Below are 72,089 nucleotides of genomic sequence, written 5' to 3'. Positions count from 1 at the left end.
TCATTCCTCGTACATAGGAGTAAGTAGATAGATCTGCTCCCTTAAGGACTATTCCGGGCTCAACATAGTGGCCCACAACTTCTCTTTGGAAGACCGAGAACTCAATCATAGTAGAACTATGACTTATGTTATTAACAGAGGTCAGTGGTACTTAAGGAATTTAGATGTAACATATAGGCGAATAACGGTTATTGGCTCAAATTGTTACTTACGCGCGATCTGTGAAGGTTATCGCACTGATTGCATTGATTTGATATGGACACATAACTATATTTGGGATTAGTTCAGTTTGGCCGTCTTTAGTGAGAAGTTGTCGGCAACTTAATGATGGTGGGATCCGCTGCTCAAAGAGCTTTAGTCAAGTTATTCACGTACCATTGGAGCTTTGAGCTAGCAGGTTCATAAGGTCCATTTGGTACTGTCAATTGGTATTCAAGTTGAGAATCAATTTTTTGTGTTGGTTTGAAATGTTCAAATTGACAAGAGGTAATTCGATTAATATGATATGATATGCGTGATGTATAAGATACATCAAGTGGAGGATTAAATGTAAACTGAGATTTACATTAAAGTACCATGAAAATAGAAAAAGAGTTATAATTTATATGTTTCATAAGATGAAATATTAAAACTATAGGTTATAAATATACTTTAAACTCTTATGGTTTATGCAGATGTGATACTTCTCACCAAACAGATAATGTCTCCAGATTTTCAGGGCTAAAACTACTGCTGCTAGCTCTAGGTCATGTGTCGAGTAGTTGTATACTTTTTTAGTTGTCTCGAAGCATATGCAACCACTTTTCCTTCTTGCATCAAAACACGACCTAAACCCTTTCGTGAAGCACTACAATAAATTTCAAACTCTTTCCTTGGAATTGGAAGAGTTAATATAAGTGTTGTCACAAGCCTCTTCTTCAATTCCTGAAAGTTTTACTCATTCTTTCAAACCATTCAAACTTAACATTCTTCTTTGTTGAACTTGTCAAAGGAAGCACTATCTTTGAGAAGCCTTCCATAAATCATCGGTAATAACCTGTTAAACCCAGAAAATTCGGAGGTGATCAAGTCAAAACTCACATTTACCAAATTTGGCATATAGTTTCTTGTCACGTAATGTTTGTAACACAACTCGGAGGTGCTTGTTGTGCTTTAGAATGATATGTAATTTTAGAACCTTGTGTCGTACCTTAATCTCTAAATAGAATAAATGGTGAACCTTATGCGCATTGTTTTTCTATCCATACTCAAGTGTACGCCTAAACAGAGTCTTAATGAGTCCAGGGTCGAATACAAGAACTATCGGCTAAGATGCATTGAAATTAATACTTGATCTTAACGCAATGAGTTTTTCAAATATGCATTGAGAATTGTTCGTATAACTAACTAAATAACTAGTTACAAGTGTGGTGGAAGTGGATGGTGGTGGTTGTGTGAGTGATAGTGGATGATGATGCCTTGAATAGTATGAGGCGTGGAAATGAAGTGGCAAAGATGGTGGTGATTACAAATATAATGAATTAAAACTCTTATTCAACCTGGCTCTGATACCAATTGTAAGGATTGAAATTCCCTGCAGCGAAAGCAATTGGATGCATCGGTCTCTAGATTTCGTTTTACAGAACATGCAACATAATTCAGAATGACAGAAACCATGAAAAAACATAAACCTAAGCATGCTAACTACTATGTTAATCAAACAGAGAAGAAAAAATATAAAGGGAATCACATATCCTTGAAGAACAATTCTTCGTATTCCTCTCCAATTCACATCATCTTCTCTCGATCTCACAAACACCACAACCAGACACTACCACGAGGTCTTCCCCGTTATTCTCAAGGACGAGAATCATGCAGAGGTGTGTGCTTGCACTCAATTTTGGCATAGGGAGGAGTATGAGAGATTGATTAAAGATCTAGGAGAGTTCCCCTTCTACTAAAGAGAATCTAAAGGAAGTTGATGAAGATAAGAGAACCTTTTTTCTTTTCCTCTCTCCTTTCTTTATGTGAGATTAGGAGTCGAAGGGTTGAAGGAGTTAACTCCCTCCCCTTTAATTTTAAATATAAAATTCAAATAATTTGAATTTTGAATAATAATAATAATAATAATAATAATATATGATAAATATATATATATTAACTAATTTAATATATATAAATATTAAACTATATATTATATCACATATAACATACAACCTATAGTTTACATTATGTCACATATAACATAACCTATAGTTTTTATATAAATCACATTCATATAATTTAATATTTGAATCACATTCAAATAACAACCCCTCTCATTAAACTATATAAATTTAATATGAATCATCTTCATATTAATTATAACATATAATTTCTATGTGAATCATATTCACATAATTAATATTTGAATCATATTCAAATATTTATTTCTCTCATAAAACTATATAAATTTAATATGAATCATATTCACATTAAATTTTAACATATAGATTTTATATGAATCATATTCATATAATTAATATTTGAATCATATTCAAATATTTATTTTTCTCATAAGATTATATAAATGTAATTTGAATCATATTCACATTAAATTTTGACATACAGATTTTATATGAATCATATTCATATAATTAATATTTGAATCATATTCATACAATTAATATTTGAATCATATTCATACAATTAATATTTGAATCAAATTCAAATATTTATTTCTCTCATAAAATTATGTAATGTATTAATATACATTATTTAATTGTATCTTATGCAACTAATTTCCTTTAATTAATTTGAACAATTTAAATTAAACTAAAATTAATTTGATTCTCATCAGTCCTCAATAAGCTAACAAGGGGACCTTATAGACCTATAAATTGAAGCTTCAATAATACGAGATTAATTGATTAAACTCTATTAATCAAATTAATCGATATTCATTAATTGTTGGTCACTCCACTGAAGACTGACAGTTGAACTCTTCGTACTATAGATATATTTCTATGTACATTGGATATAACCAATTAGCAATGTGATGACCTTTTATCAAACTACCGTTTTACCCTTGTATTATATCTAACTCCTTAAGTACCACTAGTCCCTCTAATGAACAATTAGTCATAGTCCAACTATGACCAAACCCCTCTCGTGGCATCTCATTGTTCAAGTCCCAGAATCAGCCCTTGAAGGAGCAATTTATCTTCTTACTCTAAGTATAAGGAAGAAATGAATTCCTTCTTGTGTAGCTGTGTTTCCAGCTCCCCAATCAGATGAATCCTCAATATGGTAGGCTTATTAAGTCGATGAATCTGGCCACTCTCACCTATACAAATCAAAAGATCACCCTCACAAGCAAGAGTTAACAACTCACTCAGGATTAAGGCCAAGTCACCTATGGTCATCCTAGTGAAATGTAAGTCTCTTCTAGCAACGGTGTTATAAAGAGAGACTTAACATTTCGTGGTTTGGTCTTTGTACAAACTCTTTTGTATAAGATACCTCGCTCAAATGTCTCCACAAAAATGATCAGGATCATATCATTTGTAGTACTTTACAACAGTTGTAACAACTATAAAGTGGATCGTATCAGTAATGTTACCAGGATAAGACATCCAACTTTATCCATATACTACAGTGTCACACCTCCTCCCAGATTGCCCTTTGAATCTAAAAGAGGATATGACCGCAGTAGTTACTAGCCCTGCTGCCAGCACCTACCACCTTACCCTCTAATCTAAATGCCAACCTGATAAACATTAATAATGTATGCATATGGTATGCCTCCTTAAGATTCTACAAAATATCATATAAACACATGCATACAGCCATTATATGACATCTAAGGGGAGAAACATTCACAGATGGGCCCAAACATCTCTAACAAAGCCCTAGTCCCTCTCAAAACATGTGTACATAAATAGATCATCAACCTAAGTCTTCTTAATAAGCCGAGTCTTTAGGTGGCAAGCAGCAGCAGGATCAACCCGGAGGAATCTGACTGCTACCTGAGAAGGGAAAACACAGAAATTCCGTGAGCTTAAAGCCTAGTGAGTGACTATAAAATCGTATAACATTATGCATTACATTACTGTAAACATGTAAATATATTAATAAGGATTTCAAGCAATTGTCTCTAAATGTAGCTTTAAACTATTCTTAGATATCATCAAACATCATTATTCCCTAGTTGAGAACAAGCCTAAATGCTCTAGCTCCCAACGTTTATTACCGACCAAGAGACCCATATTTCGACCTCTCATTCAGAACTGCCTACGTGCACGTGGCCATACTAAGTACCGTCATACCTTAGGTACTTCCGCTCAGATACCTTCTCAAACCTGTCCTTCAGTATCGAGCTACTAAGATACCTTCTCAAATGTCCTTCGGTATCAAGTTGGTCAGGTACCTTCTCAAATATCCTTCGGTATTGGGGTATTTTGTATCATCAAGTCAAGTTCCATTGCCTACCATCTACACAAGAACTCATTTTCTCATAGCCTTCCTCTAGAAAGCATATTTTAACATTAGAACTTAACTGTTGTAATGACTACATGACATACCTTGGTCTGTGCTACAGATATACAAGTCGGGGAACATGCGTTAAGTTATTCTCCATCTACTTGTTGCTTGAGAAAGTATAAATTCATCACTAATGTCACTGTAACTTACTTGATTTTATATGCATAAGTACTGGAGACATTAATTCACTTAGTCACTCACCGCTCGTCAAGCTCTTAATGGTTTATATGCCTCTCAGCTCTTCTTGGCCTGAAAGGACATAATTCCCAGTTACACGACTTAGAATTCTTAGTAAAATATCTCAATTAATTCATTTATTAAAGGAACTTTCATCAACAAAGACAACTTTACTGGCAAGATCCCCATGAGCGAGGTCAGCGAGATCCTCTAGAGCGATACCAGCGAGATCCTCTAGAGCGAGATCAAGCTTTTCCTGGCAAACTTTCATCCTAGCGATACTCACCTTACCAGTGATACTAAGTCCAATTCCTAGCGAGATTTCCTTCTAGAGTGAGATCAGTGAGATTCTCTAGAGCGAGATCAGCAAGATTTCCTCTATAAGCGAGATCCTCATCCCTATATCTCGCTATAACTCCCACGGTGAATTATTTGTTTGTTCATCCCAAGCAGCTGTCTGCTTATACACCAATTCCCTGTTATAACTTTAAAAATTCATAACTCAAAATCCAGAGCTCTTTTCAAAAAACTTCCTTCTACAAACTTGTTTAGAATTGAGTTAATTTCTTACCTTAAAATTTCAGCTAAAAATTCCTTGTAGTTTGGCTTAGAACTTTCAATCTTCACCTCGAGCCCTGATTAACCCAAGATTCTGCCTCCTCTATATTTTCTTCACTTCTTGTTCTTCTCTTTGTGTAATCTTCCTCTGGCAAGACAACTTCGCAAACTAGATTCTCTCAGTTTTCGAATGGCACCGATTTCACTAAATTTGCTCATGTCAATTGCCGAAACCATACTTTTGAAGTTCTTCCAAAAACTTCCCACCGCCTCCAGAGTTCAAGGGTTAACTACCACATCACCCCTCATTTAATATGTTTTTCCTTCCCTTCCATCATAACTCCTATAAACAAACATGAATTGCTACTTAGTAAATATATAATATAATATTCCTTTGGCTAAACATGTTTATCTAAGAAACCTAGAGTTCGGGGTTTACATATAGACCATTTAGGTTATCACTTAAACATGATTCACCTATATGTCTCCACATACTTGTTTAAGTTACATCAGATGACCTTGGATCTTAGGTTAACGAATTATTGCACAATTAATATATAATTAATCAACCATTAATTCAACTAACATAAAACTACGAGACTTTAGGGCATACACCCCAGCAGCAGTGTGCAAAGAAAGTGAAGGAAATATCAATTGTGAGAAAGTGTTGGTTGTAAATAAGATAACTAGTTGTAAAGTTATAAATGATTTTATTTTATTCTCATTATAATTCTTTTCATTTATGTATTAAGTCTTTCTTCTATATAAGAAGGTTATCTTACAATTAACTATTGGAATACAAAAAATATTATTCTTTATTTAAATTTATATGAGAGCTAGGTTAAATCTTGGCTATTAAACAAAACCCCAGACCACCACAAAACCCTAGCCACCATGTCGCAACCCTAGCCGTTGATGTCAAATAGCGCACTCTACCTTCAGCCATAGCTTTTTCGCAGGTGAATGGTGAAGGTGTTCATGTGTTCAAGTGGTCGTCTATTTTCATAAGTTCTATCTTCAAAAATCTGCAACTCCAGATCCACGTTGCGCCAATCGGATCTACGTCTCACCTCCCAGCCACGTTCAGCTTGAATTCGTGCCTCCCAAAGCCGCCCAAATCCGAATCGGCCCTCTCTTCTACCGATCATTAGCTTCTCAAATCCAGAACAAACGTACTTTAAGTCTTCTCTCCCAAGCTAGGGCTGGGTTTTTTCTGTCGTTGTTTTCTGTATCAAAATCTGGTTTTTTTCGTTGTTCAGCTTCTCAGTTCATGCTACTGCAAGTTTTTTTTTATCTGGTTCAAAAATTAATTTCGACTCAGTTCAATCAGCCCCATTTGGTCCAGTCGACTCAGTTGGTTCAGCTTCTATCAACTCAGTTTGGTTCAATTTAGTGGGCTAGTTTGGTCTACTTTTTGTTTTTTCTGAATATGGGTCTTTTCTCTCTCATTTGAGTGATTTTTTTTTAATTATTTCCTATTACTGCAATTTCAGAGGAGAAAATTCTGTTGAAACATAAAGAACGCATGCAAAGGGAAGCGATAAAATCGACAACATTCTAATTACAATAAAAACAAGAATAAGCATGGAATAGGGATAGAAAATACAACATTTGATGACTCCACCGCAATCTTCCTCTCCCATGCACAAACGACACCACTAACGGTAAATCCCCGCTATTCTTTGGTTGTAGAACACGGTTGTGGGACCCTTTTTTTAGTGAAAATAAGGGAATTTCACTATAGAAAGAAGGAGAATAAAGGAGAGTTGAGGTGGAAGAGTGTAAGTCAAATGTTGTGGAAGCATTAGTCTTGCAAAATTAAAAAATAAAGCCTTTTGTAGAGAAAACACATGCAAAATCTCATTTTGCATGTCTTCCACCTCAAACTCCACTAGCATGTAATCTCTAGGTGTCAAGTTTGGGAAGTGTCACTTCAAAGTCCACTTAGTTAGTGGAAAAATCCAACAATTGAATTTTTTCACTAACTAATTTTTTATTAAAAAATGAAATACAATCTTCAAATTTTAGAAATTATTTAATTAAACCATTTCAATTAAATAAAAACAGATTTAATATCACATATTAAAATGTCTTTGACACCTAGCTTTGATTAATCACATTAATTAAGTTTTAGAAAACACTTCCATGCTAATGATCAAGTATACTCTAAAAAATAATTAACTAATAAATTAATTATTTAATTGTAAATTTTATCTCATATAAAATACAATTTTTCCTAAAACTTGAAGTTGAACATTTCAAATTCTTACTTTACCTAGTTCTTCAATTTTGTCTGTATTAAGCTAGCAAGGAGACTCGATGGACCTATAGATCATGGACTCCAACGATCCGAGACTAACGGGTCAAACCCTTTAACCTAGTTAATTAACATCTGTTAACTAATAGGACTGTCCACTATAGCCTGTAGTTGCACTCCCCTCACTGTAGATATATTATGTGTCCATTTGATATAACTAGCATCAATAAGTCGATCCTTCCCAGGCTGTTCGTAACCTCAACTAAGTCAAATACCAAAATACCCTTTAGTTACATATTTTCTCCTTAAGTACCACTGTCCCTCTAATGAACAATTGATTTAGGATCATAATCACTAAATCCATTCCCTCTCAGGCCAACAAGAGGATCGAGCCCCTTGTTCATGACTTGGGATCAACCCTTAAGGGAACAACCTTTCTACTATCCCTAAAATAGGTAGAAGTGAACTCCATCTTACAAATTCTATGTCCCCAGCTATCTACCCGGTCTTATCCCTGAAATGGGAGGCCTATTGATCAACGATGTTGAGCTTACCCTCACCTGTGCAGATCAAGGGACAATCGCCAATAAACAAGAGTTCATAGACAGCTCATGATTCATATCAAGTTATCTAAGTCATCAAGAATTGAAATTAACCAATGTTAACAGTAAACAGTGTTAATACGTAATAGTGATTATTTCGTGGTCCGTCTTACATAATCTCATCGTGTAGAACACCCTCGCTTAAATGCCTCTACATGAATGAACTGATCACATCGTTTATGACACTTTACAACATTTGTAACAATCATAAAGCGAGCTATATTCAATAGTATATCCAAAAATAAGTACCCACCTAATCCAAGTACTATAGATAGTTTAGGCTATTTTACTCGAACTTGATCAAGTTTATGCCTCCACATAAAGTTCAAGTATTCATGACAATATCCAAGGGTTTGTAGTTTATTAGATTTAGAGTTATTAAACAATCAACAACACTTGTCTGAATAAACTTCATATATGTTTACTGTTTACAAAACTACAAGTTTTAGGACATACAACCCAACAACTCCCACTTGGACTAAAACTCCTAGTGGGTTACAACAAAGTTGAGTGTTGTGAGAGAAAACTAAATACAATAAACTAGGGCATCCTATACCAACAATTTCTCCCACTTGCCCTATTTATTCTACCCGTAGTCCTAAACTCTTTAGGTGACTCTAAAAAATTTTAGCCGAGCGAGCCTTTGTAAACAGATCAGCAATATTGTCCTCAGACACTATTAAGTGATTGGCATACGCATGTTTGGAACAACTTCCAGATCATTTAGGAACTTCTTAAGCCAAACTGCTTTCTTGACTGTTTCACAAGCAACAACATATTCTGTTTCCATTGTGGAGTCTGCAATGCAGCTCTACTTAATACTTCTCCATACAACTACTCCTCCATTTTGAGTGAACACCGATTCCAAAGTAAATCTCCTAGAGTCTATATCAGTCTGAAAATCGGAGTCAGTATATCCCTTAATGATCGAATCCTTATTTCCATATACGAGCACGTAGTTCCTCGTTCTCCTAAGATACTTGAGAATATTCTTAATAGCAGTCCAATGTTCATAACCAGGATTAGACTGATACCTACTGACAATCCCTACTGCAAAGCATATGTCTGGACGAGTACATAGCATTGCATACATAAAACTTCCCACTGCTGATGCATAGGGAACCTGTCTCATATCCTCAACTTCTTGAGGTGTCTTAAAACATTATTCCTTTGACAAAAGTATTCCATTCCTAAAAGGTAAAACACCTCTTTTGGAATCTTGCATCTTAAACCTAGACAACACCTTGTCTATATAAGATATTTGAGACATGACTAGCGTTCTGTTCTTACAGTTTCGAACTATTTGAATCACAAGAACATACTGCGCCTCTCCCAGATCTTTCATCTGAAATTGGTTTTCTAGCCAATTTTTAATATCAATTAGGTATCCTACATTATTCCAAAATATGTAGGATATCATCTACATACAAAACTAGAAATGCTACAGTGGAGTTGATGATCTTTTTGTATACACACGGTTCATCAACGTTCTGTTCAAAGCCATAAAATTTGACCGCAGTATCAAATTTTATATTCCAGGATCTGGATGCCTATTTCAATCCATAAATAGATCTCTTCAGTTTGCAAACCTTTTGCTCTTGACCTGTTCAATGAACCCTTCTGGTTAGACCATATAAATACTCTCTTCAAGATCTTCATTTAGAAAGGCAGTTTTGACATCCATTTGCCAAATTTCATAATTATAAAAAATGGTAATGGACAAGAGTATCCTGATTGATTTGATCATAGCAACAGGTGAGAAGGTTTCTTCATAGTCCACCCCCTCAACCAAGGTATAATCTTTTGCTACTAACTGGGCTTTATAGGTTTGCCCCGCATGGTCTCCTTTATGCGTGTAGATTTACTTACAACCGATAGGTCTTAACTCATCAGGTCTATCTACAAGTTTTCAGACTGAATTAAAGTACATAAACTCTATTTCAAGGTCCATGGCTTTGATCCACTGATCTTGGTCAATATCATCCATTGCCTGTTTATAGGTTAATGAATCCTCTAAGCCATCATTAGGTATTTTGACTTCGATTTCAGTTAAACTCATATAGCAACCAGGTTGTCTCACAACCCTTCCACTATGTTAGGCTTCTCAAGTCTTGAGTAGGATGTGATGGATCGGATGTCATTGATCTATCTACAACTCTTGTTGATGAGCAAGACTGATCAACAACTTTTGTTGATTCGTTTGTAGCATTATTTGAAATCTCTTCCAATACTAGTTTACTGCGAGGTTTATGATCTCGAATGTGGTATTCCTCTAAGAATGTGGCATTTGTCGATACAATTACCTTATCATTCTGAGAATCATAAAACTGACCACCTCTCGTTCCTTTAGGGTAATTTACAAACAGGCATAATTTTGAACGATGTTCCAATTTCTTAGGATTTTGCACCAACACATGTGTCGGGAAACCCCAGATCCAGAAATGACGTAAACTAGCTTTCTGTCCTGTCCATAACTCATAAGGTGTTTCTGAGACACTCTTAGAGGGAATGTTATTCAAAATGTAAGTTGCGGTCTCTACTACATACCCCTAGAACGAGTTAGGCAACCGAGCATAACTCATCATGGGTAAATGTAACCGTACCTTGAATAATCATCTATAAAGCTAATGAAATATTCATAACCTCCCCGTACTTTAACACTCATCGGTCCACAAAGGTCCGAATGCACGAGCTCTAAAATTTCTTTGGCTCGAAAACCTTTTCCAGAAAAAGATATTTTTGTCATTTTTCCTTCAAGACATGACTCACACGCGGTAAAGAGACATCTTTTAACTTGTTTAGAAGTCCACTTTTAGCCAATCTCTCAATCCTATTGAGATTAATGTGGTCAAGTCTCAAGTGCCAAAGATAGGTACTCTGAGAAATACATTGTCTTTTTCTTTGAGTTTCAGCTGTTTAAACATTTCTATGTTATATATACCTTCAACATAGATGGTTTTAACTTATATGAGTTATTTCTAAGTTTGTAGAACAGATTTATATACCTCTTTTTGTAATGAATGCTTCATTAGGACAAAAATTTACTTTGTACAAATATTCCAACAAACAGGAAATAGATATCAAATTTCTTTTACAATAAGGTACATAAAGAACGTTTTCCAAATACAGATATCTATTTCCAAAAGTTAACTTAATAGCTCTCATTGCTTTTGTTGAGATACGTTCCCCTGATCCAACCTGGAGAGTAATCTCATCTTCTTCAGGCTGCCTCCAGGAACTAGTTTCCTGAGAGGAAAAACAAAAATGATTAATGGCCCCTGAATCCAATATCCAGGTAAAATCTTCATTCTCCATATACATATTTCAATAACTAGTAAATCTAATTTACCTTGTCTTTCTTTTTCATCTTTCTTCTCGGCAAGATACTTAGGAAAATTTCTTTTCCAATGCCCACTTTCGTTGCAATGGAAACATTTTCCTTTGGCAACTTCCTTTTTACCTTTCTGTGCAGATAGAGCCTTCCCCTTCCCAGTTTCCTTCTTTTTCTTTTGAATACCTCTATTCTTGGAGAAAGAAAGGACAGATTTACTCCCAGAAGATGAAATTTTGTGGGGTTTCCTCTTTGAAGTGGAAGCAACATTTGCTTCTGCCTCTGAACCTTTATTTTTCAATAAAGGTTCGTAAATCTGGAGTTTGTTGAGAAAAGTCGTCAAGTTATACTCAAACTTATTCATCATTGCATTCATTTTGAATTGAAAAAAGTTCTTCGGAAGAGACTACATGATAAATCCAACTTGACTCTTCTCATTCATGACAACTCTGTTCAATTCTGCAATATTGAAGTGAACCATCATGCTTAAAACATGTTCCCTTACGGAGGTTCCATTCTTCATTCTGCAGTTGTAAACGAATTTAATTGCATCATGCATGGCAGATGTGTCCGATTGTCCAAACAGGCCTTGCAAAGATTCCATGATCTCTCTTGCAGTAGCTAACTAAAGGAACTCTAAATACATAGGACCTATGAGTGGAAGCGGATCGTCCAAACTCCATTGTGAAAGAACTCATGCGTTTACAGTTAAACAGAATAGATTATGCACATAAGTTAAATTATAACATGCTTCTTGAAATAAATACAATGGATAAAGAGACAATACCTTTGAAGAACCTTTCTTCAAGTATATCCCTCGTTTAAACACGAATGCTACGAGCAAGAGGATCTCCCTCGAATAGCAACGAGCAGAAACCCGATCCTCAAACAAACCCGAACACAACCACAAGATTACCTTAGTATTCTCGGTGTGAGAATCTAAGAGTGGTGGGCTTTGGCTTATTTTGGTTAGAGGGAAGATTTAAAGTGGAGGAGGAGATGATCGAGTAAATGAATGAACTATCGTGTAGAAAATGAAGTCTATCGCATAGACTAGATACTTGATTGTGTAGATAAGAAAGCTATTGTATAGTCTCTCGACGCTATCGTGTAGTAACTCGATAGTTAGTAATATGAGACGTCTTTCGTATAATAATTAGAAAAACAATTTTTCATCTTTATTCCACTTTGCTATAAAACTGTACAACTACCCACTAAGGGTGGTTATTATGAAAAAGATTTTTAATTATCAAATAATAAATATAAATAAATATGATAACTAACTTATCATATTATACTAATAACCTATAGTTTCAATATTGCATCATATACAATATATAAACCATAGTTCGTTTTCTTTATTTTATGGCATTTAATATAAATCTAATTCATAGAAATTATATTTGAATCATATTCAAATATTAGTTCATCCAATCAAACATTAATGTATCAAATACATTATGTCAAATATATCATATATAATTGAATTAATTGAATTATATCATATATAATCAAATTCTCTCTTATTAATTTGAACATTTCAAATTAACCCAAAAATTGATTCTCAACTTGAATCCATTGAGCTACCAAGGGGACCTTATGAACATATAGCTTGAAGCTCCAACGGTACGTGAATAACTTACTAAACTCTTTGATCACATTATCCATCATTCGTTAACTGTCGGACACTCCACTAAAGTCCGACAACTTCACTCTTCGCACTACAGATATATTTTTGTGTCCATTAGATATAACCAATCAATAGTACGATGACCCTTCACAAATCGCTCGTAAATACAACTAGGCCAATTTACCATTTTACCCCTATAGTTACATCTAACTTCTTAAGTACCATTGATTCCTCTAATGAACAATAGATCATAGTCCCACTATAACTAAACCCATATCAAGCCAAGAGTGGATGTGGCGCCACATTGTTCAAGACCTGGAATCAGCCCTTAAGGGAGCAATTTATCTACTTACCCCTGCTTCGAGAAAGGAGTGAATTTCATCTTGTGTAGCTGAGTTCCCAGCTCCCCAATCAGACGAATCCCCAAAATGGTAGGCTTGTTGAGTCGGCAATCTGGCCACTCTCACCCATGCAAATCAAAAGACCGCTCTGATAGGCAAAAGTTCACAACTCACTCAGGATTAAGGTCATGTTACCTATGGTCATCCTAGTGAAATGAAAATCTCAATTATATAACGAGACTAAGCATTTCGTGGTCCGATCTTATACAAACTTCTTTGTATAGAATATCCCCGCTCGTATGTCTAATACACAAATGATTAGGATTAGATAATTTGCAGCACTTTACAACATTTGCAACACCTACAAAGCGGGTCATATACTACAAACCATTTAGGTTATCACTTAAAACATGATCCACTTGTATGTCTCTACATATATGTTTAAGTTACAACGATAACCATGGATTTTAGTTTATTGGTTTGTGGTTAATGCAACTAAAATATCAAATATTTTATAGACAACGCGAATAAAATATCATATATTATACATCACAGAATGTTTGTTCATACAAGTGTTTACAAACTACAAGACCCTACGAGATTTAGGGCATCAACCCCAACACTAACCTCTCGTGTTTCCTAAATTGTACATCATATATACATGCTAAAATATAAACCCGAGCCTTCTCATTAGCTTTGACCCATATGTCATACGCATCCCGAACTGTTCGATTTTCATTGAGACCAGGGGATGGAGGACTCTCCTCCGTTAAAACGAATCAAAGATCATCTATTACTAGTATCGTGTTTATATTCGATTTCCAAGTTCCATAATTATCGTCATTAAGTTTTACAGAAGCTAGCAGTTGTAAAATGGATGTTGACATTGCTGAAAAAGTAAACAAATTAATTAGAGATTTGATTTTAACTCTTTTTAATCCAATTTATTTAGCAAAAATAATGTACCCATTCTCATTATTATTTTTCTACGATACTTCAATGAGTCAGAATAGCCCCCACCGAAGGGTAGTTGACTACTCATTCACTGAATCAAGATATTCTTGACTAAATACTAATACCAGAATAACTCTTATCCTTATAGTACTTAGTTACCGTTTATTTGGTCAAGAACTTTACTAACACTTAGTAAGTCTTGTAAGTGTATATCTGCCACTTTCAAATTACAGAGATCGGAATCAAACAAGCCCTCGAAGGAGAAACAATTGTTTGAAAACGGACCTTAGGAACCCTATCTATTTCTGGAGTTCACAGTGTTTTGAATCCTGTGTTAAACGACTAGCAAAGGGTCGCATAAAGCCAACCAACAGGCGCAACATAGGAATCTCACGGTCTGATCTAATGGAAGAGACTGTAGAACATGTTGACACACACCCTTCACCCACTTACTATGAACTATTTCCCCTATTCACCTTGTTATTGATCCATGCAAACACTTTTCGAAAGGAGGTTGCTGCTAATAGAAACTCGAAATGGAGCATGGATCTCACAGTGTGAACTCTTAGGGACGTGAGAGCTAGAAATAATATATCTCATATACTATTAACCTACCACTAAAGTGTTCTATTTTATAAAAAGATTGGGTATTTAATTGGTTATTAACAGCTAAAATTTAACAACCTAAGTCTAAGTTATTTTTCCTAGTATAACTCATATACCAGGATTAACCTATGATATCTAGATGATAAACCAATTTTATTACCTTACATTACTCATGCATGATCATAAAACTAGGGTTATTGACTTAGACACCAGTTTGATCTCCAGGTAGGAGGTGTTCCGTAAACCGTCAACTTAAGTACTCCCAACCTTAGACAAGATCACCCCGGGTGAGTAAACAACTCTTGTTTTACAAGTAATCAACCTATTCTAACTCTTAAAAAGGCAATTGAATGGCACCGGTTTGAAGGATCTCATACCGAGAGTTCCATGAGCGCGTTCGGATCGCTCTGATTTCACCGTGAGCGAAATATAACAACATACATTTATCACATACAGTTATGAAAATAAATCTAATTATCAGCATGTTATGAACAACAAAACATAAGGGAAAGAGTTCTATACCAGTTGAAGACTATCTTCACACTTCGAAACTCCAACGCAGGAACCCTCCAACATGTCTACCAACGCCCGACGGACAACGTCGACTACAGCAGCATGATCAACGCGAACACCAACGCCACAACGGGGACGACACCACCACTAATGAGTCCCAGGTATTCTCGAAGTGAAAACCCAAAGGTTGGGATTTGGTGAATTTGGTAGAGGACGGAGGAAAAACTAGTCGTGTAAGCGATAAACAAGTGGGAGAGAAAACAATGCCATCGTATAGCAGAAGTGCTTGTTGCATAAAGGAGCTACACAATCGTGTAGAATTTGCTGAACAATCGTTTAGGAAAAGGTATACGATCGTTTAGCTAAATTGGCACACTATACGATCGTTTTGAGAAGCTATGCGATCGTCTAGGCGATAGTGTGCGATCGTTTAGGCGCGAGATATACGATCATTTAGGCGAAGAACGCTATCGCATAGGCTCTCAAGCGATCGTTTTGCATCACCAACGCGCGCTTCACGAATTCTTTTGGGCGATTAAAAAACTACGCAAAAATGAAAACATTTTTCATTTTAACCCATCGGTTACCATAACCAACGCTGCTCACTAACCCACGTCCGAACGTGGAAAAAGGATTAATTATCATATAATTAATCAATTAAATAATTAATAAATATAATCATATTATATTTATATCCTATAGTTTGATATCACATACCTACTATAGTATTTTCTCCTCTACTTGATATAAATCATATTTATATCTAATTTCCTCCAAAATAATGTAACGTATACATTTAGCCAATTATATCATATATAATTAACCAGTCCAATTATATCATATAAATTGAACTTCCTCTTGTCAATTTGAACATTTTAAATTAACCCAAAATACTGGTTCTCGACTTTATCCAAGCTACCCAAGGGACCTAATGGACATGTGGCTCGAAGCTCCAACGGTACGTGAATAGCTGACTAAACTCTTTAGCCACGAATCCACCATCCGTTAACTGTCAATGATTCCACTAAAGACCAGTAGCTGAACTCTTCTTACCACAAATATATTTTTGTGTCCATCGGATATAAACAATCATGAGTACAATGACCTTTCACAGATGCTCGTAAGTACAGTTGGGCCAATTGACCATTTTGCCCCTGTAGTTACATCTCACTCCTTAAGTACCACTGATTCCTCTAATGAACAATACAACATAGTCCAACTATGTGTGAACACCTCTCGGGCCAAGAGAAGGTGTGTGGCGCTACATCGTTCAAGCTCCGAAATCAGCCCTTAAGGGAGTCATCTATCTACTTACCCCTGCCTCGGAGAAGGAGTGAATTCCATCTTGTGTAGCTGAGTTCCCAGCTCCCAAATCAGACTAATCCCCAAAATGGTAGGTTTGAATCGGCGACCAGGCCACTCACACCCATACAAATCAAAGGACCGCCCTCAATGGCAAGAGTTCCCAACTCACTCAGGATTGAGGTCATGTTACTTATGGTCATCCTAGGGAAGTGAAGTCTCTGTCATGAACGGTGTTATATAACGAGACGTTAATACTTCGTGGTCAGGTCTTATACAAACTCTTTATATAGGACGCCCCCACTCGCATGTCCCCAACACAAATGATCAGGATCATACCATCTGTGACAAGTCATAACACTTGTGACCAATCCACAAAGCGGACCGCGTCTGTAGCATTACCAGGATAAGGTTTTCCTCCTTTATCCATATACTACAGACCATTTTGATTACCACTTAAGACATGATCCACTTGTATGTCACCACATACATGCTTGAGTCACATATAGATAACCAAGGATTTTATGTTTATTGGTTTGTTGTAAAGCAAATAAAACAAGTAACTGAGCAAAAATTTAAGATGTGAAGTAAATATCATATATTAACAACACATGTGCTACATGACACGAGACTTTAGGGCATCAACCCCAACACGGTTAACCTTAGGTAAGCATGCATCTTATCTTTGTTATAGGTTTTAAAAGTCTAGGTTATTTTATAACAATTATAAAACATATTATAACATTTATAATCCTAGAACATTCATCTATAACATGCTTCCTTAAACAAACATGCTTTAATATAACACTTATATTAAAACTAAGCATGCATACTATATACATTATAACACTTATAATATATAACAAATGCATGCCACATGCTTATCCTATGGTGAGGTATTTAAAAAACTATATGGCATACTTTATGCACACATAATCAAACAATATTATACATCACATGCATAATAAGTAAACAACACTAAAGTGGACTAGTTTTGACATTAAAAGCAAACAAACAACTAAATTAATACATAAATCAGCACGCAACTCCCTCGAACCAGCTTTAAACACTTTGAACTAACCTGAACCTGCCAAAAAAACCACTCGAACCGACTTGAAATCACCAAAAACCAGGTTGAATGGGTCAAACCGGCTCAACCAAGTCAACTCGGCCGGTCCAAACCATCTGGATCGGCTGGTCGACGCACGCTGGCATGGTCAATGGGTGGGAGCATGCAGGTCGAAGCTTCAGGCAGGTTGGGTCGCTGACAGATGGCAAATGTGCAAAGCGTAGAAGGAACTGGGTCGAACGCTGGCGACAGCTGCGCGTGGGGAATGCCACCTAATCGAGTCGAGCTACCTGGTTCTCGGGTCTGGGAATTTTCAGGTCTGGAAAAACTCTCGGGTCTGTGAGCCTAATTTCTACAAAAATGAAGCTGCCTCTATGCTGGAACCGAGCAATTACACCTAAAAATGACTCTAATGACTCTAGCAAATTTACAGACCCTTTGCCACACATTAAAGCTCATATACATGTGAGCAACTACAAATTTCAACAAGAAATTAAATGAAAACTAATGCCAAAACCGTAATGTATCCACTTTAGTCAACGAAGCATTCATCAAATGAATAACACCCATCAAAATGCAATAGAACGTTATAGCATGCTCTGATACCATTTGTTGGAACATAAAGAACGCATGTACAGCAGAAGCAATGAAATCGACAACGTTCTAATTGCAAATAAAAACAAGAATAAGCATGGAATAGGGATAGAAAATACCTTTGATGACTCCACAGTAATCTTCCTCTCCCGTGCACGAACGACACCACCAACGGTAAATCCCCGCTATTCTTCGATTGAAGAAAACGGTTGTGGGACCATTTTGTTAGTGAAAATAAGGGAATTTCATATAGAAAGAAGGAGAGTAAATGAGAGTTGAGGTGGAAGAGTTTAGGTCAAAAGTTGTGGAAGCAATAGTTTTGCAAAATTAAAAAACAAAAACCTTTTGTAGAGAAAACACATGCAAAATCCCATTTTGCATGTCTTCCAACTCAAACTCCACTAGCATGTAATCTCTAGGTGTCAAGTTTGGGAAGTGCCACTTCAAAATCCACTTCAAACACATGAAAAACACTTTCATGCTAATGATCAAGTATACTCTAAAAAATAATAAATTAATAAATTAATTATTTAATTGTAAATTATATCTTATATGAAATACAATTTTTCCTAAAACTCGAATTTGAAAATTTCAAATTCTTACTTCACCTAGTTCTTCAATTTTTTCCGTATTGAACTAGCAAGGAGACCCGATGGACCTACAGATCATGGGCTCCAATGATCTCAAACTCTTTAACCTAGTTAATTAACATTCGTTAACTAACAGGACTGTCCACTATAGCTTGTAGTTGCACTCCCCTCACTGTAGATATATTATGTGTCCATTTGATATAACTGTCATCAATAAGTTGATCCTTCATAGGCTATTCGTAACCTCAGCTAAGTCAAATACCGAAATACCCCTCAGTTATATCTTTTCTCCTTAAGTACCACTATCTCTCTAATGAACAATTGATTTAAGTTCATAATCACTAAATCCATTCCCTCTCAGGTCAACAAGAGGATAGGGCCCCTTGTTCATGACTTGGGATCAGCCCTTAAGGGAACAACCTTTCTACTATCCCTAAAATGGGTAGGAGTGAATTCCATCTTACAAATTCTATGTCCCTAGCCATCTACCCGGTCTTATCCCTGAAATGGGAGGTATATTGAGCAGCGATGTTGAGTTTACCCTTACCTGTGCAGATCAAGGGACAATCGCGAATAAACAAGAGTTCATAGATAGCTCAGGATTCATATCAAGTTATCTAAGTCATCAAGAATTGAAATTAATTCGTGTTAACAATAAACAGTGATTATTTCGTGGTCTGTCTTACACAACCTCATCGTGTAGAACACTCCTGCTCACATGTCTCTACATGAACGAACTGATCACATCGTTTATGACACTTTACGACATTTGTAACAATCATAAAGTGGGTTATATTCAATAGTATCTCCAAAACTAGGTACCCAACCTAATCCAAGTACTATAACAGTTTAGGCTATTTTACTCGAACTTGATCAAGTTTATGTCTCCACATAAAGTCCAAGTATTCATGATAATAGCTAAGGGTTCGTATTTTATTGGATTTATAGTTATTAAACAATCAACAACACTTGTCTGAATAAACTTCATACATGTTTATTGTTCATAAAACTATGAGTTTTAGGACATACAACTCAACAGATTCATCAAATCTTAAATTTTCTACCAACCAATTTATCATCTAATAATTCTTGTGTTTCCTTAGCACAACCAGGTACCTATCCTCAAGCATTTTCTTGTAATAAATCTTCTCCATGGATTAGAGATTCTGACCACATGACTAGTTCATCCCCTCTCTTTAACTTTTATTCTCCCTCATATTACAATGAAAAGGTTAGAATTGCGTATGGTAGTCTTTCACTCATTGCAAAAAAAGGAAACTTTAAGTTGATTAAAGATATCACTCTAAAGTTTGTCCTCTATGTCCCTAAATTAACCTACAATCTTTTATCTGTTAGTAAACTCTCAAAAGATTCTAACAATCATATTGTTTTCTTTGAATCTTATTGCATTTTTCAGGGATGTGCTAGGATGCTTGATGTCCTATACTATTTTGATGAACCTTTTATGGTAATAAAAAACTCAAGTCTTTAGTAATATCAGTTCTCTTTCTATGAAAGATCAAATTATGTTAGGTTGTAAACTAGGACATCCAAATTTTTTGTATCTTAGAACTCTATTTTCAAATCTCTTGAAGGAAGTTGATTGTTCTCATATAATCTGTGAAAATTGCATCTTTCAAAAAGTTGTCGCTCCTTTTTTAACCAAAATCTTACTCATCCTCAAAACCATTTTACTTTATTCATAGTGATGTTTGGGGTCCCTCCAAAATTGTAACTCAAAGTGGAAAACATTGGTTTGTGACTTTCATTAATGACCATACTCATTTGTCTTGGGTTTTTTTATTAAAAAAAATCTGAAGTCAAGGATATTTTCACATGTTTCTACGATAAGATTGAATCAATTTTCAACAAAAATAGGTATTTTACATTCAAACAATGGAACTGAATATTTTAATGAACATTTGAGTGAGTTTTTTTTAATAAATAAAGGCGTTGTTCACCGATCCACTTGTCGAGACACTCTTCAACAAAATAGTATTGTAGAGTTTTGAATTTTAAAACTCCACTTACTATTTTGAAAGATTTTTTTCCACTACTCGTTTGTCCTCTGATTTAACTTTTAAATTGTTTGGGTGTATTTGTTATGTGTATATTCCCAGTCAGTTTTGATCAAAATTAGACCTTAGAGCTATTAAATGTATTTTCTTGGGTTATGCTTCTAACAAAAAGGGTATAAATGTTTTGACCTTCAAACAAAAAAAAAAACTTTATGTGAGTATAGATGTGTCATCTTTAGAAAACCAACCTTTTTTCACCCAAAATTATTTTCGAGGGTAGAAAACACCAAATTTAGAGGATTACGATAATTTTTTAGATGTAGATGTATTTGTCTCTCTTCCAAATGTTATTTATCCTAATCTTGCTAGTTCTGCAATGCCAAGCATAGAACCTTCTAACTCAGGGGAGAATTACTGCAAAAAGATTCTAATAATCTGAATCCTAAGTATAAGCTTTATGTTAGAAAAATATTCAATGAACTAAACAAGGACCAAATAGCTGACTCGTCACAAATTCAATCTCATACTTCGAGGGATGATTATGAAACTACAGGCAACCAACCTTCTACTCTTGTTTCACCTGTTGTCATTGAAAATACCTTGTCTAATGTATCTCCAATCCCACCCATAGAAAATTCGTTACTTGTTACCTCTAATCTTGATATCTTTCTTGGTTTGAGAAAAGGTATTAGAACTTAAACTAAATATCCCATTGCAAATTATATCTCGTAATAAAATTTTTTGAATAGTCAAAAGCTTTCATCTCTAGGACAGACAACTTATTTGTCCCAAGGAACATACAAGAAGCCTTAGATAATCGAAATTGGAAACTAGCTATTATGGAGGAGATGAATGCTCTAAGACAAAATGGTACATGAGAAATAGTAGATTTGTCAAGAGATAAGAAAACAAAAGGGTGTAAATGGGGTTTTTACCATTAAATGTAATGTTGATGGTAAGGTTGAAAGATATAAAATAAGGTTAGTTGCAAAAAGATTTACTCAAACCTATGGGATCGATTATTTGGAAACATTTTCTCCTGTTGCTAAATTTAATTCCATCTAAGTATTGTTCTCTTGCAGCAAATTCACACGATGCCTGTGATGTAGGAGTTGTTTCTGGAATTAAGTCAATAGTAAACTCCACCTCTCTGTTAGGTGATAATTCCGATAGTTCTTCAGGAAATACATCTCGAACTCATTTACCACAAGGACATCTTCTGGGTTCAGCTCTTTTCCGTGAGCCAGATAGCCTTTACATCCCTTGCTAAACAGCTTCCGAGCTTTCACTGCTGATATCAGATCCCAACGGTTAATCTTTTGATTTATGTCAGCATTGCATCCTAGCCATTGGATTTTCTGAGCACTATCTCATTCTTGTAACAGTCTACTGAAGCACGATACTTATTTAGAAAATCCATCCCCAGGATAGCATCAAACTCCAACAACTCTAAGGGAAGTAAATCAGCATAGAAGTTCTGACCATTGATCAGTACCTCACAATGATTATAACATTTATCTACTATTATCACGTCTCCCAAAGGGGTAGAGATAAATAATTCTTTAGGCATAGGCTCAACTAACCTATCTATACTAGATGCAAACATGCTAGATATAAATGAATGTGTGACACCAGGGTCAAATAAAACATATGCAGACTGTCCACATAATATGACATTACCGGTCATAACATCTGGAGACTCCGCTGCCTCCTAGTGTGTCACGGCATACACTCGTCCCTGCTGCTGGGGTCGACCTATGACATTTTTCTGCTTGGCACCACATGACTCTTCACCTCGATTTCCAGCGCCTTTTGGTTGGTTAATTGTCTGGGAGGTTGTATGTTGTGTTGTTGGGGCATCCCTGTTCACCTGGGGACAATGCCTCTTGAAATGCCCTGCTTGTCCACATTGGAAACATACACCTCTGCCACTATAGCATGCCCCAAGATGCCTCTTGNCATCCCTGTTCACCTGGGGACAATGCCTCTTGAAATGCCCTACTTGTCCACATTGGAAACATACACCTCTGCCACTATAGCATACCCCAACATGCCTCTTGCCACAACTAGGTCACATCGGTTTCTTGTTTTGTCTCATTTTCCTTTTCCTGGATCCCTACCAACTTGTACCCCTGAATTAGCTTCCACTAGTCTGAGTTGCAACTGGAGGTCGGGATCCCCTGTCTCTAAGCCCTACCACTGCCTCTCTGTCCCTTGCCTGGGGAGCACTAGACTCTCCCTCAGACGTCGTTTCCTGACCCACTGGGTCATTCACCTTTTTTTTCTCACTCGGTGCGTTCTTTCTAACCTCCGGTCCCCTAATGGTAGAGTCAGTATTCCTATCTCCTGTCTGTTTACTTTGTCTGCCACTTTGCCTCAGCATTTCACCTAATACAATGTACACATGTTAAGGACTTAAACTTATGCATGAACTTTCCTTCTATTCCCAAAACCTTATGCTCTGATACCAACTTGTCACACCCCCTCCCAGATTACCCTTTTAATCTGGATGAGGATATGATCGTGGTAGTTACTAATCCTACTGCGAGTACCCACCACCAAAGCCTTCTAATCTAAATACCAACCTATTTAACACATTAGTAGTATACGCATACAGTAAGCCTCCCTTAAGGTTCTACAAAGATTCATAAACACATGCATACAACCATGACATAACATCTTCGGAAAAATATTCACAAATGGCCCAAACATTCCTAACAAAGCCCTAGTCCCTCTCAAAACATGTGTACATAAACAAGCCATCAACCTAAATTCTTCTGAACAAGTCAGGCTTTTCAGTGCCAAGCAGTAATAGATCAACCTTGAGGAATCTGACCGCTACCTGAAAAAGGGAAACACGGAAAATCTGTGAGCTAGAAGCCCAGTGAGTGACTGAATAAAAACATAAATCTCATGCTTAAACTGAAAGCTTGAAAACATAACACTAGAACTAAAATATACCAAGTAAACGTGTACATAAAACCTTTTAAACCATTGCAACCTGAATCTTAGTGGCGAATGAAAATTCTTTGCTCTAATTCCCAATGCCAAACCATGGCCAGATAAGACCTCTACTTCGACCTATTCATACTGAACTATGGCTAGGGGAGATCCCTATGTCGATCTCTTTAAATATACCGATGGGCATCTCAAGCAACTTCCTTTAAACATAAACATTGATAACAACTCTTAAACATCATTATTCCCTAGTTTGAGAACGAGCATACATCGCTCTAGCTCCCAACGTCTGTTATCGGCATGAGACCCATGCTTCGGCCTCTCCTTGCTGGTTTATGGCCTAGGAGACCCATACTTCGGCTTCTTCTTCAAAACTACCTACGTGTATGTGGAGGTTTCTATGTATCGTCAACCCCTTAGGTACATTTATTCAGATACCTTTCTTACCTTCAGTACTCCTCTTCATTGTGTTTCGAAATATCAACGCATATACTTTGGCAATCTTAGGTATTTAAACACAGTACATCAAGCTTCATTCAACCTTAGTTTCAACCTTAACGCATGCTTCATACTTTGTAAAATAAGTTGGCTTAACTCGTGTTAAACTAGCTGTAAAAACTATTAGCATGCGTTAGATATGGGAAACATACTTGGAAAACTCATACATTAGTAACATCATGCATTGATAAACATTCATAAGCATTAGCAATTCCAGAACTATCCTTCTAGCCTAGGAGAAGATATGACTGTCTTTATCCTTAGTTGAGAGTGAACTACTAGATCTAACCCTCAATGTCAACCTTAGTCGGGGAGAACCCTTTTGCTCAATACCTCAACGTTGTATTACCAATGTGCACGAGGTTGTAACTGAGTACCGTCATACCTTAGATACTTAACTAGGATACCTTCTCATTGTCCTTCAGTATCCGTCATATAACTAGCCATAAACATTTAATTGAACAATAAGGCTTAATGCTCAAATCATCATACTAGTTCATCCATCATACTAGTTCATCATAAAAATAGAGTTACTTAAACATGCTGAAAGTATTTGGACAAGATAACATATTTAAATCATGTCAATTTCCATGGAAAACATGCTTTACTTAGCATGAGAAATAACTTCAAATATATGTTGCTTGGTACTTCATATAAACACTTAGCATGAGAAATAATTTCAAGGAAATCATGGTTTCTAAATCATTAAAGCATTAAATCATCACGTAGTCACTCATAGCTCGTTGGCCTCTTAACGGGTTATACGCCTCTCCTAGCTCTTCTTGGCCAGCGAGATTCAGCCTAATTTCTAGCGAGATTTCCTTCTAGAGCGAGATCCTCATCACAAAATTAACGAGATTTTCTTTATAAGCGAGATCCTTATTATCCATATCTCGCTATAACTCTCCACGGTGAGCTGTTTGCTTGTTCTTCCCAAGCAGCTGTCTACTTGTGCACAAATTCTCTTAAAATTTCAGCCAAAAATTCCTTATGGTCTGGCCTGGAGCTTCCAATCTTCACCTCGGGCCCTGATTAATCTGAGATTCTGCCTCTTTTGCAAATTCCTCACTTTTTATTCTTCTCCTGCAATCTTTCTCCGGCAAGACAACCTTGAAAACTAGATCCTCCCAGCTTTCAAATGGCACCGATTTTACAAAATTTACTCATGTAGATTGTCGAAACCAAACTTTCGAAGTTCCTCTGCCTTTTAATCTTCCTGCCACCTCCCGAGTTCAAGGATTAACTGCCACGTCACCCCATATTTAGTGCCTCTAGCCAACCAATAAGTGGGCTTTCCTATTTAATATGTTTTTTTCTTTTCCTTTCTCAACAACTCCTATAAATAACAGATTTTCACTTATTAGATATTTAATATATCATTCCTTTGGCTAAACATACTTGTCTAGGAAATATAGAATCTGGGATTTACAGGATATATGAAGGAATATGGATAAAAAGATTATTGGAAGAATTAAAGGTCCCTCAAAAGACACCTATATGTGTATATTGTGATAACAAAGCTGCAATCTCTATAGCCCATAACCCAATTCTACATGATAGAACAAAACATATTGAAATCGATAAACATTTCATAAAAGAGAAACTTGAAACTGGTGTGGTTTGTATTCCATATCTACTGTTCAATAAAATGGTCTACGAGCTGACAATGGAAGATATATTTAAACCAGATTGAGGGGGAGTGTTGTTATAAATAAAATAATTAGTTGTAAAGTTATAAATGATTTTATTTTATTCTCATTATAATTCTTTCTATTTATGTATTAAGCCTTTCTCCTATATAAGAAGGTTATGTATCTTACAATTAACTATTGGAATACAAAAAAATATTCTACTTCATTCAAATTTCCTATGTAATACATAAGTCATGCATCATGTCACTAACTCATAAAAATAGAGAACTCATTTCTCAATGTTTTTAAACCACAATATGGTATCTCTAGGATGCATGCAATGAGTTAATATATTGAAAAAATATCAACTTTATCTCTAAAGCTACTTCTTTCTTTGTTTAATGAAATCTACACTCACTCACTCTCTCATTGAATATGTTTACTTAAATCAATTTCTCAATTGGCTTCAAGCAATGTAATACACATACATCAAACAAGATGAACTTTGGCTTATGCAAAACTTAGAGAAAATGTCATTTTAGCTTCCTCAACCCATGTAAGATTTAATTGCTCATGATCAAAGATATAGAAGACGTGAGTGGATGAAATGTGAGCATTATATTCATATTAAGAGTATGAGTTTTTCAATCTCAATTACTTAATACAAACATAAATATAAAGAAAAATATGATAAAGAACAGAGAATGAAAGTGTCAAGTCATTGGCCGCAATCTCTCGCTTCTTTTGGCTAGTTTGGTGGCTACTTCAATGGTGGTTGTAATGGTAGTAGTGAGCTCTCTCTCCTTTTTCAGAGAAGACGATTGAGTTCTCACTCAGAATTCTTCAAAAAAAAAAGTTTGACGCTCAGTGGCAATGGCAGATTGAGATGGAATTTGAGTATAGCTCTGACCAATCTTTCGATGAGAAAATTGTTACTTAGTCATTTTCTAAATGGCTATTTATAGGTGTCAAAATGGCAACTTTCTTGTCTCTTTCTAATGATTCTCTGACACTTTTGCATCTAATTGCATGTCCTATTACACCGATTACTCATGTCACAGATTTATTGGTTATGCCTCGAATGTCTCAAATCTACTACCAATTTGTGTTTTGATTTAACATCCACCGCCCATACATTTTGTCATTTTCTTTCATGTTGTTTGCTTAACTCGTAGTCCTTTGCATGCAAGATTAAGTGTTGATCTAATCACTTTCTATGTGTTCATGGCTGCAACTTTTGTTTCCTTGGTCTTTTTTTTTTTTTTTTTTACTTTATTTCATTCAAATCTCGCGTTCAGAGATGTTAGATTTTATAATTTCCAAGATTTATAAGTTTTGTAATGCATGAATGAAAGGTGTGATTATCTGTATGGATTTCATATCAAGTTAATACCTTTTTCCTATAATTTTTCCTAATTATTCTAAATAAAAAGATATAAAAGCTTGTATTTCTACAAGTTATCAGTGCTCTACATGTTTCTCCCTACTTTCTGAGTACACAAGAATGTCATCTATGAATACAATCACGAACTAATCCATATATGGATGGAACACGCGGTTCATAAGATCCATGAATACTATCGGTGCATTTGTTAATCCAAACAACATCACCAGAAACTCATAATGTCCATACCTAGTCTTGAAAGCTATCTTGGGAACATCTAACTCCTTGATCTTCAATTGACGATATCCTGACCTTAGATCAATCTTTGAAAACATTGAAGCACCTTTTAGTTTATCAAACAAATCATATATACGAGGTAAAGGATACTTGTTACGTATCGTCATCTTGTTTAATTTTCGATAATCAATACATAATCTGAGTGTGTTGTCCTTATTTTTTACAAACAACATCAGTGAACCCCAAGAAGATGCATTGGTCATATATACCCCTTGTCTACCAATTCTTGTAACTGAGTTTTTATTGTCCTTATTTTTTACAAACAACATTAGTGAACCCCAAGAAGATGCATTGGTCATATATACCCCTTGTCTACCAATTCTTGTAACTGAGTTTTTAACTCTTTTAACTCATTCAGTGCCATTATGTAAGGAGCTTGACATATAAGTATTGTCTCTTAAATTAAATCAATAGTGGACTCCTCTCTATCAGATGGTAACCCTGATAGCTCATCTGGAAAGACATTCACATATTCTCGCACCATTGGTATTCCTTTAGGCTTCAGCTTCCCTACCTATAAATCAGTTATATGTGTTAGATATGTTGTACAACCCTTACTCAACAACTTCTTGGCTTTTACAGCATATATCAAACAAGTAGGAAGGATCTTCTTATCCCCTTTAAACATGATCTCAGTTTCTTCTTTATTTTCTAAACACAACCTCTTTCTTATAACAGTCCACAGATGCATGATATTTAGATCAGAAATCCATTCCCAAAATAATATCAAACTCTTGAAGTTCTAGGGGATTTAAATAAACTATCATAGTTATACCATCAACCTTAGCTACACAATTTCTATAAACATTACTAACTACCAAAATGTCACCAACAAAAGTGTAGATAAATAGTTCTTCAGACATAGGCTCTAAATTTTTGTCAATGCTCACAGCAAACATACAAAAAATAAAAGAATGAGTAGCCCTGGATCTAATAATGCATGTTTAGGCTTGTTAAAAATCAGTAAAGTGCCGCTGATAACTTCTTGGAGCATCTTCTACTTCTTACTGAGTCATAGCATACACCTTTCCCTGCTGACGAGGTCGTACTGCAAGTCCCTTCTGCTTAGCACCACTAATACCCTCTCCTCCAACTGCAGCTATATTCGGTTGGTTCATAGTTTGAGAAGTCGTCTTATGTTCAGCCTTATCTTCTTGCATCAGGTGAGGACATTCTCTCTTGTAATGACTTGCTGCCCACAATTGTAGCAGATATTAGCTCTGCTGTGACATTGTCCCTAATGATGCTTCCCACAAGTAGAACACAATGGTTTCCTTGTTGAACTAGCTGTAGACTCTCTAGGTTGCCTTGAATAGAAAACCCCAATAGACTCTATTGGAAAACTGGACCTCCTCTATCTCTGTCTTTGTATACTTCTTATTGTGTTGCCCCTAGAAGTAGACTGACTATTGAAACGAGGCTTAAAAATTCTCTTACTAGACACTCTTGGCACAAATCCCCTGTTCGGATGATATCGGTGTCCATTTGATGGTTGAATAGCTCGCCCACTCTTGAACGTTTCTTTTTCCTGCTTTTTCTCTACCAAACTCTTCTCTACTCTCATAGCAATCTCCACTGGCTTATAAAACTCTGTCCAGTCAACAATAACGGTCACAGGCTTACAAATATCCTTCTGCAATCCTTCATTGAATCTCTTCTATCGATCAAACTCATCTGCAACTATAGTAAGAGCATACTTTGATAACTTAATATACTTCTTCTCATATTCAACAACAATCATCGAACCCTGAACAAGTCTTAAGAACTCGATCCGCTTCTCATCACAGAAAGATTTAGGATAATGTTTATCCTGAAACGCTTTCTTGAAGTCTTCCTAAGTCATAGTACTTGCATCACCTCTTTTGGATTCTATAATTATCCACTAGTCTTCTGCCCCTTTCTGGAGCATAAATGCAGCTAATTCCATCTTTCGATCCTTAGGGCATCACATAACCTTAAAACATTTCTCTATAAGATTTAGCCAAATCTCTGCATCTGCTGGATCGTTGTACCTTCGAACGTAGTGGCACCTAGTGCCTTCAATCTCTCTATGCCAAACTTCTTTTCTAGATCTGCTTGCATTGTACCTACACTAGAAGCTAACCTTTAAACTATCCTAGTGAAAATCTGCCCTTCCATATTAGCCAACCTAAGGGTGACTAGATTCCCCTTTAGACTATATTCTCCGCTACCAACTCATGGTAGCATCCTGAGTCCCGCTTGTAGGTCGTTACGCAGTTTGCCATTTTTCCTAGGCATGGTTCCTATAATATATGATAGAAATACATGATCCTAGCTAATATGCATGACCCTAGATTCCTCCAAAATCTTTTGCTCTGATATAACTTATCATACCCCCACCTAGGCTAACTTCTTAACCTAAAAATGGATGTGAAGACAGCAAACATCAACCCTCTAATGACATCCACTGCCCACTTGTAACCTACTCAACCTATTCACCTACTTTTCCTAATAAGCAATTGTATATTTAACAACATACATAATCTCATAGATCAGCCTTTAAGGCGATAGAAACTTTATTTGTCACATGCTTGAGTCCAACATGCATAAACATTCACAACATTTACATATACAGAAGTCTCTCTCAACTCTCCCTAGTATGATTACAAAACACCAAGACAAATAAAACACAAATTCATGACCTAAGAAAGGCTCTAATCTATCTACAATCTGAGATAGTGGCAAACTGACTGTAGTAAGCTAGGCGCTAGGAACTCAATCATTACTTGAAGAGAGAAAACATTTGAAAATGTCAGCTCGGAAGCCCAATGAGTGACTAGTTAAACAAAAATATGCTTGAAGAAATAACTAAAACTGGAACCATCCATACTTCAGAACTTTAAGTGTATAAACATTCAATGGAACATTTGCATATCTTTAAGAAAAAGATATATAGAAACATGTGTTCTGGAAAACATGCTTAAATCTCGTTACTTAAAACTAGTTCGTCAACTCGTACTCAAAACCTTGGTTAAGGTAGAGCAAACTCAATACTTTCAATGTCGATAACCTTAACTAATGTAGAGTAATCTCAATACCAACATCGATAACTCTCATACGTGCATGCAATAAGGCCCCTAAAAGGTTAAGCACCCATGCACACAGTCCAAAGCCTATGTGTATGCCAATGTGGGTCTCAAAGACCTATAACATATCTATCACCTGGACTTTCCAAATACCTTCATTTTCTTGAGTATCCGAGCCTCTAAAATCAAGGTACATCATTCAATAGTTTATAAAACTATGCTTTAACATCAAGTACTTGTAAAAACATCAAAAGAATCAAAGCATGTATAATTACTAGCTTTCCTTAAAAACATACGAGTTCAAATCATGCTAAGAAATTGCAAGTCTCATAGCATGCTTAAGATATGACATCCGAAAGAATAAATTATAAAACATATATTAAAAAAACCATTCTCATCATAGCTTTGAATAAATACTTCATACCAAGGAAATGCTTTGAACATTCAAAGAACTCATTTGAAAAAAAAAAAAAAAAAATCTCCCTTAGTGTTACTGGTTAGCTCCCAAGGATTTGTAGGCTCTTCCAATTTTCATTTGGCCTGAAAATTGACTAAATATCCCTTGTTATCTTTTGGACAACCTTAAATACTTAAAACTTCTGAATATTCCAACCCTTTAAGCATTCTCTCAATTCCTAATTAATCCTTAAATTCCTATTTGAGTTCATACTTTATCAGTTTTATAGCTTAAGATCTATAGCACTTCATAATGGACTCAAAAATTGCGTACCAACTCCAAACTTCTCAAATTAGGCCAATGCCAAACCCATGGCAGCTAGGCGCACGGTCAGGGGAGATGTGGGCGTTGGGATATGCACATCGATGCTTAGGCGCATGCACAAGCATTTGGATGGATGGCAAGGCCAGCAACACACGCGTGCATGCTAGGTGTCGAGAGCGCGCAGAATGGGCGTCGAATGAGCGTACATCTAGGCATCGAGTGGGTGAGCGATTGGGCATTGAGCGTGGGCGAGCAAGCTCTGCCATTGTCCACAACAGCCCTCGGTCTTCTTCTTCACATCAAGCTTCAATTTGGCTGCAAAAATTCTCCCTTTGCACGAGTAATTTAACCAAACTGACCTCCTTCTTCTATCCCTCTATTTATACTTCCCATTTCATGTTTACTTTGCATAATAATGTGACAACTCATGCCACTAATTGTTGTCTTAAGTCCAAAATCATGCCATTTAGCTCACTAATTAAAATTAAGAAATTATTTTCCTAATTCTTAACAAATAACCCAATAGAAATGCCCTTCACCTCAAACACCTCTCTCGGCCAACATGACCCTTCTCATCGCTTCATGCCTCAATGCTTGGCTTGATCAACCTCTCAACGCCAAGCTCCTTGTCCTATGCCCTCTAATCGCATTTAGGTTGTCCTCTTTTCTATCACTTACCCAAAATCTCCTATGCTTAAGTCATACTTCACACCATTCTCTTCTCTTCCCAAGCTCCACACCTCACCTTACTTTCCCATTAGATTTTTACTAAGTGTTTAAGAACACTTAAAAGCAAACTCCACATAGTTTTTACCTGGGTCTTTTTCAAGCTTAACATAAAGACAATTTTCTTCTTCCCTTTTCTCACCTCAAACCTAAACAAAAACAAATGTTAGACTTACTCAGGAGCATAAGGCATACATACATCAAAGTTAACTTCAGTTCAAAGAAATTTAGAGAAAGAAGGCGTAGGACTTGCATTCAGTAACACTACACTTTAAGACCTCTTTTCTTACATGTCATAATTGTAATCATCAAGTTGATCCTTCTAAAAAGTCATGTCATGTAATTGTAACTTGCCTAATAATTTGGTCATTGCAGTTTTGACTTTCTAGAAGAATGAAAACCACTTTGTTGAACAAAATATAACATGTTCTTAGAACCCTAAAAGTTCGATTTTATTTTTCAAAATCTATATATATATATATACGTGTGCGAGCATTAATTTGTATGATCAATTATTCCAAAGCTATTACTGAAGGTTATTTATTGTACATGCAAAAGTAGAGATTTCGATGGTTACTCCAAACCAATTGTAAATTGTCTAATTGTCTAAAATTAATGATTAAAAAACGTAAATATGTACCATCGCCGATCGGACGGTCAGATTTTTTTGCTTTTCTGTAACTCAAATTTTGTTTTTACTTCCAACCCTTCCATTCTTTTAATTTAAAGAACAAAAAAGATGCAAGAATTGGGAGACACCCAAGGAAAGGGACCAAAAAAAGAAAAAAAAAAAAAAAAACAAAACAAAACTACACTAGTGAGAACCACGAGTCGACCAGAAATGCTATGCTTACACACAAGACTACCCCTCTTCCCGAAAGCTTCGCAGGGACTACTTTAAGCAGAGATTCATGCAATACTTCCTCGAGCTTTTTATTTCTATTATGAATCTCTTTATTTATTTTTTAGTTCCACATCCAGAAGGTGAAGATTCCATCTAAGTTGCGTCAAGCAACGGGGGGGGTATCCAAAGACAAGTTTGAAGATTCCATTCATCAAATTGATGGCTTATTCCAATCAAATCTCATTATTTTTATATGTTCGGGCATCCTTTACTTGACCAAATAAAAATGAATTTAACTCAACATTAAAGTGTGCATATATATATTACCCGCTAGGTTCCACTCTCCTTTGCTAGCCACATAATAATCTTAAACTATTATTATTATTATTAAAAGCACAACAAATTTCAGGCTGAAATTCGGCAAGAAATTAATAAATATAATTTGACATCAAACTATTATGTCTCCTTGAATTCACCTTAAACCCTTAAAAGAACTTATTCAGGATGAAATTCAGCAAGAAATTAATCCTACAATTTGACACCAAACTATTATGCGTCTCCTTGAATTCACCTTAAACCATTAAAAGAACTTAGTACACCAAAACAAAACATAATGAAGATAGTCAAAGTCATCGCCGACATGAAAGTTACTCAGTGAAAATTGACATATATTTTTCTTTTAGAGATCAGAGGTTCAAACCCGCACTCACATGAGGACAATGACATAATTTTAAGGGGGTAAAAAAAAAGCAGTTAGTACAATGGGGTGGGTATTCAAGGTGACATAATGAGGAGATGATCTCTCTCGTATTTAATAGAAGGCAAATGCTATATCTGTACATTCTTCTACAACCCACGTTGTAAAATTACCAAAACGAGGGCCTGATTGAATGAAGCCAGAAACAGCCACAATGGCCTTTTTTTTATCTGTATTGACAAGCGTAATTCTAATGCTCAGCCATTAAAGCAGAGTTATCACCGTTTGAGAAAGATACGATATTGCTGGGCGCATGGTTACCATGTTTGCACTCTAAGTCCTTGGCACCATCACTTTCACACTAAAATTATGAAATTAGTTGAGTTGGAACATAGAATACACGGCACAACCAGAACGAGTTCTTAAAAAGTTAAACAAAGAAAAAGTTCTATAATAGGCACATACCTGCTCAGCCGGAGTCACCGTATGGTCCTGACTTCTCTTTGAAAGATCCCTTAAAGTTCCCTGCAATGTTGAATGAACTTAAAATTTTGATGATTTAACAGCAGCAGCCAGTACTACTGTTAAATAGACTAATGAATTCTTAGCAATTTAGCTCAAACTAGGAAAGCAACTGAAATTGCCAAGTAACGAGAAAAATGTAGGTCGAGCATTCACAATCTCGATACACAACGACATAGACCTTGAAGAAACTGTAACGACCATAATAGGATTTGAAACCAATTGTAAAATTCACATGGATAATCAAGATAGCAAATAGTCCAAACTCGATAAAATAAAAATCTAAATGAACTTGACTTTCTTACCTCCCAAAGGGAATAGCCAGAAATTTTCTTCTGGTAGGGTAAAGTTTAGAATTCTGACTTTTTAAGGGCAAAGTAAGTTGAAAACTATAAAATATCAACTATTATATATGATTTTTTAAATCTCCCACAAGTTAAGAGGGCTTTGCTCCACCCCCGCTCACCTTGTAAGTGCAAATAAAAGAATCACAATCAAATACAAAATGATAACTACGACTGTAACATTGAAGTGACAATTTGACACTATACATGCATAAGCATGTATAGAATGTAGCCTCAAGATGCATATATCAATCTATACACGTGTATGCTTGAGGTGTTTTAAGATTTTGTTGAGAAATTTGTCAACTTGAAAAAAAATCTAAAATAACCGATTGACCCAAAAATTTAAGCTGATGGGTGAAGGTAAATTTAATTATATATCATCTAACACTTCACCTCACTTATGGGCTGAAATATGAAGAAGACCCAACAAGTGGAAATCAATATTAATTGGGGAGGAACAACATTGTAGGGTTTTGAACACAGGACCTCCCTGAAGCACCTGCTCTGATATCATCTTCATCAATCGACTCAAAAACTTAAGTGGATGGGTGAAGGTAAATTTAATTATATATCATCTAACAAAAAAAAATTGTTGAGAAGGTGATTGTTGCAAAATACAACCATAAAAGTTATGTTTCCTTTTTGTGTGAGGTTGATTTTGGCAAGTGGGGTGTGCTATTTTGTGGGGTATTTGAGGGAGAGGAATAATGGAATCTTCTTTTTTATGAACAACCAAACTTTTTTTTTTTAAAACGAAAACGGAACTTTTCATTGATATAATGAAAAGAGGCTATTGCTCAAAATACAAATAAATCAATTCCCAATGTAAACACAGGAACATAAAAGATAGAAGGGTCAGCGGGTACACCGTGGTATCTCAACTAGATTGACACATCATAGCACCATTTCCCAATACATGAATATGAAAGAATACAAGATCATACAACATTGAGTGCACAGGAAGTGAAGAGAGAAATACTACAAAAACAGGCGGCACACTCCAATCGAACAAAATAAGACCTAACAAAAAATTACAAAAAGGCTCCACCATAGAAGCCCACAAGGACACAGAATCTAACCAAAGCCCACACCTCACACAAGACCTCTCCTACCCTTTAAAAAGAGTTCCTCTCTCCAAAGCACAATGGCACACACAACTTCCCACAAAAACCTGCCTTTCTCCGGAAAATGAGAGGAATAATAGAATCTTTAGAGGTCAAAAGAAAACTTTTAGTGATGTATGGTCCTTATTAGATTTTATTTTACTTTTTGCACTTCAATGATCTTATTTTAGTGATGTATGGTCCTTTTAGTGATGTATGGTCCTTATTAGGTAGTTCTATAATTACCCTTTAGATCTTATTTTACTAGATTGGAGCACCCTTCCATAGTTTGGCTCCCTTTTATGGACTTTATTTTTGTATTTTGTTTTCCATTTATTCTTAATGAAAGTTATGGTTACTCATTCAACAAACAAATCATAAACCTATGTTCCTTTTAAGGATAAGGGTTAGGGCTCCAAATACACACATCTCTTCTCCTAATCCTAAAATTAATCTCTCCAATCAAAAGAAAAGTGATTGAGGATTTGAAGGGAAAGAGAAAGTTAGTTTTATAAGGCTTGGAAAAACCTACAATAAAGTAGGTTGGCAATTTCTTCATACTTCTCAGGGCCTCAATGAAAGATACCCCTCTCCCCTTTTCTCTATACCATGATGGGTGACTCATTAACAAACTTATTGACAAGTTATGTTAATCTACATGTGTGTCCGAGTCAGCTTACATGCACTTGACTAATATCACGAGACAACTGTCAAACCCTCAACTAAATTTAGTTTCCAAGGAAACTCATAGAATATTGTTTAGGATCATGAATTCAATTTGTAAGAATCTTAAAATGTTGATGAGGAGTTATTCATGGGAAAGGCTAGATGAGGGAGGAGGTTCTCATTTAGTTGAGTGGGAGGTGGTCTTAAAGCATGTTGACCTTGGAGGTTTGGGTTTTAGAAGTTTGTTACATAATGAGGCTCTTTTTGCCAAGTGGTTATGGTGGTCAAGGGAAAATTTAGCATAAGCTTGAGGGGCTCCTCCCAACTTCAAAGTGTTACATTAGTATAAAACGAAGTCATTTTAGTCATTTGTGCTAGGATGCTCCACCACCTCCCCCCACCCAGGTTTGAATCCTTCTGCATTCAAATTCTTCAAAACAATTTTTTAGTTCTACTATTATATTCATATTGACCTTTAAGAAAGAGAGAAAGAGAGAAGAAGAAACAATTATATGAATTACCAAATAATGGTGCAACAAATTAAAAAGTATATATATTTAAGAAAAAAAAAAAAAGGATTGAATTACAAGTTTAGTCTTTAAATTTTAAAACTTGTATGTCTATGAACTTTAAAAAGAGTAAACTTAGAGTTCAATTTGTGTGTTTTTATTAAAAGAAGTATGCTTTTCATTGATAAAATGAAAAGAGACTAATGATATTTTGTGTGTATCAAGTCTTAAAATTTCAGAGGGCGTTTGGGGCAAGGAGTTGGTTATTATAATCCTAGGTTATTATAGTTGGATTATTATATTTTTTGTTTGGGGTGTAGATTATTTTAGTTTAGGTTATAATAGTATGTTATAATAGTATGTGTTTGAGGTGTAAACTATTTTAGTTTAAGAAGGAAATAGTAAATACTATAGCAAAGGATAAAAAAATAATGAATGTAAAATAGTAAAAACTGTAGCAAATAGCAAATATTGCAGCAAATTGGGATTTTGAAATAGTATTGACGATAGCTAACTGGAGAATACAAAATAGTATTTGCTGTAGCAAGAGGTAGTTATTATAGTCTTAAGAAATCCTTGCCCCAAACACACCCTCAATTTTGTGTAATTGAGTAATAGGTCTAGCTATTCGATATTTTTTAAAATTTGTGGATCTACTAAACACAAAAATTTAAAGTTTAAATTTCATTCAACATAAATTCAATTTTATACCTAATAAGTCACTTTTTTTTTAAAGAAAACCATACATTAAATTGAGGGTTTAGAGGCCTATTAGACATTTTTAAAGTTCATTACCTATAAGAGACAAAACTGAAAGTTAATGAACTAAATTTGTAATTAAAAAAAAAATACTCATTATAATATTTTTGTGAAGCTTTAAACTAAGCCCCTAAACAAAAATGATGGATCTGCCATTGATGGTCGTCCTTCATTAAGACTAACACGCTATGGTACAAAATGGTTGTGAGTACATATTCCTCTCACCCTTTTAAGTGGACTTCGATGGGGAGCCTATTGGCCTCAGTAAAACCCTCTGGAAAGCTATCCCTTCGAGCCTTCCTTTTTCTCCATTCATCAGTTGCTCAGTTCGTGACAACCTTAGAATTTATTTCTTTTAGAGGATTGTTGGGTGGGAGGCAAGCTTCTGTGTGCCTTATTTTCTCATCTTTACTTTCTTTCAGAAAAGAGGTTGCATTTTATGGCGCCGCTCTTCGTTAGATAGGGAGGCAGTTGATGTGCCAGATCACTTTTTATCCTTCAAAATGGATTTACTGTTCGGTGGAGGAGGGGTGTTAGGGGGTAGTCCCCTAACCCTTCTAGGAGTTCTTTTGTCATTCCTATTTTCACCTTTCATCTTCCCTTGGCCCCATCAACTGCTCCTAAGGCATCAATCTTCTCCTAATGGAAGGTAAAAATTTCAAAAAAGGTTATAGTTGAGTGGCAGGTTTTACTAAGGAGAGTCAATAACTTGGATAGTGGCCAAAGACATTCTTCCTTTGTCTTGCTCCAACAACGGTGCATTCTCCTTATGAGACATCAGGAGGATATGAATCATTTGTTGTGGGAGTGTGTCTATTTGCAAACAACCTTTGGGTTTGTTGACGGAGGTCTTTCAGTGTTGGTGGAGCTCATAGTAAAGATGGGCAGTCCTTGCTGAAGGAGGTGCTTATGCATCCTCCAATTAGAAAGAAGAGCAAAGTGTTGTGGCATGTGAGTTTCTTCTATTTTGTGAGATATTTGGCTAGAGAGAAACAATAGGATCTTTAGAGATGCCGAGAAATCTGGGAGGAGGTTTGAAAGTTGGTGAGGTTTAATGCTTTTGTTTGGACGTCAGTCACTAGACTGTTTTCTAATTATGACAATGGTCTGGACTAGAGTCACTTTTGTAGTTAGTGCCAGACTTCTGCCTCTCTAGTGCATAGAGTAAGGTAAATGGTCAAATTGCAGGATTCTATGTTGCAGAGGAGTGCCATATCTAACTTGTCTTCAGTACAATGGGTTGCAGAAGGAGTGGAAGTTGTTCGATTGTAACTTGTAAGAACTACCCAATGTCTTTCACTATGCCTCCCGTGTATCCATTAATTTCAGTATATTCTTTAGCCAGTAAAACCTTTACGGAGAGGACCCCCAACAAATTTTTGGTGAAGTATTGAGAAGGTGCCTTTACTTTACCTTGGGCTTCTTCTCAGATTTCTCCTCATTTCTTGTAATCTTTTGCAGACCAACTTCAGTAAAATTCTTTTGGTACAACCTTCCAACGGCTATTTATGCAAGTTCAAAATCAATGCAGAAAGTTGCAAGGAAGCCAAGATGAGAATTGGGAGATTTTATTGGGATAGTGCTAGATTGGAGGGTGACAATCATTTAATCAAGCTGAGTTGGGCATCCTTCCACAAGATTTAGGATGCAAGGGGGTGATAGGTATAGGGAAGAAAAGAATTTCCATAACTCGATCACCAAGTTTAAAAGGAACATCTAAAGAAACTGCATGGAAAAGATGAACAGAAAATGAAAAAAAAAAAGTGGACAGGAGGACTGAGCAAGAGAAAAGCAAGGGTAGCGAGAGAAATAATTATCAAACAAGAAAATTAAAACAAAGATCAAGGGAGGTAAGGCAACCAAGAAACGAAAGAGAAAATATCTCAAGGAACTTTTAACTAAACCTCTATTAATGATCAAAAGTTCATCAGCTCAAATTATAGAGAAGCTATAGCCTAATAATCCAAATGAATCAACTGAATAACTGAAAAAATAAAAATGATTTAACAGTCAAATAAAACTACAAAACGACTTCTAATCACACTATGTCAAGAAGCAGCAAAATGGAAGAAGAAAGGGCGAAGAAATGACGAAGAAAGTGATATTTACATAAGATGGTTAGTTAGCTAATGGAGAAACAGAAAAATTGTGCAAGAATAAGAAGAATTAAAAATGCAAGAACTGGTAAAAGTTTGATATAGAAATTGTTAACAACATCAAACGTTTTCCTTAAAGACCAACTACTACCAAAAAGGCCCAAAGTAACCTAGACACTGTGCATCATCACTTTTTCCATTCCCACTCGTCCTAAGTGCAGCTAGAGCTTAGAATCATTGTGCCCCATAGAGATCCATAAAAACGACACGTCTTACATCATACAATGCCAATAAGTTCCATGCAAAGGTCTGGCAAATCCATTACCCAGACCATCAAGGGAAAGTGAAGCTTTCCTTAAAATATAAGTAGCAGTACAAAATTATCAACTTTGAGCATACTTACCCTGTTTGCCCAAAAGAGTCCGCAAGCATTGCAAAGTGATCTAGGCCCAGACGGTCCTCGCCGCATCATTGGGGTTGCCATTGAACTTATGCCACAATTTGTGCATCTAGAGAAAGCAAAACATTGCATGGATATAAATAAGATATAAATGTGAGTTCTAACATACAACAATGTACAAATTCTGATACGGAAATGAAATGCCAGATTCCACAGACAGCATAAAATAGTTGTTTCAGATTGTTATAATTTATAGGACCATGAAAACTCACGAAGTTTCTGGTGGACTTTCATGTTGACCTAACTCTGAGACACTACCGTGGCTATACGAACCATCAGGCTTCTTGGAAGAAGTAAATTGTCCTTTGTTGCGTTGCATCCTGTAATTATTTGGTGAATTTAAATAAGAGATAAAAAAACCCAGAGTTCTTTAGAAAGCAAAAGCTGGGTGAACACACAACATGCACAAACCCAAAAACTGCTAATGTACAACAGAGGGTTAGATCTGAATGAAAATGTGAAAGACAAGGAAAAAGTGAAATCAGGGAACGTGCAAACAGGGAAGAAAATACAAAATCCAGCCAGTAACTTAACATGTTCATCGCCAGACCTTAGAGCAACCTCCTGACGGACACTGTATCTAACTTTTTTGTCATAACATCGCTCCTTCCTTTTCTGTCGAAACCGATTTAACGAGGCTGCCCTCTGAGGTTGACTACTGCGTCCAGGGAAGTCCACAGCATTCTACAAAATATGAAAGGAAATGAATTAAAAAGAAAAACATAAATTTCTCCGAAAACAATGTGATACGAGATTCAAGTAGTACCCTTTGATTCTGATTTACCAAATCCACGCTTTGCTGACCAGAAGATAATTCGCAACCACCCAACAACAACAATACTGCTTGAACCTACAAAGGATACGGAATGTTATTCTTTTACTATTAACCAAACCTCGTATTCAATTGTCCCACCGAAACCTCGTATTCAATTCTCCCACCCCTTGCGGCCGCCATGAGAGTTGAGACAAAAGAAAATATGAAAGTTTCGAACTCGATGTACTATTCCATTCTGAAAAACTCACAGGTTCCAGAAATTTCAAGCTTTATAAACCCGGTCCCATTACAAAACTTCATAACAACGAGAAGAAGAGGGGAAAAAATTCAAAACTTAAAAACCCTAAATCTCATAAACACTGTACCTTCTCAGGAGAGACTGCGTCGAAAAGATAAACCTGGCCACGGAATGAAAGCGTGAGCTGGCTTGAACCATCGCTGCGCTGAACAACCAAGTCCGAACCATCACCGGTGGAAGCATAAACGGCATCAGGGTTGAGATCCTCGATCATGCCGCCTACTCCACCACCATCTTCGAGAGAGTTAGCTCCGTATCGAACGAGACGATTATCCAAGGGCTCACCACTGTCGCCGCAGTCGGGGACGGAGGCGATCTGGTCGCCCGTGGTCAACGGTTGAGCGCGTCCGTACATTAACTCTGGCAGAACAAAATCAAATGGGTTTGGAGCATTGCAAGAATGGGGAAAGAAGGAATGGGCGGAGAAAGAATTGAGAGAATATATAGATGAAAATCGAAGCAGAGCAAATGACAAAGGTTAAAGATGAGAAGATAAGAGAAGGTTGTGAGAATGTGAAGGCGCCGCGAAGTCTGTAGTTACAGTGGGCGTTGCTGTGTTTGTGGGAAGTGTAGAGAAACGAGAGAATGGGGGTACGACTGAGGACAAAGGACTGTGGACTGGAGGAAGAAAGGGGATCCTAAATGGTGGCGGAATTTACGAAATATGCCCCGAATATTGGTGGGTCGTAACGTAATTGATCTCATGATTTATTGGTTAAATTATAAAAATATGAAAATATCACTAAATTTCTTTTTTTTCTTTGAGATAGTTTTCGTCTAAATTTTTTTATTTAAACTTACTTGTAAGAGGTGTTTATTTCGAAAGTTGAGATTGGATGAGTTATGCATCTTAAGTTAATAATAAAATTTGTAGGGTCGGGTGGAGAATCTTCGATTTAACTGGGGATAGAGATTAAAGTAGGGTCTGGGCATAGGACGTAGATGGGGAGAGTATCGTTGCCCAGTCTCTAACCTAACCCTGATCCCGCTAGGTTTAGTTTTTTAATATATTTTTAAAACATAAATAAAATTGAGAAATTTTCACGTATAGAAAAAATATCAATCTATTTACAAAAATAACATATATATATATATATATATATGTGTGTGTGTATATATGTGTGTGTACTCGTCTATCGGTGTGATCAACTTCTATCAATTTCTGTTAGCCTCTATCAAATATTATTAATAAATTTTACTATTTTGTATAAATAGTTTTCCTTATTTTCCTATTTTTGAAAATCTCCTTTTAAATTATGTATTCATTCTTCTTCTTCTTCATTTCTTTCCTTTTTTTTATTTACTTGTGATGTAAATGTAATATGGCTTTTATAATTCTTTTACTTTCTTATTTTTTCAATTAACTTATTAACATTATTTTAATAAAAAATATTTTTATATTCAACCAATACATGAGATTAATAAGGATAAGTATACTTTTTTAATCATCTTTTATTCTAGTAGTGTTTTCTAATATTTGGGGATAGGTTCTCGTTCCTCGATGGAGATTGTAAACCCTTAAACCTATTTGTACTAGTTATTTACGTTTAAGCCCTATTAAATTACGTGTTAATTATCCTAATTATGTGTTTAAATTCTCGTAAGCATGTGGTTGTAATGTTTGTTACTGAAAACTATATGGAGGTTATAACGAGTATACGTGTGAGGTAGAGATGAGGAAAAATTTAAGGGGGTGCTCTGGGTAGCAAAGGGCAACCAACACTTAGACAAAATTTGGGAAGGTCAAGGCAAATGAAGGTAGGCGTGGCGCTAGTTGCAATGAGAGTAGGAATTTTCCCAAGTGCTAGAAGTTGTGCTCTCAAGAGAGATAAGAGAGCCAACACTTAGAAGGAAATCAGAAACTTAGAAGTGAGGAACACATGATCATCTGTAGGCACAAAATCCAAGGGAAGAAATTGGCTATCTAGCAGGAGGTATGCGTCAAGAACCATATGAAGGTTAGTAAAGGTCTAAGGTGGATAGTATGTAAGTAATCGAGGTTGCTTAAATGAACGCATGGTAGACAATAAGTGCTAAGGCATGAGAGGTTAAAGGGGACGTCGATGAGTGTTGCTAGTGTACGTGTTGAATAGCGATCCGTGAGTAAAGGTGTGCATGAAGGAACTCGTATTGAAGAGGTCCTTGAGCGGAAGCGTCATCCAAATTCCATTAATCATTGAAAACATAATTACAGTAAACATACAATAGATATGCATTCAAAATAAATTACAACATGCTTTTTACAATAAAAAAAGGTACAAGATACATTACCCCTGAAGAATTTTTCTTCGTGGAACTCCCTCGAACACTCACATTCCTCCTTGAAGACCTTTTTCAACGAAACCTCGAACAATAACCCAGACACGACCACAGAAAGTCCTTGGTATTCTCGGGGTGAGAACCTAGGAGTAGTGGGCTTTGACTATTTTGGTTAGGAGGAATAGTTTGAGTGGAGGAGGAAGATTGAGAAAACACTAAAAAAACAAAAACATAGAACAATTATGTAAATTCTCAATCGTTCAACAGTAATACCAATCGTTAGCCATAGAGAAATAAGAGAAAACTACCTTTCTTTTATTCCTCTTGCCACAAAACTAATAACCACCAACTAAAGTAGTTGGAGAGAAAAGATGGAGAAGTTATTAGTCAAATAATAATAAAATAATATAAATAAATATAATAACTAACTTATCATATTATATATATATATATATATATAGTAAATTATATGTTATACCAAATATAACATTTAACCTATAGTTTTAATATTGTATCACATACAATATAAACTATGGTTTCTTTTCTCTATTTTATGGCATTTAATATAAATTATATTTACATTAAAATTAACTATGAATCACGTTCATAGAAAATATATTTAAATCTCATTCAAATATTTATTTCTTCCCATTAAACTATAATGCATCAAATACATTATTACAATTATATCATGTATAATTTAAACAATTTAATTTGAACAAAAAACTAAATCCTTTTGAGTAAATTGAACAATTCAAATTAACCAAAAAAACTGACTCTTAACTAAATCATTTTGAGCTACCAATGGGATCTTATAGACCTGTAGCTTGAAGCTCCAACCATACGTGAATAATTAATTAAACTCTTTAATTACATTATTTACCATCCGTTAACTGTCGGGCACTCCACTAAAGACCGACAGCTTCACTCTTTACACTAGATATATATTTATGTGTCCATTGGACATAACCAATCAACAGTACGATGACCCTTCACAAATTGCTCGTAAGTATAGCTGGGCCAAATTACCGTTTTGCCCTTGTAGTTACATCTAACTCTTTAAGTACCACTGATCCCTCTAAATTCTAATGAATAGTATATCATAATCCCACTATGACTAAACCCCTTTCGGGCCAGGAGAGGGTGTGGCGCCACATTGTTCAAGATCCGGAATCAACTCTTAAGGGAGCAATTTATCTACTTACCCCTACTTTGGGGAAGGAGTGAATTTCATCTTGTGTAGTTGTGTTCTCAGCTCCCCAATCAGACAAATCCCCAAAATGGTAGGTTGTTGAGTCAGCAATCCGGCCACTTTCACCCATACAAATCAAAGAACTGCCCTCATAAACAGGAGTTCACAACTCACTCAAGATTCAGGTCATGTTACCTATGGTCATCCTAGTGAAATGTAAGTCTCTATTATGAACAATGTTATATAATGAAACTAAACATTTCGTGGTCCGGTCTTATACATACTCATTTGTATAGAATATCCCCGTTCGCATGTCTAATACATGAATGATTAGGATCAGATCATTTGTAACACTTTACAACAACTGTAACACCTACAAAGCAGGTCATACTCGTAGTGTCACAAGGATAAGGTACCCAACCTTATCCATGCACTACAGACTATTTAAATTATCACTTAAACATGATCCTTCTGTATGCTACCACATACATGTTTAAGTTATAATGATAATCTTGGATGTTAGTTTATTGGTTTGTGGTTAATACAACTAAAATATCACATATTTTATAGACAAAGTGAATATATTATTAATCACATAAAGAGTTTGTTCATACAACTAAAATATATTATTAATCACATAACCAACAACCTGGCTTTGATACCAATTGAAGGAACTCGTATTGAAGAGATCCTTGAGTGGCAGCGGATCGTACATGAATAATTAACTAAACTCTTTAATTACATTATTTACCATTCGTTAACTATCGGGCGCTCCACTAAAGATCGACAGTTGCACTCTTCGTACTACATATATATTTTTGTGTAACTGGATATAACCAATCAATCGTACGATGACTCTTCAAAAATTGCTCGTAAGTACAGCTGGACCAAATAATTGTTTTTCTCCTGTAATTACATCCAACTCTTTAAGTACCACTGATCCCTCTAATAAACAATATATCATAGTCTCTATGACTAAAACCCTTTCGGGCCAGGAGAGGGTGTGGCGTCACATTGTTCAAGACCTGGAATCAGCCCTGAACGGATCAATTTATCTACTTATCCCTGTTTTAGGAAATGAGTGAATTTCATCTTGTGTAGCAGTGTTCCCAGCTCCCTAATTAGACGAATCCCCAAAATAGTAGGCTTGTTGAGTTAGTGACCTGGCCACTCTCGCCCATACAAATCAAAATACCGCCCTCGTAGGCAAGAGTTCACAACTCACTATGGATTCAGGTCATGTTACCTATGGTCATCCTGACGAATGTAAGTCTCTATTATGAACGGTGTTATATAATGAGACTAAACATTTCGTGGTCCAGTCTTATACAAACTCCTTTGTATAGAATATCCTCATTCGCATGTCTAATACATGAATGATCAGAATCAAATCATTTGTAGAACTTTACAATAAATATAACACCTACAAAGTGGACCATACTCGTAGTGTCACCAGGATAAGGTACCCAGTCTTATCCATCTACTACAGACCATTTAAGTTATCACTTAAACATGATCCACCCGTATGTCACCACATACATGTTTAAGTTACAACGATAACCTTGGATGTTAGTTGGTTTGTGGTTAATGCAACTAAAATATCACATATTTTATAGACAAAGTGAATATATTATTAATCACATAAAGAGTTTGTTCATACAATGTTTACAAACTATAGGATTTTACGAGATTTAGGGCATCAACCCCAATAGTTCGGTGTTAGCCGAGGTATGCGTCGCCAAGAAGAAAGATAGGCTAGGACACCAACCTAGGCATTGGTAAAGGACTTAAGCATTCAGTTTAATCACCAAATTAGCGGGCTAAGTGGCGTGTTTAGAGGCCATGATAATGGGTTAATGCGTCAGCTGTCGTCCTAAGAATGTTATGTGATAATGCGACCTTAGTATAAAAAGAAGTTTGGAGTTGAAGGGCTTGGTTTGGGCATTCTAATCGTGCTAAGGAAGGAAAGTTATGGTCATTCTAAAGCTTGAACGGTGAGGGAGTTGATCCATGACTGCCAGAGGAAAATTTCCATGGAATTGAGCTGAAGATTGAAGAATTTCTTCAAGTGTTTGAGAATCTAAGGCTACGTGGTTAAGTTATAAAACTCGGTAAATTCTAATCTCATGGAGAAAATAAGAGGCTGGAATTCTAAGGTAAGCTAGTTCAGATGTTTAGGAATAAGTTCTTATAAAGAATTTTCTTGAGATTATGTCTGGAATTTAAGTTATTCAAGTTGAAAATGAAATCTGGAATTTTGGTTGGACAAACAAGCAGGCAGTTGCAAGCCATACATAAGCAAGTAGCTGACCAGCAAAGGCTAAATGTGCACAAGCGTCCGTCGCATAAACGAAGCCAACACATTATGACACCTAGAAGTATCTTGTGCAAGCTGCCACACACTAGTTAGATGCAAGGTAAAAATTTGGTTAAGTGTAGTAATGCATTAAGTACCAATGTACTAAAGATGCATCGAGTAGAAAGGGATCAAGGCAATGCGTCGAACTAGATTTAAGGCTTAGCATATGTTAGCTTGAATAGTAAGTTAAGCTCAAGAGAGGGCTAAGTGTTAATTAAAAGCTCTTATTATTCTTACAGGGTAGGCACATATAGGGAAGGCTCACAATCCTTTAAAGAAGCAACTCAAAGACAACGAGTGACTAATTTTCAAAATATTTGCTAAGTGTTTTACTTATGAATTACCAATACTTAGTTCGTTTAAAAAAAATAAAATCCAAAGCATGTTTTAAGTGATAGGAATCGATTTCGAACGCATGTTGATATTTTAGAGACGGATTTTACATGTATTTCCCATGCGTTCTACTTGAGTTTTATACCATGACTTAGCATTAAAATGAGCTATTTACCGATTCTTGTAATCTTGATATGTTGTTTTATGATATTAATATGCATGTTTGATATGTAAAACCTACTCCTAAGCATTAGTATCGAAGGTATGGTAAGGTACCCAACTACGTGACGATCCTTGCTATCGAATGTATGGTAAGGTAGGCAGGATACTACTCAGTTCTACGTGCACATAAGATCTATGTTATTGACATTGATAAAATCAAGCAAAATGGCTCTCTCTCAGCTAAGGTTATTAGGGATTGAGCAAAAGGGCTATCCCACATGTTCAGGCGAAGGAGTAGAGGAATTTTACATGAAATGTTGATGAGTTTTAGTTCAGGGTTTTACATGCTATGATTTTATATTTTCAAAATTTTATTTCTAAACTCTAGAATGTGATTGTAAATGTTTTATTCTAAAAATGTTTATATCATGAGCTATGAAAGTATGATTTATTTAAAATACATCACTCACTGGGCATTTTTAGCTCATCCTTTTTAATATTTTCCTCCCCAGGTAGTGGTCAATGTCCCGAGGCCTAGCAGTTTTACGAGTCAAACACTTCTCAAGAACCTTAGAGGATTTGAAGCTTAGGTGGTTCATCATGTCTTGTTAAACTTGGATATTATGTTCATGTCGTGGAAGTTAGGATAAAATTTTGAATGGTTGTTATAAATAAAGTATCATACTATGTGAAATTCTATATACTAGGCTGTATAGACCTTATAATAATAATCCGCTGTGAGTTATAAAACTACTTATCAGGTACTAGAAGTACATGTTCATGGAAGTATGTTGGTAGTAGTTGTCATAAGAGGATTGTCAATTGCTGTCTTCACATTTCTTCTTGGATTATGAGGGTAATTTGGGGAGAGGTGTGACAAAGAATCCTCATCTCCGACTTCATCTTTGCGTGGATAAGGCGACATGAGATTAATTTATGCCGTGTGGATGGGGATGGGGAATGCCCCTGCCCCGCACCGGTTGCCAACCTATCCTAAGCCCATCCCTTATTTGGGGCAAAGATTTAGGAAGTCACCATTTTTCATGGGTTTGAATAGCAAACACTTTTCAAACTCATGGGTTATCTTTATTTTTTCTAATTTAATCTAGGAAGCTTGTCACCCAACTTTCATACACCACCTTTGGTGACCGTTATTATCCAACTCAGACGACCGCCGCAGGTCAACCTCTAGCCACCACTTTCGCCGACCCTTTTTTTCTAAGTCATTCCAAATAGGCCCTTAGTTTAATTAAAATAATATTTTTGAAAGTACCCTTTCCCTTTCTTCTAACTATTTTTTCTCTTGGATATTTTTTAAATATTATTATTATAGATTATCTTGTTTAATTTTCTCTCTTTCCTTATTTGTTTAAAATTAATGTTTCTTTTTAGGAGATTATGTTTATTTTCTATTATTCATAATTAAAAATCGATCATCTATTTATTGAGATCTCAAGTATATGTCGAATATATGGTAATATATTGGAAAGTGTAAATATACATGACATATAACATGATTTAGTTTTTGGCTTTTTTGAGTCATATTTTTATGTAAAATAATAGTTTATTAGACTACAACTGTTAGGTATATTTATTTAGGCTATATGTATAGAAAATTCTAATTTAATTTAACATTTTCATTTTTTCTCTTGGTCAATTTAACTAACTTGAAGATTTATAATATTTTTTAAACATAAAGGATTTGAAATGGTGGAAACAACTCGACGACCAAATAATAACTAAAATTCAAATTTTATAATATTTTTTTAAAAAATTGCTCACACGTACTTTGATAAAAAAAAAATTTATAACTTTTCAATAATTGCATTAAGACTAAAATACTAATTTATTTCAATTTGAAGTTATCATATTATGGTAAAAGAATCAATCCTTTTCAAATTATTTAAGGACAAAATTCTATGAAGTTTTATATCAAAACCTAGTAAAATCAAAATACCAAATTATTGAAACAATAAATTAAATAAAAATATAATTTTAGTATATCTCTATTTCAAAATTCAAAAAATATATATATATTCTTCTATTTTTTTTTGTTTATTTTTATACTTAACTAAAATAAAATAATTAAGATAACAAGTTTGAACTAATCCAAAATCTAATTATTAATTAAATACAAAAAATATTTCACATCCCTAATTCAAAATTCAATATATATATATATATATATATATATATATATATTCTTCTAAATTTTTTGGTTTATTTTAAACTCAACTATAATAAAATAATTAAGATGACAAGTTGAACTACTAAAATCTAATCATACAAGAAAATATTTCATAAATTTAAGATTTATAAATTTACAAGTTTCCTAAGCTTGCACTCTAAACACAATTTAGATTTCTAAAACCGCACTCAAATACATTTTTCTTAAAGTCAACTTACCTAAATCTCTCAGTTTAATTTCTAAACTTAATTTTTCTGGGTTGAAGATTCCAAACCTGTACGTTAAACGCCTCCTAAAGGAACATAGAGAGAGTTTTATCATTTTTTTCCTAACAAGAAAGGGTGATAGATTTTGTAGGGAGTGAATTATCCTATTTTATTTTGTATATTTTAAAACTTGGAATTAAATAATTTAAATGTGTTACAATTAAGATCCTTCAAACTACCGTTAGAATTTTCGATAAAATTATACCAAAATTTAAATCAATGTAAATAGAAACCCAAAGGGAATCACAAAATCCTCATCCCAGGATTCATCTATGACTCTACTGATATTGGCATAACTTTATTTCCTAAAGATTTTAATGTTTCGATCCTCCGTCCTTATAATTATTATATATATAAAAAAGTATTCATCTATGCAGTTTAAATTGCAACGTTAACTAAATTGCAATATTTGAATATCATATATAAGATTTAAGCTAAATCTTACTTATCCACTTATGTTTAAGTGTATAAATTGAAGCTTATACATAACTTTAAAATCTTATTGAAAAATAGTGCATTTCTATTTTTATTGGAATTAGTGTGTTAGACAATAGTTCAATTATTTGTATTGTTTATTTTCTAAATTTAAGGGGTTTTGCCCACTTAGTAGAATTAATAAATCTGAGGTGAATATATTAGAGTTAGTAAATTTGGATATAGAGGATAGAATTGTAAGATTGAGTTGTTCGATAATTGTGAAAAATAAATTAAGATGAAGTTACTTGGAAAATGTGAAATGTAGAGATAAAGGGAAATATGGAGTTACTTAGTAAATGTGAAATGGACCCCCTCCAATATGCAATGTATGATTTGAAGTGCATACATACCATCCGATTAAGATTTGAGTTGCCACCAACACGAGTACATTTCAATTGGCATCAAATATGAACTACCAACCAAGAGGTTAGAGGTTTAAATCTTTACCCCTATATATTGTTGAACTAAATAAATATTTGCATGAGGTGCCTATAAGCTTTCATAAGCTAATCAATTTGGACTTTCAATTATAATTTTATTTGAAAATTGTTAACGTGTCAATTTTCATTGTCCATTTGTTAACTCGACATATGAATAAACCAATTGACTTGAAAATATTAGCGCACATTCAAAATAATTTTAGTAAATAGTTAATTGATTCACAATTTCACTTATGACAATTTAGGAGTTTAATTGAAACAATTACAAGTATCTAATTATGTTTTTCGAATGATGTTTCAATGATTATATAAATTAATACACTTACAAAATTCAATGTTTAAATTGATACAAATATTAGTTCAACGTTTTAATTGATACAACGCCAAAGGTTAGGAGGATGTAATTTTTTTCTCTCACTCTTTTGGTTTCTCTTTAAATTGAGTGTGTTCTCTTTAGTTTTTGCCTATGTATGGCCAGTTATTATTTTTGTATGATATTTAACTCAAAATGATAACTAGAAGAAAATATTTTTTTTCACCATCTACGGTGAAATAACTAAACTCTACCAACTTTGTTCACTATTGAAGTTTGCATATTTATCAAATAATTTATGTTAAAATCTTGGTTATGTAAACCTGTTGACAGTACCGCTACTAATCTTGTTCATATTTTATTGATGTAATTTAAGAATTATAACTAAAGTTGATATAAATTGAGATGACTTAGAAGATAGTCTAAATAGGTTGATATAACTTGTTATACACACATTTGTGGCAGGTTGATATTTGTCTTTATGTTTCTTTGACAATGTTATATAGGGGTGTACATGGGTTGGGTTGAGGGTATTTTTTAGACCAATCCAAAAATTCGGGTTGGTTTAATTGGCAACCCAAATGACCCAAATAAAGTTTCCAACCCAATCAAACCCAACCCTTAAAATTCGGGTTGGGTTGTCAGGTTATAACTTATTTTTCTATTTTTAATGAAAAATATATAAATTTATATATAACACATGACTAATAATTAAAATCTCATAAAATTAAGATGGTAAATACCAAATATCTATGATATTTATTGTAAACTTTAAACAAAGACAAATATCATAACAATTTTAAAAGAAAAATATTAAAAATTCAAAAATTAATCAATACAAAGAAATCAAACTTTAAACAAAGAGGAATATATATATATATATATACACACAAAATTTTGGTTGGGTTAGGTCAACCCAATTTTTTTTAGCCAACCCACAACCCAGCTCAACCTAATAAAAATAGAAAAATCCAACCCAACCCAACCTAAGAACAAAACTAACCCAACCCAATCCTTACATTTTAGGTTGGATAGTCTGGGTTGTTTGGGTTATCGGGTTATTTGAATACCCCTAATGTTATATTCCGAATGTACTGCATCATCACTTTTATTTTTTTTCGTTTAAATGTAAAATGGCTAGTAAAAAACTATCATATTTTAAATTTTATATTATGTTTACATATTAAATTCAACGTTATTTTTTAATTAATAAATAACTTTCAACTATGTTTATTCATGTTGCAACTAATGTTTGTAATAACCAATAATACGTATTTAGCAACAAATTTACAAGCTACTATTTTAGGGGTTGTTTGGCTTACTAACATGAATTGAGTTGAGCTGGTATAATATACCAACTTATTGTTTGACCTATCAACTTTAAATGTTGGTGGAGTTTAGTTGGTATACTTTATTAACTCACTCTAACTCTCCCTTCTTCCGATGTTTTCAATGACTTCATTCATTATCTACTATCGGCGACTACAGTTGCCACACTCTGAGACCCAACTCTGACGACCACTTTGACACAACCAACTCTAATGACCAACTTCGGGCTCCGATAGCCACCTCTGATGACAATTCTGACGACCAATTCTAATGACCACCTTCACGCGACCAACTTCGACCAATTTTGTGCTCCGACAAGCACTTTCGATGACAACTCTGGCGACCACCTTCGTGCGACTAACTTCATCAATCAATTTCGAGCTCGAACAACCACCTTCGACGACCAACTTTGTCGACTAACTCTGGTGACACCTTCGCACGACAAACTTCAACGACACTTTCTAGCCTCCAACAACCACCTCTAATGATCAATTTCGAGCTTCGACAACTTCGACGACCACCTTTGCACGACCAACACAATTATTAACTATGAGCTCCGATAACCACCTCTGATAACAAACTCCGACTACTAACTTGGGGCTCTGACAACTACCTTCGAGTACAAACTTTGGCAAAAATCACATTCGATAATAAACTTCAATAACCATCTTTGACTCATACATTTGTGCAACAAACTTAGGGCTCTGACAATCATCTCTGACTACAAATTAGCTCATTGTTGGTCATTATACATATATATGTGTGTGTGTGTGTGTGTGTGTGATGGAACACAAGACATACGAAGCGGAATAAGGATCTAATTACACTCTAATTGTTTTTAATTAAAAGGAAATTAGTATGCAAAAGTATAAAAAACAGTGAACTAAAAGGGATAGAATACTATCTTTGTAGCTCCCGAAAACGCTTTTTCTCGCTGAATCTCGACCTGAACTCTTCCGGACCATCACTAGAGTTTACCCGCTATTCTCTGGACTCAGAACCGGGTTGTGGGACCCGATGAATGAAGGAATGAAAAGAGAATAAAGGGAGGTTCAAGGTTAATGTGAGAAAAAAGAAAAAAATGGTGAGAATTTTAAAACAAAAAATTATAGAAAAATTAGCTTGCTAAAAGAGAAAGAATAAGTTTATTTCAAAAGAAAACTTCCTTTTATAAAACTATTACATGCATCTAATGCATGTAAAAACTCACCAAAGATCAATACCTCACAAAACACTAAACCAAAGTGGGCTATGTGTTATTCTATAATGTTTACACATAGTCCACTTAAGTTAGTGGGATTATTCAACAAAAATGTTGGATAATTCCACTAACTCTAGTCAAGGGAAAAATGATCTTTTTCCATTTGGTCAAACTCAAACTTTGACTTTCCCTAGTGAAAAAGTCAACCCTTTGACTTTTTACAGTTTTGACCCTCTTGACTAATTTTGACCTTTCGAACATGAATCCGCATTCATATTTCAAAATTCAAATCACATTTGAATATAGAGCGCTATACAAAAAACTGATAACGATATCGCATATAATTGTTGGTTTTAATCCCTTTTCCTAATTCGAACAATTCAAATTAATTCAACATACTATTCTAAGTTTAATCCATATGAGCTAGTAGGGGGACCTAATGGACCTACAGATCATGGGCTCCAACAATTCGAGATTAAGCGATAAAACTCTTTAGCCTAATTAATCAACATTTATTAATTAACGGGTTATTCCATTAAAGTCTCGTAATTGCACTCCCCTCACTGTAGATATGTTTCTATCCATCTGATATAACCATAACCAGGAAGTCAATCTTTCACAGGTTGTTCGTGGTCTTGGCTGGGTCAAAATACTGTTTTACCCCCGAGAACACTTCTTGTTCCTTCAATCCCATTGAACCTCTAAAGAACAATTGATTTATGATCCAACCAATAAATCTAGTCCCTTTCAGCCTAGTGAGAGGGTGGGGCCCTTTGTTCTTATTCCGAAGTCAACACTTAAGGGAACAACCTATCTATTACCCTTAGAGATGGGTAGGAGTGAAGTCCGTCTTGCATCCTATGTCCCTAGCTATTTACCCGGTCTTACCCCTGAAATGGGAGGCTTATTGAGCTAGCACTGTTGAATTGCTCTCACCCATGTAGATCTAAGGATAATCCCGAATAAACAGAAGTTCATAGTTAGCTTAGGATTGAGATCGAGTTACCTAGGTCATCAAATTTTAATTAGTTAGTTTTAAACAGTAAATGGTGTTATAAAGTAAAAGTGACTAAGTCGAGGTCCAATCTTATACAAACTCATTGCATAGGATACCCCCACTCACATATCTCCATATGAATGATTCAGGATCATATTGTTTGTACTAACTACAAAGTGGGTCGCATCCATAGTGTCCCCAGAACAAGGCGCCCAACCTTATCCCTATACTATAGACCGTTTTAGGCTATATACTCGAACTTGATCCATGTTTTATGTCATCACATAAAATTCAAGTCTACATTAAATAGCCTCTGGACCTTAGTTTATTGGATTCAAGATTACAATTTCAATAACAATTTTATCGAAAAACAAAATAGAATATGTTTATCAATTTACAAACTACGAGTTTTAGGACATAAAATCCAACAAACTCCCACTTGGACTAAAACTCCTAGTGAAGTATCACAATGTTGAATTTAAGTGAGGAAAAGAAACATGTGAGTACAATAAACACAAAAATACAATAAACTAGGACATATACCCAAAAGTTCTCCCACTTGTCCTAGTTTACAAACTTCTTAGACCTAGAATCTGTAGGTGATCTTCAAACACTTTAGCCATGAGGGCCTTTGTAAAAGGATTAGCAATATTTTGTTCAGAAGATATATGGGCCACTACAACGTCTCCACAATGTACAATCTCCCAGATAAGATGGTATTTGTGCTCAATATGCTTGTCACGCTTATGGCTTATTGGTTCTCTTGAATTTGCAACTGCACCACTATTATCACAATATAGGGTGATAGGCAGATGCATATTTGGAACGACTTCCAAATCTGTCAAGAATTTCCTCAACCATATTGTTTCCTTTGTTGCTTCACATGCAACTACATATTTAGCTTCCATTGTGGAGTCCGCAATACAATTTTGCTTCACACTTCTCCACACTACTGCTCCTCCATTCAGAATGAACACTGATCTCAATGTAGATTTTTTTTGCATTTTTTTCGGTTTGAAAATCAGAGTCAGTGTATCCAGTAAGGATCAAATCCTTAATACCATACACGAGTATGTAGTTCCTCGTTCTCCTAAGATACTGGAGGATATTTTTAATGGCAGTCCAATGATCATATCCAGGATTGGACTGATACCTACTGACTATCCCTACTGTGTAGCATATGTCAGATCTAGTACATAACATTACATACATCAGGCTCCCTACTGCAGAAGCATAGGGAATGTGTCTCATATCCTCAATCTCTTGAGGTGTCTTAGGACATTGATCCTTTGACAAATGAATTCTATATCTATAAGGTAATAGACCTCTTTTGGAATTCTGCATCTTATACCTAGACAACATTTTGTCTATATAAGTTGCTTGAGACATGGCTAATGTTCTGTTCTTGCGATTCCAAATGATCTGAATCCCCATAATATACTGCGCATTTCCTAAATCTTTCATTTGGAACTGCGTTGCTAACCATTTCTTGATGTCGGTTAGGTAACCTACTTCATTCCCAATGAGTAAAATATCGTCAACATATAAAACTAAGAACGCTATAGTAGAATTGACGACCTTCTTGTAAACACAAGGCTCGTCAATATTCTGCACAAAGCCATAAGATTTGATCGTAGTATCAAATCTTATATTCCAAGATCTAGAGCTTGTTTCAACCCATAAATGGATTTTTGAAACTTACAAACCTTTTGTTCTTAACCCTGTGCATTAAACCCCTATGGTTGAGCCATATAGATACTTTCCTCAAGATCGCCGTTTAGAAAGCTGTCTTGACATCCATTTGCCAAATTTTATAGTCATAAAAGGTGGCAATGGATAAGAGTATTCTAATCAACTTAAGCATGACAACAGAAGAGAAAATTTCTTCATAGTCCACTCCCTCTCTCTGGGTATAACCCTTTGCCACAAGTCGAGCCTTAAAAGTCTGTACTTTGCCGGCTTGGTTTCGTTTTCTCTTGTAGATCCACTTACAACCAATCGGTTTTACAACATTTGGTTGATCTATAAGTTTTCAAACAGAATTGAAGTACATAGACTCCATTTCGAGGTCCATGGTTTTAACCCACTGATCACGGTCCACATCTTTCATCGCCTGTTTATAGGTCGATGGATCCTCTATGCTGTCATCAGGTATGACGACTTGTGTTTCTGTTAAACCCAAGTAACGGTCAGACTAATGAACAACCCTTCCACTATGTCGAGGCATTCTCAACTTTTGAGAAGGATGTGACTGACCAAAGGTACTAGTTTTATCTACTACTTTAGTAGATGAACTAGCTCTATCTGTAGCGTCTTTGGAAATTTCATTCAATACTAGTCTATTGCGAGGTTGATGCCTTCTTATGTGGTCTTCCTCTAAGAATGTGATATTTGTCGATACAAATACCTTATTCTCTTGAGGATCATAAAAAATACCACCTTTTATTTCTTTTGGATAACCTACAAATAGGCATAGTTTTGAACGACGTTCGAATTTTTTAGGATTTTGCATCAACACATGTGCCGGGCATCCCAAAATCCTAAAGTGACGTAAACTACCTTTACGCCCTTTCCATAGCTCATAAGGTGTTTCTGAAACACTTTTAGAGGGAACGTTATTCAAAATATAGACAGAAGTTTTTAATGTATGTCCTAAAAAAGAATCATGTAACTCAACAAAGCTTATCATTGAGCGAACCATATCCAACAAGGTTCTGTTTCTTCTTTCAGATACACTGTTCTGCTGAGGCATATTAGGTGTAGAGAGTTGTGACTTGATTCCGTTTTCTATCATATAGTCCTGGAATCTTAAGTCCATGTACTCCCCACCTCGATCTGATCGTAGTGTCTTAATTGTTTTACCTAATATGTTCTCAACCTCAGCCTTATATTCTTTGAACTTTTCAAAAGAATCAGACTTGTGATGCATTAGGTAAATATGACCATACCTTGAATAATCATCAATAAAACTTATGAAATATTCATACCCGCCTCGAGCTTTGACATTCATCAGTCCACAGAGGTCTGAATGTACGAGCTGTAAGGGTATTGTGGCTTTGAGACCTTTTCCAGTAAAAGATCTCTAAATCATTTTTTCCTCAAGACAAGACTCACATGGAGGTAAAGAATTGTCTTCTAACTTATTTAGGAGTCCATTCTTAACCAATCTCTCAATCCTTTTAAGATTTATGTGGTCAAGTTTTAAGTGCCATAGATAGGCATTAGAAGAAACTTTTTGTCTTTTATTCTGAGTTTCGGCTGTTCTAAACATCTCAGTATTTAAGACAAATTTTGCTTTAGTTGGTCTTAACTTATATAAGATGTTTTCAAGTATAGCAGAACAAATTTGAATACCTTTTCTGAAAATGAACGCTTCATTAACTTCAAAAGATATTTTATACATTTGTTCTAATATACATGTGATAGATATTAAATTCCGTCTCATTTTAGGAGCATACAAAACATTTTTAAGTATGATATATCTATCGTTGAAAAACAACTTCAAGTCTCCCACTGCTTCGGCCGAGACAACCTCTTATGTTCCAAACTTGAGGGTGATCTCACCTTCTTCAAGCTTTTTTCAGGAACTAGTTTCCTGAAAAGAGAAGAAAATATGATTAGTGGCTCCAGAATCCAATATCCAGGTTGAGGTATCATACTCCACTAAACATATTTCAGCAACTAGTAAATCATATTTACCTTGTGTTTGTTTTGAGGCAAGGGCCTGAGGACATTCCTCAATTAAGACAAATCTCAGGTCATCTATTACTAGTATTGAATTCAGATTTGTTTTCCATGTTGAGTAGTTGTCGCCGTTAAGTTTTTCAGAAGCTAATAGTTGAACTAAAGAGCTAGTCATGCTGAAAAGAAAAACATATCCTTTTTAGTAAAAACATTAATTCTTTAAAATCCAATCAAGTTAGCAAAAAAATAATGTACCCATCATTATTATATTTACAATTGATATTTCAACGGTTTAGAATAACCTTCACCGAGGGGTGATAGACTATTCCTCCGTTGAACCAAGACTTTTCTTAACTAGATACTATCACCAGAATAACTCTTATTCCTATAGTAACTTAGTTATCGTACTTTGGTCAAGAATTTACTAACAGTTGTAAATCTCTCGTAAGTGTGACCCTCCATTTTCAGACCTCAAAGATCAGAATCATTATGCTCCCGAAGTTGGAAAGACAAGAATGAAAATGGACCTGAGAGACCTTATCAATTTCTAGAGTTTGTGGAGTTTCGAATCCTATAATACAACCCTCTGATTGGTAAGGTCGCTCTAGAGCAGACATGTAGGCGCATTATAGAAATCTCACAGTGCGACCTAATGGAAGAGGCCGTAGGATGTGTTGACACACTTCTTTCTCCCACTTACTATAAACAACTTCCCCTATTCACCATGGTATTGACTCATGCAAACATTCTCTGAATGGAGTCCGCTCCCAGGGCGGCCCAAAGCCAAGCATGAATCTCACGGTGTGAACTCTTAGGGACGTTAGAGCTAAAAGTACATTACTTCTCTCCAATTGAAATGTTATAGACGATTAGGGTATAAAATACTTAACAATACATTTCGGCTAACTTAAACATATCCTAAGTCTAGGTGATTCATCTGAGTATAACTTTTATACTGGATTTTTAACCTACGATGTCTAGGTAATAAACAAATTTTATTACCTCACACCGCTCAGGCATGCTCATAAAACTGGTTTAACCTAATTCAGACGTCGGCTCGATCTCCAGGTAGTAGGTGTTCCGTGAACCATCAACTTAAAAACCTTCAACCTTAGTCATCTTATCTGACTTTTTGTCAAGATCTTGCCGAGTGAGTTTTCTTGTAACTTCGGTTTTACAAGATATTGACCTATTTTCTTTGAAAATTGGGATTGCTCGATGGTTAACCCTAAGTGAGCATGCATCTTTTCTGTATTATAGATTTTAGACGTCTAGGTTATTTTATAACAATTATAAATTAAATTATAACAATTATAACCCTTGAGCATTCATCTATAACATGCTTCCTTCAAACAAACATGATTTAATATAACACTTATATTAAAACTAAGCATGCATAGTATATATTTTATAACACTTATAACATATAACAAATGCATGTCACATGCTTTTCCTATGGTGGAGTTTTAAAACTATATGGCATACTATATGCACACATAATCAAACAACATTATACATCACATGCATAATAGGTAAACAACACTAAAGTGGACCGATTTTTGCATTAAAAACAAACAAATAACTAATTTATTATAGAAATCGGCAACCAACTTCCCAAAACCGGCTTCAAACACTTTGAACCATCTGGAACTGCTCAAAAACCACTCAAACCACCCCAAAAACACCAAAAACCAAGTTGAACCGATCAAACTGGCTCAACCAGGTCAAACGGACTGGTCCAGACCGACTGGTCAACGCGCGCTGGAGCGATTAACGGAAGCGCGGGGCGGGTCGACGGAAAACACGCGGGTCGCAGAGGCGGGCAAACGCGCGAGGCAGTTTCGAACCGGGTCGAGTCACGGAGCGGGCTAGAGCGCTTCGTCGACAGCTGGCGCGCGTGGGGCTACTATGAACTGGGTCGGATCTCGGGCTGGCAGGCGAGTTGTCGGTCTGGTGGCTGAAACGGGTCTGGAACCAATTTTTTCTCAAAAATTGAAGCTGTCTAATCTCTAGGAACCGAGCAATTACAACCTAATTTCAACTCTAATGACTCTAACAAATTTACAGACCCTTTTTCACACATTAATTCTCATAAACAAGTGAGCAATTACGAATTTCCACAAGAAATTTAAAGAAAAACAATGCCAAAACCGTAAAATATCCACTTTAATCCATATTTCATTCAACATTTGAATAGAAAGGAAAAAAACACCCAACAAAAGCAATTGAGCGTAATTAAAGAATACTCTGATACCACATGATGGAACATGAGACATTCGCAGTGAAATAAGGATCTAATTACACTCTAATTGCTTTTAATTAAAAGAAAATTAGCATGCAAAAGTATAAAAAAAAATAGTAAACTAAAAGGGATAGAATACTACCTTTGTAGTTCCCAAAAAACGCTTTTTCTCGTTGAATCTCGACCCGAACTCTTTCGAACTACCACTAGAGTTTACCTGCTATTCTCTGGACTTAGAACTGGGTTTTGGGACCTAGTGAATGAAGGAATGAAAAGAGAATAAAGGGAGGTTCAAGGTTAATGTGAGAAATAGGCAATTTTTTGTGAGAATTTGAGAACAAAAAATTATAGAAAAATTAGCTTGCTAAAAAAAAGAAAAGAAGAAGTTTATTTCAAAAGAAAACTTCTTTTTATAAAACTATTACATGCATCTAATGCATGTAAAAACTCACCAAAGATCAACATCTCACAAAGCACTAAACCAAAGTGGGCTATATGTCATTCTATAATGTTTACACATAGTCCACTTAAGTTAGTGGGATTATCCAATAAAAATGTTGGATAATTCCACTAACTCTTAGTCAAGGGCAAAATGGTCTTTTTCTATTTGGTCAAAGTCAAACTTTGACTTTTAGCAAAAAGTCAACCCTTTGACTTTTTACGTTTTGACCCTATTGATTAATTTTGACCTCCCGAACATGAATCCGCATTCATATTTTTGAAATTCAAATCACATTTGAATATAGAGCGCCATACAAAAAAACGATAGCGATATTGCATATACTTGTCGGTTTTAATCCATTTTCCTAATTCGAACAATTCGAATTAATCCAACATACTGTTCTAAGTTTAATCCATATGAGCTAGCAGGGGGACCTAATGGACCTTCATATCATGGCTCCAACAATCCAAGATTAACCAGTAAAACTCTTTAACCTAATTAATTAACATTTGTTAACTAACGGGTTATTCCACTAAAGTCCCGTAGTTGCACTCTCCTTACTGTAGATATATTTCTGTCCATCTGATATAATCATGATCAGTAAGTCAATCTGTCACAGGTTGTTCGTGGTCTTGGCTGAGTCAAAATACAGTTTTACCCCGAGAACACTTCTCGTTCCTTTAGTACCACTGAACCTCTAAAGAACAATTGATTTGTGGTACAACCAACAAATCCAGTTCCTCTCAGCCTAGTGAGAGGAGGGGCCCCTTGTTCTTATTCCGAAGTCAGCACTTAAGAGAACAACCTATCTACTACCCTTAGAGATGGGTAGGAGTGAAATCCGTCTTGCACTCTATGTCCCCAGCTATTTACCCGGTCTTACCCCTAAAATGGGAGGCTTATTGAGCCAGCGCTGTTGAGCTGCTCTCACCCATGCAGATCTAAGGATAATCCCGAATAAACAAGAGTTCATAGTTAGCTCAGGATTGAGATCGAGTTACCTAGGTCATCAAATTTTAATTAGTCAGTTTTAAATAGTAAACGGTGTTATAAAGTAAAGGTGACTAAGTCGTGGTCCAGTCTGATACAAACTCATTACATAGGATGCCCCCACTCACATATCTCTATATGAACGATTCAGGATCACATCGTTTGTACTAACTACAAAGTGGGCCGCATCCATAGTGTCCCTAGAATAAGGCGCCCAACCTTATCCCTATACTATAGACCATTTTAGGCTATATACTCGAACTTTATCCATGTTTTATGTCATCACATAAAGTTCAAGTCTACATTAAATAGCCTCAGGACCTTAGTTTATTGGATTCAAGATTACAATTTCAATAACAATTTTATCGAAAACCAAAACTGAATATGTTTATCAATTTACAAACTACGAGTTTTAGGCATAAAATCCAACATTTTGTCCACTTTAAGTGCAACATCTATATGTAGAAATTATAAAATATATTTTTACTTAATTGAATTGATATATCAAATGAGTATTTAAGAATTGTAAAAAATGTGGATATAGTTGAATGGTGGAACAAAAAGTTAAGAAAAAACAAATGAAAACAAAAAAAAAAAAAAAAAAAAAAAAAAAAAAAAAAAAAAAAAAAAAAAAAAAAAAAAAAAAAAAAAAAAAGAAAAAAAAAAGAAAAAAAAACTATAAAATGGATATGTTTTCTAGAACATCTTCTAATAAAAATTTATGAAAAATGAAGATTTATTCTTTAATGATCCTCCAAATTTAAATAAGTTAAAAGTGAGATTGTTTAAGAAACATGGTGACATTACATTGATTGCTAAAATGATGGGAGAGATTAAACTAAAAAAAAATCATGACAAAAAAAAAAAAAAAACAGAGCAACAATAGGAAAAAGGAAAAAGAATTAGAAGATGATGAAGATGAAATTCATGGAGAAAATTTGGGAATAATTTTTTTTATATTTCTCTTGGGTTTCCCATTTTATTTCACATATTCCTGTCAGAAGCGCAGATAGTTAGTTGTTGTTCATTACAAACAACAATAATAAATAAGAGAAAGAAAGACAAGCTTTGAAAAATAAAATTAAAAAATTTCAATTCATATTTAAATTGAAAATGGTAGAATTATTTAAATAAGTTTCAAAACAAAAATAGTAATCATAAAAGTAGATTACGAATAGTTCAAAAATTTGTTCTAAATCCCCTTGACATATGAACTCAACTTTGTACCCCAAAACATAAATATATGGACTCAGACAAAACAACTCTGCATCTCAAATACAGACAAATGAACTCCACAGATATATGAACTCCATAAACACATGAATTTCAGACATCATATCTCAACTCAATGCCCCAAATAGCCTCTTAAAGACAACCTTGTAACGTCACTATATTAAACAAATAGTAACATACTAAGAGTTGTTCATATGAAAATCCTAACAATTTGTAAATTAGGGACCTTTTGTTGAACCGTTAATATCAATTTCTAAAACCCCTAAATCAATCTGACGCCAATCCAAAGGGAATGATTACAGTTTGATCGAAGATCAAAACATAAGAAGAACAAATTCCTTACTCCAAGTTTGATCACTCCACAAGCAAGATGATCAAATTTATCTAAATGTTCTTGGCATGCAACCCCAACTCAATGATTGCAAAATGGTGATGGGGCTCTGTCATTTGACAAAAAGTTTTCATTCAGAAAAAAGAAGCACAAAACTCAAAACATAAAAAGTTAACGTACCGTGTTCCCTTAAAACGATTATGCTAAGACTTAAAAGCCCATTCTACAGCTGACCCCAAAAAGACTAAAAATATCAAATAAAATGTAAGCCTCTTTTCTAATTAGTAATACTTAAGTTTTCATTAAATAAAGTAAAGTTGGAAACTGGGGAAAAATTAACCAAGTAAAGGTGGAAGTGGAGAACTGGAATGTAGAAGTTAGGTATAAAATATTCAAGTTAGATAATTAAGAGAGAAAAAGTTAATTAAGTATCATTAGTTGAGTATTAAATTAACTTTTAAATTATACGAAGTGTTGGAGGGGGATGAGGAAATCAGGAGGAATTAAACTCTATATCTGGAAGGGGCCAGCAGGTGGAGATGGAGGAAGGAAAGAGACATCCTGATGGAGTTGAACGCATAGGTTGCTAAGTGCAAGGTACTCAACGCATGCTTTATGGGTTGACAGCTGCTGGTAGAAGTTTAAAGTTGGTTATGCCAACTGATTTCATAAAGGATATGCTTTAACATTTTTGGGAAGCTTTAAACTAATTGGGTTGTTGTAATTCAACTAATTAGACACCTCATGGAATAGCTGGAAATTGATGTATGCATGTTGATCTCACGAGTTGATGAAGGAATATAGGAGCTGGCAGTCGAAATTGAGAAGAAAAGGAAATATGATAGCTGGATTAACACAAGGTGGAGCTGGCAGGGGGAGCTAAGGTCTTGGTGACAATGAGAACAAACCTTATCCTCATTTTTCTATAAATACTGAGTAAGAGGCTAGAGAGAGGAGTTATGGAGGGAAGTATAAAGCACAAAAGAAGGGGGTTTGCGGAAATGAAAGCCAAGGAGAAGAAGAATAAAAGTGGAAAATTTTGGCTTGACCAATACGTTTTGGGGTTGTATGCCAGAGTGGGTTGTGTTGGTTTTGGCTAAGGGTAGCACTATGAGCACCGTCTCACTTATTCTTCCCTCATCATTTACGCATGTATTGCACATCAGACGCAACATTTAGGTTGGATTCATAGTTGGCCTTGCATGTACCCCATGCCTTGTGGCTCAACCACACCTTATAACCACCTCCCGTGCGTTGAAAGCTACCCTTTGGTGGCTTAAGCGTGAGTGACCCTTCCTTAAAAGTAAAGATATGTAACATCCCGATTTTTTTAGAACAATTTAAGTTAATCATCTCAAATTGTTGAGTTTTAGTTTCCTAATCTTTAGAATTTGGAATCAAATTGTTACGGTCGAAGAAGTTTTATTGGTTATATGGATTCTTTGAGTTGAGTTTTAAATTAATTGGAAGGGATAATTGAATTATTTGGATAAGAAATTTTGAGTTTTGTGAAATTTGAAAGGGAAAAAGGGAAAATTGTGGTTTTAAAATTTTACCCTTTTTAATTTGGAATTTGAATCAAAAATTTAAGTAAAGAATTAGAAAAAGATAATTGGTTTATTTGGAAGTTATTAAATCAAGTATCTAAATAGATTTTAATTTGAATTTAAGTAATTTGGAAAGTTAGAATTTAATTTTAGGATTTAGGATTTTTGGAAAGAAGTGAATTAAAGTTGGTGAAATTTATTTTGAGGTTTATTTAATTAATTGGAGAAGAGGTGAAAGATTTGAGTTTGATGTGATATGTTTTATTATATATATATATTATATTATTTTATACTTTTGGGTGGTTGGAGAATTAAAAGAAAAGAAAATACCCATTATTCCTCCCTCTTCACGTGACAACACTCCCCCCTCCAAGGTCCTTCTCTCATGCGCGGTGCCTAGCCATTCGTGACCTTATTGCGCCAGCCTTGCGTCACTGCCAGAATCGCCATCCTCAACTGTCGTTCGCTCGGAGTTGCTACGGCGTCCCTAGCCATCCAGCCACTACCCGTCCGCGCCATCCTCCAGCCCGCTGCCTCCACTGCAGTTCTCAACCCCGACCCATGCGTCAGATCTGATGCCTAGCCCTCATCCACGCTACTAGGTCTGTTCACTCCACCAGAGCCTTGCGACCACGCGCCGCCGTTCGTGCCTCACTGTCGTGTGCCACCCGGACTGTTAATTGTTTCCAATGCTGTTTAGTCATCGTGCCTCTCTCTCTCATTCTTTTGATCTGTCGTCCTCTACTGAGCACTGCCATGTGGTGTCGCCAGAATTTGGAGTAAGGTGAAATTTTTGGGTAAGGTCTAGGTGGGTTTCATGGCTTTCTTAGATGGGTCTTGTTTTTCTCTTTGGGTTTTGGGGTTTTGACTTTTGAGTTAATCTAACGGTAGCACATTGTGTTAGAAATTTAGAACGGAGTTTAAAGTTGGGATCGCGCTATTCAACACTAACAAGATTGAATTAGGAGTTCCTGGTTGGATTTTGACTTGGGTTTTGGAGGTGATTTAAGATTAAAGTGCTAGTTGAGTAAGAATTTTGTTGGCTTCTAAAATTGCTTTATGTATGGAATCGAGCTTAAAGACTATAATGAATTTTCTTCATGCTCTAGGATTGGACTAAAGGTTGTGAAGTTGGATTGGAGAGTTTGCTTGAGTGAAGAATTATTATTTCAGTTTCAAATTGAGGTAAGTAATCTTACTACTGGAACCACCTTTGTGCCAGGCGATAAATTTATGATTTATTTTGAGGATTTTAAGACTAGTTACAAGGATAATTTTTATTGTTCCGAGATTTAATGGACTGTTTAAAAAAGATATATGAGCATGTGATAATATGTTTGAAGCATGTTAATGTATGAGCATGATTTAGAATTTTATGAGATATATTACAAGTACGATTGAGCATGACCCTAAATTTTGAGTTAAGCGACACTACTACTAGAATGTCTTAAAGCTAGATGAAAGTTGGAGCATTTGTTGTGATTTATTATGAAAGTGTGTAGGCTATATAATGTATTATGAAATTTCGAATATTTGATTGTTTACATGAGTTAGTGCATGAAAGTGATGTAGTAGAGTTGAACCATTAAAACTAGATTAAAACGTACGTTGAGGTTAATTAACATGACCTCGATGAGGAGATTTTAGAGGACTCATGATTATGTGAATGTTAAATGTAATATGTAGTTAAATGTAATCTCTTTTCTTTTCCAGATTACGTGATTGCATGAAAGTGATGTATATCCGAGGGCACTAGTACATAAAAAAGATGTATTAGGGCTGGTGTATATGAAAGTGATACACACTTAGAGGGTACTAGGGTGTACGTAAAAGGTGCACGCTCAGTGGGTTATGTGTATACGAAAAAGGTGTATACATAACCATGTGTACGAAAGAGGTATGCATCCCTACATTCAAAGAGAGGATCTGGGGTGTATAAAAGAGGTATACACTTAGTGGATTATGTGTATATGAAAGAGGTGTATACATATTTATGTGTACGAAAGAGGTACACACTCAGTGGGTTAGGTATATACGAAAGAGGTGTATACATAACCATGTGTACAAAATAGGTACATACTCAGTGGATTATGTGTATACGAAAGAGGTGTATACATAACCATGTGTACAAAAGAGGTACACATTTAGTGGGTTATGTGTATACGAAAAAGGTGTATGCATAACCATGTGTACGTAAGAGGTATACATTCAGTGGGTTATGTGTATACGAAAGAGGTGTATGCATAACCATGTGTACAAAAGAGGTACACGTCCCTACATTCATAGAGAGGACCTAGGGTGTACGTGGGAGGTGCACTCTAAGGGAAAGGAAAGAGAGTAAGCCATGTAAGAGAAATTTTCATGTCCCAATAGTAGAAAGCTTCCGTTCATGTTGCATTTATTGGACATAAATGCTTAGCCTAACCCTAGTAGTGGGGTTACTTACTGAGTATTTTATACTTACCCTTTCTCATGTTTATGTTTCAGGTAAGGGCAAAGACGCATTGGCGAATGACAAGAGGAATCCTTGAACGAACCACTGGGGACCAGTTTTATGCTTCCGCTCATGAGGTTTAAATTTCTTTCCATGTTTTTCAACTTTCAATTTGATGTTTGAAACTTACTATTAAGATTTATTTTCAGACCTATTTATTAACATTTATGATTTATGGATACCCTATCATCTATTTTGAATATCTGAATTTAATGAAGGTCTTTTGAGTTCAACTTATTTAATTAGCATTTATTTCACTATAAAAGGATGTCGTTTTAAGTTCCATGCATGCATGTGTTTAGTAACAGCCTAACTTGAGTCCTAGGAGGTCAGGTCGTTAAAGATAGATTTTTGATGTGATGAGCCGTTGTTTTTAAAATAAATCTACATTGAGTTATTAAGAGTTTTCATAAATACCATACTTTGAACTTGACAGATTTAATAAGTATTAAAAACATGATTTAATATTAAAATATGTTTTACTAGTACTAAAACACATAGTTTGTTAATTAATGTTATAGATTGGCTTATATAAATGTACTGAGTAAAGACATGGTTGATAATGTATATGAAGGATTTTTCCAACTGTTGAATTTGGTACCTGAAATTAGCTTGTCTAAGTTATGTGAATATTGAAGGAATCAAATTCCTGCAGCAGAAATGAATAATCTTTTGTTTCAGTGAATTCTTTTTTGGAAACTATTTAAAATATACAGAATAACAATACAGAGAACAAACTGTAAACTAAGCATGCTTTCTTAACTCATAAAAAGGAAAAGGAAAGAGATACAATATGCCTTTGAAGATATTCAATCTTTATTTATTCCTTTTCGGTGGTCACGATCTCGTCTCTTCCTCTTGAACACTTTAACCACGAACACAACCAGTTTTCCAAAGATGAATACCACCACCAGTGTCTTCCTTGCTATTCTCAAGGTGAAAAATTGTGACGGATTTGTGGGCTCGTCAAGGATTTTGGCGAAGGAATTGAAGAGCTTTTTTTAGAGAGTTTTTCTTTGCAGAGGAAGGAGAATAATTTCTTGCAGAGAGATTTTTCTTCATAGTATTTTCACGTATTGAACCACACCCTCAACTGCTCTACCTTTTTCCCTGTATATGAGAGATGGGGGGAGTTATCAAATAACTCCCTTCATAACATGAAATAACTCCCAAGGGGTTATTGTACAATTTAGTTATATTACATTAATATAATTAAATAAAACTATATACTATATCACATATAATATATAACCTATAGTTTATATCATATCATATATAATATAACTCATAGTTTATATTCTCTCATATAACGTATAGTTTTAATAAGAAATATGAATTCTATTCATATTGATTTTAACCTATAGTTTTTATATGACTCTCATTCATATAAATGATATATGAATAATATTCAAATATTTATCTTCTCATTAAACTTTATACTATAATGTATCCAGATTTTAGGGTTGATGTCCTAAATCTCATGGTCTTGTAGTTTGTATTGTATTTATACAATCATTTTATATATCTAATAAAATAAGAGGTATTTTATTCGACATTTATTTGCATTAACCCCAAAACCAATAAACTAAGATCCAAGGTTCTCTAATGTAACTTAAACGTGTATGTGGAGACATACAGATGGATCATGTTTAAATGATAACCTGAACGGTCTGTAGTAGATGGATAAGGTTAGGTACCCTAATGACACTACGGATTGGGCCGCTTTGTAGTTGTTACAATTGTTGTAAAATGCTACAAATGATATGATCCTGATTATTCACGAGGAGACATGTGGGCATGGGTATCATATACAAAGAGTTTGTATAAGACCGGACCACGAAATGGATAGTCTCTCTTTATAACACCGTTGCCAGAAGAGACTTATATTTCACCAAGATGACCATAGGTGACTTGACCTGAATCTTAAGTAAGTTGTGAACTCTTGCCTATGAAGGGGGTCCTTTGATCTGTATGGGTGAGAGTAGCTAGATTCACTGACTCAATAAATTTGGCATTTTGAGGATTCATTTGATTGAAGAGCTGGGAACGCAGCTACACAAGAAGGAATTCACTAAGGGTAAGTAGAGAAATTGCTACCTTAAGGGCTGATTTCAGGCTTGAACAATGTGGTGCCATACTCTCTCATGGCTTGAGAGGGGATTGGTTATAGTTGGACTATAATTAATTGTTCATTAGAGGGATCAACGGTACTTAAGAAGTTAGATGTACGGATTTTTGAAACCTTAAGTATTTTTTTTAATGAGCATGCTGAATTCTTTTGTAAATGCATAATTAATTTGTCTTTTTTTGTAAAAATTCGGATCTAAAAAAAATGAAAATTAGGACAATGTCATTTATGCTCAAGGTTCCCTTCAATGGGATCCTTCAGTACAATCTAAAGTTGCCTGATTGATATAGTTCAAACATTTCAAAGTGTGTATCACTAGATGAATGCAAAGTGATGGGGTTGAAATCTCATGATTATCATGTGCTGATGCAACGACTTTTATCCCTGGTGCTTAGAGGCTTGCTCCTGAAAGGTCCAAGACATGCAATATATAGGCTATGTTCATATTTCAATAGACTTTGCCAACGTATAATTGATAGAATATTATGTTAGAGCTTGAAAAATAAGTAGTGGAAATTTTATGTCTTCTTGAAAGTTACTTTCCACCTTCATTTTTTGATATAATGACACATTTGGTTATTCATTTGGGTTGCAAAGCTCGTATAGACCTGTTCGATTTCGTTGGATGTAACTCATTCGAAAGGTAAATGCCTTACTTTTGATATAGTGATAATTGTGGTTCTTCTTATATTAATAATATTTAATCTAGATATATGAAAATATTGAAAGGTTATGTACAAAACAAAGCCCGACCATAAGGGTGTATTGCAGCATGCTATTTAGTTGATGAATGTGTTGACTTTTAAATAAGTTTTTTAAACAGGCAGTTGAAGTGGTGAATAATCAACATCGGAATGAACAATACTAGAATGATGTCATCCTAGAGGGTCGTCCAATATCTTCTAGAACTCCAGTTACATTATCTGATGATGTACTTGAGAATGCACATCGATATATCTTATTCAACACAGCAGAGGTGAAACCATTTATCGAGTGAGTTAATTTGTGTAAACATATTACTTAGTTTAATTTAAGACTATAACTTATGACAATTTATTTGAGTAAGATGTGTATGAATGATCTCATAACCATAGATAGACGACTAACAAAAGATTCTAATCTACTCTGGAGGATTCATACAGAACAATTTCCATCATGATTGAAATCTAGGGTGATACTAACTATTACATAAATGTTCAATCACAACAATGAATATATAAAACTTTATTATACTTTAACTAACAAGTAGGCATGTTTAATCTTATTAGATTGAATTAGATTCATATGTCGAAGGTTACTCTGACTTGTTAAGATGGCTTACAAATGGGCCAAGAAAACATGCAATGTCTTATATTGAATATATCATAAATTAGCAACGATTTCATGTAAAGAGTGTTGAAAAATCAACCCAAGGCAGTGGTGTTTCTGTAGATGCTGTAAAATTATGTAGATCCAGTTCCAAAGATCGATCTCAAGTTGTGAACTTAGTTGCTTACTATAGGGTGTTACAAGAAATCATCTTGTTAGATTATTATGCCAACCAACTTTCAATCTTTAGATGCGACTGGGAAAATGTTCGTATGGAGTAAAAGTTGAGAAAGGATTCACTCTTGTTAAATTACAATAAAGTCAAAGTATATTTATACGAGAGCCTTTCATCTTTGCCTCACAAGCCAAATAAGTGTTTTATGTTAGGGAACATGACAACTTAAATTGGTATGTCTTATTGATAACTTGGAGAAATACAAGTTATTGATACCACCTTATCTAGATATTGCAGCCAAAAGTTAGTAATTATGCGCCAATTGTATGAAAATTAACTTAGTATGACAATAATTATAAATGTTTGCAATTACACCCACTAACGCCAAAAAGATGGAGGACAAGCCAAACTTTACTCTGTTTTGCAGGAGACCAAGTCACCGCTTGTGCTCAAGGCTCATGAGAAACTAATCAACGCATCTCTGTCACATTGGCCCGTCGGTCAACCATGAAGAGACGATTATCGAAGTAACGGCGCAATGCGACAGTCGGTCCATAGCTATGCTTCGACTGCATGTGGTAATAAAAGCAAACACCGCATGCGAACCCATGATCGAAAG

General features: G+C 35.2%; 1 protein-coding gene across 1 annotated transcript; it reads right to left on the bottom strand.

The window, feature by feature from the left end:
• Positions 1-33,789: 33,789 nt before the first annotated feature.
• On the bottom strand, positions 33,790-41,735 carry LOC120075814 (GATA transcription factor 25). The gene is made up of 7 exons (XM_039029489.1): positions 41,448-41,735; positions 41,074-41,157; positions 40,858-40,991; positions 40,520-40,627; positions 40,251-40,356; positions 34,311-34,370; positions 33,790-34,206 (listed from the first exon to the last, which is right to left on the bottom strand). Exons 1-7 carry the CDS (start codon positions 41,733-41,735, stop codon positions 34,096-34,098), a joined length of 891 nt encoding a protein of 296 aa, XP_038885417.1. The 3' UTR covers positions 33,790-34,095.
• Between the last annotated feature and the right edge of the window lie 30,354 nt (positions 41,736-72,089).

Source organism: Benincasa hispida, chromosome 4 (genome assembly GCF_009727055.1).
Source record: "Benincasa hispida cultivar B227 chromosome 4, ASM972705v1, whole genome shotgun sequence".
Classification (NCBI taxonomy): domain Eukaryota; kingdom Viridiplantae; phylum Streptophyta; class Magnoliopsida; order Cucurbitales; family Cucurbitaceae; genus Benincasa; species Benincasa hispida.
The sequence above is the reverse complement of the archived record's forward strand: the minus strand, read 5'-3'. Positions and strand labels throughout refer to the sequence as shown.

Excerpts from the sequence above, each read along its gene's own strand:
- LOC120075814 (XM_039029489.1), bottom strand. The coding sequence starts at position 41,735 with ATGTACGGACGCGCTCAACCGTTGACCACGGGCGACCAGATCGCCTCC. Across the intron at positions 34,371-40,250 it reads GACTCTTTTGGGCAAACAGG|GGAACTTTAAGGGATCTTTC; the intron begins GTAAGTATGCTC and ends TCAACATTGCAG. Across the intron at positions 34,207-34,310 it reads CGGTGACTCCGGCTGAGCAG|TGTGAAAGTGATGGTGCCAA; the intron begins GTATGTGCCTAT and ends TCATAATTTTAG.